The sequence below is a fragment of the Centropristis striata genome, chromosome 10, assembly GCF_030273125.1.
Source record: "Centropristis striata isolate RG_2023a ecotype Rhode Island chromosome 10, C.striata_1.0, whole genome shotgun sequence".
NCBI lineage: Eukaryota > Metazoa > Chordata > Actinopteri > Perciformes > Serranidae > Centropristis > Centropristis striata.
The window spans coordinates 1,379,185-1,439,125 of NC_081526.1; the positions used below are offsets into that span (position 1 = coordinate 1,379,185).

General features: G+C 37.2%; 3 protein-coding genes across 3 annotated transcripts; all 3 read left to right on the forward strand.

The window, feature by feature from the left end:
• Positions 1–16,742: 16,742 nt before the first annotated feature.
• LOC131978565 (CD209 antigen-like protein E) lies at positions 16,743–30,134 on the forward strand. The gene is made up of 6 exons (XM_059342252.1): positions 16,743–16,855; positions 16,946–17,047; positions 24,312–24,458; positions 27,335–27,477; positions 28,767–28,870; positions 29,523–30,134. The coding sequence occupies exons 1-6, from the start codon at positions 16,783–16,785 to the stop codon at positions 29,677–29,679; spliced, it is 726 nt and encodes a 241-aa protein (XP_059198235.1). The 5' UTR covers positions 16,743–16,782; the 3' UTR covers positions 29,680–30,134.
• A 2,327-nt stretch (positions 30,135–32,461) lies between these two features.
• On the forward strand, positions 32,462–41,343 carry LOC131979253 (CD209 antigen-like protein E). The gene is made up of 6 exons (XM_059343198.1): positions 32,462–32,534; positions 32,623–32,721; positions 33,830–34,009; positions 37,439–37,581; positions 38,951–39,054; positions 41,187–41,343. The coding sequence occupies exons 1-6, from the start codon at positions 32,462–32,464 to the stop codon at positions 41,341–41,343; spliced, it is 756 nt and encodes a 251-aa protein (XP_059199181.1).
• Positions 41,344–45,765: 4,422 nt separating this feature from the next.
• LOC131979254 (CD209 antigen-like) lies at positions 45,766–54,332 on the forward strand. Its single transcript, XM_059343199.1, has 7 exons — positions 45,766–45,859; positions 45,948–46,046; positions 47,187–47,366; positions 49,225–49,404; positions 50,456–50,598; positions 53,850–53,953; positions 54,176–54,332. The coding sequence occupies exons 1-7, from the start codon at positions 45,787–45,789 to the stop codon at positions 54,330–54,332; spliced, it is 936 nt and encodes a 311-aa protein (XP_059199182.1). The 5' UTR covers positions 45,766–45,786.
• The last annotated feature ends 5,609 nt before the right edge of the window (positions 54,333–59,941 follow it).

Here is a 59,941-nt window from a genome sequence, read left to right on the forward strand (position 1 = left end):
TGAACTCATTCTGAGCATCCGCCTCTTGTTTGTTTGTGTTGCTGTTTCCTTTTGTTTGTGAGGAGGAAATGATCCACGCTGCTGTCCAAACAGTGAGCTGATGCTGCTTGATGAGACACTTTGTGTCTCTGCCAACTTTTATTCAAAGAAAATTAATTCAATAAGAGGTAATTTGCGGTAGAACAAGCACCCAGATTCACCCTGCCAGCGAGGGGGACCCCCCCCCCCCCCCCCCGTTAGGAGGGAATCACATCCAATCAGAGGATGAGGATGATGAGGATGACGGGGTCTTCATCGTTTCACCGAGAGGAAGGGTCCTCTTACTGCTGCTGGATAGGAACAGCAGGTCAAAGCCTCCTTAAGTTTCAATTATGGAATCTATATATACAACATTTTTAGTAGTAGTTCTCACTACTGCAATAAATGGAGGCTTTATATCAGGGGTCTCAAACTCAAATGACCTGGGGGCCGCTGGAGGAAGTATCAAAATGATCAAAAAAAGACACAAAATCACTAAAAAAAACACGAAATGACAGAAAAAAACTAAATTACTTAAAAAAGACACAAAATTACCAAAAAAAGACACAAAATCACCACAAAAGACACAAAATCACCAATAAAGACACAAAATTATTTAAAAAAAATACACAAAATGACAGAAAAAACTAAAGTTCTTAAAAAAGACACAAAATTACTCAAAAAAAAAGACACAAAATGACGAAAAAAGACACAAAATCACCAAAAAAAGACACAAAATCATCAAAAAAAGACACAAAATTACTTTAAAAAAAAGACACAAAATCACCAAAAAAAAAGACACAAAATTACCAAAAAGACACAAAATTACCAAAAAAAGGCACAAAATGACCAAAAAGACACGAAATAACCCCAAAAAGACACAAAATGACCAAAAAAGACAAAAAATGACCCAAAAAGACATAAAATTATTTTTAAAAAATACACAAAATGACAAAAAAAGACACAAAATTACCAAAAAAGACACAAAATCACAAAAAAAAAAAGACACAAAATTACCAAAAAAAAAGGCACAAAATTACCAAAAAAAGGCACAAAATGACCAAAAAAAGACACAAAATTATTTTTAAAAAACACACAAAATGCCGGAAAAAAAAATTTCTTAAAAAGACAAAAAATTACAAAAAAAGACACAAAATTACCACAAAAAAGACAGAAAATGACAAAAAAAGACAAAATGACAAAAAAAGACAGAAAATGACAAAAAAGACAGAAAATGACAAAAAAGACAGAAAATGACAAAAAAAGACAGAAAATTACTAAAAAAAGGACACAAAATGACCCAAAAAAGACAGAAAATTACTAAAAAAAAGGACACAAAATGACCCAAAAAAGACAGAAAATTATTTTTAAAAAGACAGAAAATCACTAAAATGTTTTAAGTACTATCCCTCTGTTCCCCATCGGCCTGCTGGGGTTTTCTTTCTTCTCCCCCCTAAAAAAAAATCTACTTTCCAGTTTTCCACTGGCTGTCTGGCTAAACCATCAGAGAGGAAAAACTCCTCCGTACTGACGATCCTTCTGCTGTAGAGAGAGCTGATCCACAGCTGGGAGACTGGGAGTGGGACTGGGAGTGGGACTGGGAGTGGGACTGGGACTGGGAGTGGGACTGGGAGTGGGACTGGGACTGGGACTGGGAGTGGGAGTGGGACTGGGACTGGGAGTGGGAGTGGGACTGGGACTGGGACTGGGAGTGGGCACCAGCTCTATTTATATTAGAGGAGGGGCATTACTTTTAGTTTTGGGATTATAATGGGAAGGAATTTTCTGGGAAACCGTAAAAACATATTGCCATGTGAAGGAATCATTTGCCCTAAAGTCAGATGTTATTTTTGTCCTTTTTATACGTTTTAAAATACGTTTTTTTGTTTGTTTGAATGTTTTCACGGTCAATAAGAAGATGCAGCAACTTCCTCAGAGAAGTCTAAGAAATAGTTGGTAACACAATTACCAACTAAGTGAAGTTTATAGATGGTTTATAAACCAATTATTAACCATTTACAAAGTCCTATACATATTTAATCGTTGAATGTTTTCAATCAATTTCTTAAAGGTTTATGAATCATTTCAAAATCATTACACATAAACACATAAAGATTATATTAACACATATTACAGTGACCAACTAAGTAATGTTTATAGATGGTTTATAGACAATTATTAACCTTTTTTTCTATTTATTATTATTATTATTATTATTATTATTATTATTATTGGATTGTAATAATTGCAGATTCCTTTTTTTCTTCTTTTTTTCTATTTATTCATTATTATTATTATTATTATTATTATTGGATTGCAATAATTGCAGATTCCTTTTTTCTTCTTTTTCTATTTATCTATCATTATTATCATTATTATTATTATATTTTTTATTATTATTATTATTATTATTAGATTGCAATAATTGCAGATTCCTTTTTTTCTTCTTTTTTCTATTTATTTATTTATTTATTTATTATTATTATTATTATTATTATTGGATTGCTATAATTGCAGATTCCTTTTTTTCTTCTTTTTTTCTATTTATTTATTTATTATTATTATTATTATTGGATTGCAATAATTGCCGATTCCTTTTTTTCTTCTTTTTTTCTATTTATTTATTATTATTATTATTTTTATTATTTTGGATTGCAATGTAGCTTTTACTTTTATCGGACTGCTGTACTCGTTTTTCTTTTAAAGCAATAAAAAAGTTGACAAAAGTCTGAGAACTGATTGGTCCCAGCTTTGATGGTTTCCATGAAGGTCGGTCTGGTTTTCCCCTTTTACTCTTCAAGGTTTCACTACAACAAAGATCTTAAAGGGCGGAATAAAAGAGAAGAAAGCATGAACGAGAAGGCAACTTATGGAAATCAATCATAATGGTCAATCAACCTGGAGAACAATGGCCTCATTTGCATTGGAGCGCGTACGTATAATTTAAATAAAGAGAACGGAGATCTGGAGAGTTAAAGTGGATATTGACTTCAAAACCAGCAGTGGAGCGTTTGTGCAGCTTTGATGAGCACTTCACAAAAAGAGCCTTGAAAGCCTCAGATTCCTTTCAGACGGAGAACTGAGACGCAGCCAACACACACACACACACACACACACACACACACACGCACACACACACACAGAAAACACACACATGGTCGGGCAAGCACAACAAAACAGGAATGTGGATTATTCATGAGTCTACAATATTACAGAACAGCTGGATTGAAATATATGGAGCAGAACACACACACACACACACACTGCAAAAAACATGAAGCTTACCAAGTATTTTATTCTTATATCTATCAAAAGTATCTTAATTATCTTGTTCTGAGTATAATTTACCTACTGGCCATAGCTTTATGTGCTTATTTAATTATTAGGGCCTTGAGGCAATCGCACTGAGCACTGGTCCCTACAGCAATAGCTGTAGGGACCAGTGCTCCAAGAGTTGCAGGACAAATTATATATCAAAACGTGCGGTTTGATCGGGATCATTGTGCTATTACTTTTCTCTACAGAATACGAATTTTTCGCGACGCAAGTCGCAAAAAACTGCCCAAAATTTTGCATTGAAGTGAATGGGACGGCCGAAAGAAAATGAGCGAAAGAGAACAATAATTGGAGATTTTTAAACGTCTACTTCTCCGGCATAATTTCACCTAGAGACTCCATTTAAACTTTAAACAGTAGACACAAGTCTTGTGTATCGGTGTATTAATCCACGTTTCGATAGGTCATATAGTTTTTTATCAATCCCTGTTCAATGACCATGATCATTTTTGGAGAAATTCTGAGATTATAATGGGTGTGTATTGCACGGAATGTTCGTGTCACAGTGTGTGACATCATCACCAGAGTGTAGAGGGAGAGAAGAAACTGTCAAAAAATAAATTTGAAAACTGCGCTCCAGGCCGCAAATTCCACTCTACAGAAATAATTTATACATAGAAACGTAGGAAAATTAGTCTTCTCCCTCACAATCCTCTGGTAAAGCTGTCAGAGTTATAGTTTGGGCGTAGGACGCACAGATGATCCACCAACACCACCAACAGCCTCATTGGCTCCCATATTAAAAACGCAGGAAGATCTCGGAATAAGGGAAATCGAACAGTTTTTTTAGATCGCTCTAACAAAGCCACTTTTTCATTTTTTTCTTAAAAAAAATCATATGTAGACGTTCATGAAGAACTCAGGACGCTCAAAGTGAAGTCGGATCAATGATAGGTATTATGGTTTTGACAAAAATGCTTTCTGTTCGAGACCAGAAATTCCAGGCTGTCCACCTCTGGCTGCTGTCATTGGCAGGTGTCAGTTAATTCTGTTGATTGCCTTTGATCTTTGATGTGATTACAGTTACAGATACACACACACAAACACACACACACACACATAACTTTATGCGATTTTCGCCACACACACACACACACACATTTTGAGGTTAAAGGGCATAGTTTGAAATCTCTGAAGAATCTCATCATACTAGAAATTTTCTAGTTAGTATTATTATTATGTTCTTATTTAATTATCTTATTGTGTAAAGACTTGTTTTTAGGATTGACATTGTGAGCTTTTTCATGCTTTTCAATCTATTCAACTGTTGAATATGGTGAGTTTTTACCTAAAATATTGGCTCCAGTTGAGAGTTTTAGTTGCATGTAGAAAAATGTGAAAATGTAGAAAAAAAAACATGCTCGTTTTAAGTATTTCTGGCTTATTTTAATGTTACTACAGTCGGGCTTTTCAAGCAAAAATTGTTCAAAATAATTATATTTGGATTTATTAAAAAAATTAAATTAAATAAAAAACTTTAGATTTAGAAGTGTTAGATCATTTATCTTGTTTTAAGAGTTAATTTATTATTTTAAGTGTTCAACATGTTTATTTCTAGATTTAATAATCTTAATTTAATAAATATCTTGGTTCTATTCTGGTTTTAACTTTTTTTTGTTTCTGTGTTTATGTGTTTTTTTTCTGGTTTTAACTGTTTTTTTTTCTGTTTTTATGTGGTTTTATTATGGTTTTACTCTGGTTTTAAGAGTTAATTTCTTATTTTAAGTGTTCAACATGCTTATTTCTAGATTTAATAATCTTAATTTAATAAATCTTGTCAAGGTAAATTATCTGTCCATGCAGCAAGATCATTTCCCTCAGATTTACTGTTTGATCTGGTTTTTAGACTAAACACCTTTTTTACAGTGTAATCCTCCTCACACTGCAGCACACTGTAATAAATCATTCTGTAGTCATTTCATTTTACTTAATATATTTGATCAAATGTATTAAATATAAATGCGTCCTTGATTTTGAGGCAGTTGTTTAAGTAACTTTAATATAAAAATGTTTGAGATAGAATCTACTTATTCTGACCACATTAAATATAATCTTTATGTGTCTGTAATTCTAAATCAAGTTAATATTTGTTCCTATTGGTTTGTTCCAAGTCACGTGACTTTCAAGGTCCCGGTCAGAACAAAAAACATGGCGGACAGTTCTCTCATTTTTAGTGAAAAAATCAATATTTTGACTTAGTTTCTGCATAAAAATGGATTTTGATCACATTTCTAGCGAGAAATATATGTTTTATTTTCTAAATATTCACTCAGTGAATGTACATAATCACTTTGTATGTTGGAATAGCCACGGGATATGACTGGCATTAACTTGCATTGTAGCCAAATCCGTGTCAGTTTCACAGAAATTTGAGTGATTCCGTGGCTATTCCACGGATTTTGAGTTAAGCAAATCTGTGGCTATTTCACGGATTCCTGTGAGACCATGTTCTTACATTCATATACATGTGGAAAAATGTGTGTTTGAGTCAGTTTTTCCCTCAGTACTCTTACTTAACCCTTTATCGGGCGAAGAACTATATTTGGTAACTTCATTGGATAGATGGTAATATTTTCGATAGAAAAGTTGCAAATTTACTAGATTAAAGTGTCAAATGAGTCGCAGATTTAAGAGATTTAAAGCGGAATCATTTTAAATCTCTAAATCTCAATCGTTTACACCAATTGTTTACAATTGTGGCCCTCATGATGATATTTTGTGGCCCCCACCTTGATATGAAAGTTTAATGTGAGTTTTATATGAATGGCACTTTACCGTGTTGTGTGTGGAAGGTCCCTTTAATTACTTTTTTAAAATAATTTTGTGTTTTTTTTATAAAATTCTGCTTCCTTTTTATAATTCCGTGTCTTTCTTGGAAATTCTGTGTCTTTTTTTGGTAATTTTGTGTCTTTTTTTAGCAATATTGTGTCTTTTTTGGGTAATTCTGTGTCTTTTTTCAATCATTTTGTGTCTTTTTTAGTAATTTTGTGGGTTGTTTTGGTCATTTTGTTTCTTTTTTAAGTAATTTAGCTTTTTTGTCTTATTTTGTGTCTTTTTTTGGTCATTTTGTGTTTGTTTTTTTTGGTCATTTTGTGTCTTTTTTAAAGTAATTTAGGGTTTTTTTTGTGTCATTTTGTCTTTTTATGGTCATTTGTGTCTTTTTTTAAAGTAATTTAGTTTTTTTTTGCAATTTTGTGTCTTTTTTGGGTTATTTTGACACTGCCTCTAGCGGCCCCCAGGTAATTAGAGTTTTGCAATAATTTAATAATAATAATAATTTAATTTCATCATTCAGTATTCCAGATTTTCCTCAATTAACTTGTTTTTGATCATCATACATCCCAATTTACTTTTTGAAATAAAAACCCTTTTTTTTGTATCACTACGCTTCTAATGCACAAGGTCATTATTGACCCATGTGTGTTATGTAATAATACAAAAACTATTTTTCTTCATAAAATATGAAAGGAAAAATGGATATAATGATCTGTTATAAAAATATATATATATATATATCCAAACACACAGCAGCATGAAATAACATGGGAGATGAATAAGGATCATTTTTGACCCATGTTGTGTATTAGAAGGTGTTTATATGTTGAGCATCAAAGGGTTAAGTGTATATACTCTTATATATCTGTATATATGTGTGTATATAAGTGAGGGTGAGTGGTGTGGCTGTGCTCTTGGCTGCCACTGTGACTCTGCTGTGGATCAGGAAAGGTTGTCTGAAGGTAGCTGAAGGATTAGAGCACTTCAAAGCGATGCTCACTTCTAAGCTGGCTGATGCAAAATCCGCTTTGTGTAAATGGACAGCCGGCACTCCGAAAAAAAAAACCCGGAGCCCGGAGCCGAGGACGCCTCGACTGTACTCTCAATACGCTGATATTACTTGAAACAGACTCAAGTTAAACTCTCCTGGAGAGGACGAGGGCCGGCCCGACGCACACAGACTTCAGATGAAACGCACACATTCAAACTCAGAAAGAAATGATTGTTATCATGAGGACACACACACACACACACACACACACACAGAGTCTCAGAATCATCACACTACAGAGGATTATTGTATTACACAATTATTATTGTTATAATTATCTGTTACGATGAATCTAAAAATGAACAAAATCAGGTTTTTTTTTGGTTTGAACAGCCACTGCAAATCTAACAAAAAAAAGTAGCAGATTTACAAGATTCAAGTGGCAAATCTATGAGGAAAAAAGCTGCAGATTTACGAGATTAAAGTGGCAAATCTACGAGAAAAAAAGTCGCAAATTTACAAGAATAAAGTGGCAAATTTGCGAGAAAAAAGTCACAGATTCACAAAATTTAAAGTGGCAAATCTACGAGAAAAAAAGTTGAAAATTAAAGAGATTAAAGTGGCAAAGCTATGACCAAAAAGTTGCACATTTACAAGATTAAAAGTGGCAAATCTGCAAGAAAAAAGTTGCAGATTTACAAGATTTAAAGTGACAAATCTGCAAGAAAAAAGTTGCAAATTTAAGAGATTAAAAGTGGCAAATCTACCAAAAAGTAGAAGAGTTCCAAGATTTAAAGTGGCAAAACTATGAGAAAAAAAATCGCAAATTTAAGAGATTAAAAGTGGCAAATCTATGAGGAAAAAAGTCCAAAAATTACGAGATTAAAGTGGCAAATCTACGACAAAGAAAAGTCGCAGATTTACGAGATTTAAAGTGGCAAATCTGCAAGAATATACTCGCAGATTTACGAGATTTAAAGTGGCAAATCTGCAAGAATATACTCGCAGATTTACGAGATTAAAGTGGCAAATCTATGAGAGACAAAAAGTCGCAGATTTACGAGATTTAAAGTGGCAAAGCTACCAAAAAAAGTAGCAGATTTACAAGATTTAAAGTGACAAATCTGCAAGAAAAATTTTGCAAATTTAAGAGATTAAAAGTGGCAAATCTACCAAAAAAGTAGAAGATTTCCAAGATTTAAAGTGGCAAATCTACGAGAAAAAAAGTCGCAAATTTAAGAGATTAAAGTGGCAAATCTATGAGAAAAAAAGTCGCAGATTTACAAGATTAAAGTGGAAAATTAGCGAGAAAAAAGTCACAGATTCACAAAATTTAAAGTGGCAAATCTACGAGAAAAAAAGTTGCAAATTTAAGAGATTAAAGTGGCAAATCTATGAGAGAGAAAAAGTCGCAGATTTACGAGATTAAAAGTGGCAAATCTGCAAGAAAAAAGTTGCAGATTTAGGAGATTTAAAGTGGCAAATCTACCAAAAAAAAGTAGCAGATTTACAAGATTTAAAGTGACAAATCTGCAAGAAAAAAGTTGCAAATTTAAGAGATTAAAAGTGGCAAATCTACCAAAAAGTAGAAGAGTTCCAAGATTTAAAGTGGCAAAACTATGAGAAAAAAAATCGCAAATTTAAGAGATTAAAAGTGGCAAATCTATGAGGAAAAAAGTCCAAAAATTACGAGATTAAAGTGGCAAATCTACGACAAAGAAAAGTCGCAGATTTACGAGATTTAAAGTGGCAAATCTGCAAGAATATACTCGCAGATTTACGAGATTAAAGTGGCAAATCTGTGAGAGAGAAAAAGTCGCAGATTTACGAGATTTAAAGTGACAAATTTACCAAAAAAAGTAGCAGATTTACAAGATTTAAAGTGACAAATCTACAAGAAAAAAGTTGCAAATTTAAGAGATTAAAAGTGGCAAATCTACCAAAAAAGTAGAAGATTTCCAAGATTCAAAGTGGCAAATCTATGAGAAAAAAAGTCGCAGATTTACGAGATTAAAGTGGCAAATCTACGAGAAAAAAAGTCGCAAATTTACAAGAATAAAGTGGCAAATTTGCGAGAAAAAAGTCACAGATTCACGAAATTTAAAGTGGCAAATCTACGAGAAAAAAAGTTGCAAATTTAAGAGATTAAAGTGGCAAATCTATGACAAAAAAGTTGCAGATTTACAAGATTAAAAGAGGCAAATCTGCTAGAAAAAAGTTGCAGATTTAGGAGATTTAAAGTGGCAAATCTACCAAAAAAAAAATTGCAGATTTACAAGATTCAAACTGGCAAATCTGCAAGAAAAAAATCACAGATTTATGAGATTAAAGTGGCAAATCTGCAAGAAAAAAAAATCGCAAATTTAAAAGATAAAGTTGCAGATTTTCGAGATTCAAAGTGGCAAATCTACAAGAAAAAAGTCACAGATTTATGAGATTAAAGCGGCAAATCTACAAGAAAAAAAGTTGCAGATTTACGAGATTCAAAGTGGCAAATCTGCGAGAAAAAAATTGCACATTTACGAGATTCAAAGTGGCAAATCTACGAGAAAAAAAGTCGCAAATTTAAGAGATTAAAGTGACAAATCTATGAGAAAATAGTAACAGATTTACGAGATTCAAAGTGGCAAATCTACGAGAAAAAAAGTCGCAAATTTAAGAGATTAAAGTGGCAAATCTACCCCAAAAAAAGAGGATTGTGTCGGAAAAGACAAAATGATTCCAACTTTATGGGTGACCGTGTACGACTAAACTACTAACATCAGACTTATATGCAAACAACAGAATTATATGAATCAAATTGTAACAGATTTGTCTATTTCCTAGATTTAGATTTAATAGTATTGCTGATGAAAGGCACTCAGACAGAGGAGGTTTCAGAGGAGGATTCAGAGGAGTGGGCTCTGCTCCCGGCTGTCTGTGCTGATATGAGGAGCAGGAGGTGGGAGGTGATGGAGCGTCTGTGGTCGGAGCGCCGCGGCTAGCCGGGCCGCTCCGCTAACTCCTAAATCAGCAGGAAACCAGGCCGCCACTGTGATGGATGAGCGTGGCACGCCCCGGATCAGGAAACCTCCAATCCGTTTTCTTAAGAAGAAATGTTTCAATCTGGACACACTGGGCTGGGTCACACACACACACACACACACACACACACACACACACACACATGCAAATATACACAAACAGAAAACACACACAGAGTGACGCACACGTAGTAAAAAGGCAGTGGGCTGATTTATGTGAGCAGAGGTGCTGTGGTCAGGTGGATAGATTGGTTCTCTGGCATGGTGGGTGGGTTCACACAAACCTTCTAATCATTCCAATAGGCCCGCTGATTTATGCTGATAAATTATATCTGGAAAGAAAAATCCAGCCGCAATAACAGTTCAGCTCCAACCAGAAGGTTTCACAGCCTGGCAAAACACAGCCAGGCTTCAGAGTCCTACAGGAAAACAAGAAGAAGTCGACCGCAAGAAGTCGTTTTCACGTCTCAGTCAGTCTCAGATAACTTTACCTCACCCAGCTGTCACTTTAGAGCATCTGACTGGGAATAAAGATTGAATTAGAAGGGAAAAAACAATCAATTCAATGCAGAAAAAGTGCACTTTTTACTGTTTTTGGGTGGAGTTATTAAAAAAGTGCAGTGGTGGAAGGTAACTACTCAAGTACTGCACTTAAATACAAGTTTGAGGTACTTGCACTGTAAAAACCAACTGACTAAAAATGAGAAATGAATAACTAGAATTAAGCAAATACATGCTGGAAACAAGTCAAATGATCTCCCAGTGCAGGAAGTAAATGTTTCTTTGTAAGAATTCTTTAAATAAGTAAAAATATCTAGACACCGGAAAACCCAAAACCATCCAAAAATACTTATTTACTTGAAAAGCCCGACTATAACATTAAAATAAGCCAGAAATACTTGAAACTAGAACGTTTTTTCCTCATTCCAGTATCTGTGGGTAGATACTGGTGGTAGAAAATACTTTTGAAATATCATTTAAACTCCATGCAGCTAAAACTCTCAACTGGAGCCAATATTTGAGGTAAAAACTCACCATATTCAACAGTTGAATAGATTGAAAAGCATGAAAAAGCTCACAATGTCAATCCTAAAAACAAGTCTTTACACAAGACTGAAATCCCTGTGAAGACGTTATTCACTCATTTTAGTTACATAATAATAATATTTTGTTTTTGTTTGGTCATTTTGTGCCTTAGTCATTTTGTGTCTTTTTTTTCATTTTGTGTCTTTTTTGTTCATTTTTTGTCTGTTTTAGTTTTTTTTTTTCTTTTTTTGTTCATTTTGTGTCTTTTTTTGTCTTTTTTTAGTCATTTTGTGTCTTTTTTTGTCATTTTGTGTCTTTTTGTGTCGTTTTTGGTCATTTTGTCTCTTTTTTTGTCTTTTTTTAGTCATTTTGTTTCTTTTTTTGGTCATTTTGTGTCTTTTTAAGTACTTTAGTCAAGACTGAAATCCCTGTGAAGAGGTTATTCACTCATTTTAGTTACAAAATGATTTATTTTGGTTTTATTAACTATACGAGACAAAAGAAGATTCACATTCTTATAATAAGCACATAAAGCTGTGGTCAGTAGGTAAATTATCCATAAAACACAATAATTAACCCTCTGGAGTCCATCTATTTATTGAAAATACACGTTTTATTTACAGTAATAACTTTATTTATATATATCATATGTAGACAAGCTGAGGAAGCGAAAATGTGAATTTTCTTTCTACAATGAAAACTATTACTATTTTAAATGTACATGCAAATAGACTGTTTTGTAGTTTTATTATTTTGTTATTATTCTTTCTGCTGTTTTTGTGTGTATAAATGGTTTTAAAAAAATGGCACATTTCCATAGAAACCTGTGTCTTTTGTTTGTGTTTTAGGTTCCTGGCAGCTTTATACTTTGTTAATTAAAATAAAATGAAAAATCTGACTGATAGCCAAGTTTGTGTGGAGAAAAAGGAGCCATGCATGTGATGTAAGGACAGACTGGAAGATGCTAAACAGAGACAGACATTAATGCAGAGGAAGATGACAAATTTGAACCAAAACCTCCTGGACTTCAGAGGGTTAAGATACTATTGCTATAAGAAGAAAATACTTGGTAAGCTTCATGTTTTTTGCAGTGTAGTAAAACTGCAGTAAGTAATAAATTGCTTTAAAATGAAGAGCCATTTAAAAGATGATCATTAAAGTATAACAGTCTTCAGATGTTTTTGGAATATAATAAACCACAAAAACAACAAAAAGTAAAGTGCTCTGACTTAAAAAAAAAAACGGCCTCAGAACAGAAGTGTTTTCATGTATTCTTTGTGGCGACATTTCAGGCATTTCTGCCTAAATCCTCTGCTGCTCTTGATGTGGTGGAGAGGAATGTGGCTCCAACATGCAGTCAGCTGTTGCTGCATGTTAAAGATGAGGCTTGAACAAGCTGGATGGAGACCAGACCCTCCAACAACACAAAAATCTGTGTTTTTTATTTTGTATATGGAGTCAAAATGGAGGCGCGCCTGGCGTTGGCTGCATGTTGTGTTTATCCAAACAGATTAGATTTCTGCCAGCGGATCAGTGCCAGCTCCGCTCCTCTATTCCTCTCTGCTTGTTCAGCCACAATAACTGGAAACTTCTTTGTGCAGTAAACTTTCCCGTCCGGCTCAGGAAAGCTCCCATAATTAGTGTCGAGCCACAACAAAAAAAAACTTCTCCAGATTTCCAGAAAATGATCCTCCAGGTCTGTAAGTGAATCATCACTGTGAACACTTAAATGCTTCCAAATTGCGTCATTAGAAGTATTTTGGTGAGGAGTAAATACATTTAATTAAACATGTCGACGCTAATTAAAAGCACATTCATACGGGGATTCATTGAGGTTTTTTTTTTTGCTTAATTCTTTAATTTGCAACCAAGAAAAGTGGAATTTCCTCAAACTACTTTGAGGTGTATAAGGGTTCAGAACATTACTTTGTTTTGTTTTTTTAGTCCATTTCCATACTCCCATGAGTTGTTGTGCCAATTTTGCATGAATACCATTTGTTCAACACATTTGGAGCTGAATTAAACAACTTTTTTACATATTGAGACTGGATAGAAATGGTCACCTCTGTGATTTTTGCCCAAAAAAATGACAAAAAAGCTCCTCCAGCGCTGCAGAAAATGATCCTTTAGGTCTGTAAGTGAATCATCACTGTGAACACTTAAATGCTTCCAAATTGCGTCATTAGAAGTATTTTGGTGAGGAGTAAATACATTTAATTAAACATGTCGACGCTAATTAAAAGCACATTCATTCGGGGATTCATTGAGATTTTTTTTTTTGCTTAATTCTTTAATTTGCAACCAAGAAAAGTGGAATTTCCTCAAACTACTTTGAGGTGTATAAGGGTTCAGAACATTACTTTGTTTTGTTTTTTTAGTCCATTTCCATACTCCCATAAGTTGTTGTGGCAATTTTGCATGAATACCATTTGTTCAACACATTTGGTGCTGAACTAAACAACTTTTTTACATATTGAGACTGGATTGAAATGGTCACCTCTGTGATTTTTGTAAAAAAAAAATGACAAAAAAAGGTTCTGCAGCACTGCAGAAAATGATCCTCCAGGTCTGTAAGTGAATCATCACTGTGAACACTTAAATGCTTCCAAATTGCGTCATTAGAAGTATTTTGGCGAGGAGTAAATACATTTAATTAAACATGTCGACGCTAATTAAAAGCACATTCATACGGGGATTCATTGAGATTTTTTGCTTAATTCTTTAATATGCAACCAAGAAAAGAGGAAGTTCTTCAAACTTAGTTTACTTCTTTCAAAGAAACAGAACGTGTTGAGTTTAATGTGAAGCAGTGTGTGAACAGACGTGTTACTTCCTGATAAAGATAAACTGCAAAGAAAATATTTAAACCACCAGTGATATAACCATGATCAAACACAAATCTTTTTAAATATTCTCTTCAAAAATACTTTAAACCGTTTCTATTCAACTGCTTGTGAATGCAAAAGAAGAAGAAAAGAGCAACAAAGAATCAAAACGATGACTGAGTTATAAAACACATCACAGCTAATTATGTCGTGTTTTATTATTCATACTTTATTCTCTTGTCGTCTTTATTATTTGCTGATTACATTTGACAAAAGAAATCTTAATCCAATGTGCATATTAGATTCTTCTGGCTGCTGATATACTTTATTTAAAAAATAACTTTAATACAGAAGACAAAGGAACACTCCAAGCAACTCAGAGAAAAGATCATTGAACAGTAGAAGTCAGGAGATGGCTACAAAAACATTTAAACTCACTGGACATCACACAGAGTTCAGTTAAACCAGGGGTTCCCAAAGTGTGGTGCGTGGACCCCTGGGGGTGCATGAGCTGCCGCTAGGGGGTCTGCGAAAAAATGTAATGCCAGATAATTACACAATTATATTTTTTTCCCCCCAACACAATAAAGATGTGTAAATAAACATTTCCTTTTAATAATGTAAAATGAAATTATTCAAAATGCACTTCATCTTAAGCATAGAAGAAGTTATCTTCATATCTCCATTTTTCCAGCTTATGTTATGATGACGGGTTGTTTTAGCTCCACGCTCATTTAAACTTGCTGCAATTTTTGTTCAACGCGGCTCAAAATATTATAACATTTTCCCAACTTCTCTGCTTTATTACTTTTCTCTACGGAATATGAATTTTTTGCAAGATAAGTCGCGAAAAACTGCCCAAAATTTTGCATTGAAGTGAATGGGACGTCCGGAAAAAAATGAGCGAAAAAGAACAATAATTGTAGATTTTTAAACGTCTACTTCTCCGGCATAATTTCACCTAGAGACTCCATTTAAACTTTAAACAGTAGACACAAGTCTTGTGTATCGGTGTATTAATCCACGTTTCGATAGGTCATATAGTTTTTTATCAATCTCTGTTCAATGACCATGATCATTTTTGGAGAAATTCTGAGATTATAATGGGTGTGTATTGCACGGAATGTTCGTGTCACAGTCTGTGACATCATCGCCAGAGTGTAGAGGGAGAGAAGAAACTGTCAAAAAATAAATTTGAAAACTGCGCTCCAGGCCACAAATTCCACTCTACAGAAATAATTTATACATAGAAACGTAGGAAAATTAGTCTTCTCCCTCACAATCCTCTGGTAAAGCTGTCAGAGTTATAGTTTGGGCGTAGGACGCACAGATGATCCACCAACACCACCAACAGCCTCATTGGCTCCCATATTAAAAACGCAGGGAGATTTCTGAAAAAGGGAGATGTAACAGTTTTTTTAGATCGCTCTAACAAAGCTATTCTTTTCATTTTTCTTAAAAAAAACATATGTAGACGTTCAGGAAGAACTCAGGACGCTCAAAGTGAAGTCGGATCAATGATAGGTATTATGGTTTTGCCAAAAATGCTTTCTGTTCGAGGACAGAAATTCCAGTCTGTCCACCTCTGCTGTCACTGGTGAACAGGTGCCAGTTAATTCTGTTGATTGCCTTTGATCTTTGATGTGATTACAGTTACAGATACACACATACACACACACACACACACACACACCCCTCACACATGCTTACACATGCTTCTCTCTCACACACTCCTCACACACACACACACACACACACACACACACACACACACAGACACAGGTAACTTTATGTGATTTTAATTACACACACACACACACACACACACACACACAGGTAACTTTATGCGATTTTTGCTACACACACACAAATGCGCGCGTAATCGCGCACTCTCCTCCAGATACACGTTTCACACACACACACAAACACACAAACACACACACACACACACACATTTTGAGGTTAAAGGGCAAAGTTTGAAATATCTGAAGAATCTCATCATAGTGTACACACACCGGCAGTAGCCCCCATGGCCCATTCAGAATTTCCCCAGAGGAAATTTTCTATTCCTTTTTGATTGCTCTGCTCTGATTGGTCGACCACAAAGCCTTTGATGCTTTGATGTGATTACAGTTACAGATACATGCATTCACACATGCGCGTGTAACTGGCACACTCCTCCAGATACACGTTTCACACACACACACACACACACACACACACACACACACACACACACACACACACATTTTGAGGTTAAAGGTCATAGGTTGCTGTATAAATAAATACTTGAAGGATGCTTGAAATACTTGAAAGGAATGCTTGTTGTAGGTGTGCTCCTTGTATATTATATAGTATCATAACATTACTAGTATTAATTGTTTGAAATCTCTGAAGAATCTCTTCATAGTGTACACACACCGGCAGTAGCCCCCGTGGCCCTTTCACTATTTACCCAGAGGACATTTTCTAGTTAATTGATACTATTTTGTAAAAATCTGTTTTCACTTTGATATGAAAGAGGTTTTTTTTGCAAATTCTTTTAAAAAAGGCCAAATTATATAGGGGGAGGAATACTTTTGCAAGCTACTGTATGTATGTATAATAATGTGGCAGGGGGTTGCATGTGAAAAACTTTTCTCACCTCTGAAACTTGTGACTTCCTCCGAATGTGACATGTTGAGAAACGGGAACCAACAAGATGATAAAAATATATCTTTCAGCTGCGTGTAGTGCAGTCTGTGTTGCAGAGCTGAACCTTTAGGAAATAGTTAACAGCTTATGAGTGATGGAGGACGAAATCTATGCAAATGCGGATTATCTCAAGTCTGTTAATGCAGCACCTTTGAAAAATCAGACAGGTGAGAATGTTCATCTGTCAGTATATTATTATTGTTTTTATTATTATTGATTACTGTTGCATCACTAACTGTACTCACTGGTTTTCTCAGGTCCCAGGAGCTCTGAAAGCAGATTTCATGGAGCTGTAGTTTTCTGTCTGGGGCTGCTGAGTGTTTTCCTGCTGGCTGGACTCATCGGTGTCTCCGTCCACTGTGAGTCTAAATCACAAACACAAGTTAAAGTCAGACTCAAGTCATGCTTCTAGGGCAGGGTTGGGCAATTCATTTTTTCAAGGCCCACATGAGAAACTATGAAGGTTGCGGAGGGCCGCACCAAAACTCTTTTTCGTGGCTTTAGGAAATGCAGTAAATGATCTGGTTTTGAGCTGCTACTGGTAATAATACATGTTATGATAAGACTGTTAATGTGGAGTAACTCAAATATAGCAGTAAAAGATAGTAAAAACTCCAATTATTTAATTTTTCCATTCATTTTAAACACAAGTTACGTTCAAACAACAAAAACAATATAAAGCATGTCTGTGTAAAACAATTTATTGACTATATGCAAAAAGCAGTAAGTGTTTTTGATAAGGAAACAAGGTAACTCAATGTTAATGTGCAGGTGCACATGCATGCATGCACATACATACATCGCCTTCAAAATAAAAGCACCGTGGTTGTATTGAGTTCTAATTTTCTGGTAACCTTACGCGGGCCGGACAGGGACAGCCAAAGGGCCGGACGTGGCCCCTGGGCCCCCTAATGCCCAGGTCTGTTCTAGGGGCTTCCTTCTACTCTCAAACATGTACAACAAAATCTGTGTCCGCCCTTTCAGTTTTGTTGTTGTTGTTTTTTTTTTTGTTTTTGTTTTAACTTTTGTAGTGGAGCGGCTAAGTGCTCATTTTTGCCAGAATCTTTCAGTTTATGATACAAGCGTGAAAATTGGCATGAATACTCTCCATGGGTCACTTAACAAGAAAATTGTCCGAGACATTTGAAATTTTAAGATGGCGGCCATTTTTCAAGATGGCCGACACCTAAGTGGAGCAGTTAAGTGATATAATGGTTTATTTGGTGATACAAGCATAAAAATTGGCATGAGCAGTCTCTGCTGGTCACTTGACAATAACCCACCCACAGTTACTTGAAATTCCAAGATGGCGGCCATTTTTCAAGATGGCCGACACCTTAGTGGAGCAATTGAATGATATAATGGTTTATTTGGTGATACAATCATAAAAATTGGCCTGAGCAGTCTCCATGGGTCACTTAACAAGAAAATTGTCTGAGACATTTGAAAGTGTAAGATGGCGGCCATTTTTCAAGATGGCCGACACCTTAGTGGAGCAATTAAATTATATAATGGTTTATTTGGTGATACAAGCATAAAAATTGGCATGAGCAGTATCTGTGGGTCACTTCACAATAACCCACCCACAGTTACTTGAAATTCCAAGATGGCGGCCATTTTCAAGATGGCCGACACCTTAGTGGAGCAATTGAATGATATAATGGTTTATTTGGTGATACAAGCATAAAAATTGGCATGAGCAGTATCTGTAAGTCACTTGACAATAAGCAACGCACAGTTACTTGAAATTCCAAGATAGCGGCCATTTTTCAAGATGGCCGACACCTTAGTGGAGCAGTTAAGTGATACAATGGTTTATTGGGTCATATACGCATAAAAACTGGCATGAGCAGTATCTGTGGGTCACTTGACAATAAGCCAGCCACAGCTACTTGAAATTTCAAGGCGGCATTTTTTTTTTTCAGGATGACTGCCGCCTGCCATGTGGGCCTTTAAATTACAATAGGCCACCCACAGTTACTTGGGTTGACAAAAAAACACTCCCAGCCACTTGAAATTTCTATTTTCAAGATGGCTGCCCCCTGGATCCTCAAAAGATACATTTTCTCAGAGAAATGTATTGGGTTTTAGATTATTCTGGAAAACAAGTTTTAACACATCATAATACAGTTGTTTTGATTTGTTGATCATAGACAGATTAGACAAGGGTGAGTATCTGCACTACCAGGGCACACTGGTGATACATGACTGCTGTTAAACTCAGAGTGGGGTTCAGTGTCAGCCAATTGTAAAGTTAGTCAAAGAAGAGACGACAACTCTCTGAGTAGTTTTAGTTAACCGGGTGGTGTACAGATCGTACAAGGTAAAAATGGCATTGGATGAACAATTGGACTAAGTGTAGGGTTAAGGCATGAACTTAGTTGTATCCCATACATCAAAGTGCTTATTAAAAAGTGGTAAAAGGCTAAACCCTTGGCCTCTGCCTTTGAATTTGCTGCAGACATTGCAGAAGCAATCATAACAGTTGAGAAAACAAACAGCAGGACACCAAGATCATACTGGTTATCGTTACTCGTTATGATACCATTGCCACAAATGTTCCATAATTTCATAAAATAAATGCTCTGCCTATCTTACGTAGTCCAACCCGACTAGATGAAGGTGATGGCATAGAAAGCACATTGACAAGAAACAGAGCAAAATATCATTCAAGCTGTAAACTTATGTTCAACAACACACAGCTGGAAAGGGCACAAAAAAAGGCATCCACTGCTGCTAAAGACACTGAAGATACCAAAGATATCCATGTCAAGAGGTCAAGAAGATCCCAGACTTCTTATGAGGCTGGATATGTGTGGGGACAGGCATTGAACAGACACCCACAAATGCCGAGCCCGTCCGACTCGGGATGGGTTAAACAGGACAAGGAGTGGAAAGTCTTCTGGACTCCACTTCCACCTATTGCGGAGAGTTGTTGGGAGTTGACAAAATGTGGGTGCACCAAGGCTTGTACTGGAAAGTGTAAGTGCTACAGATATGGACTCAGTTGCCCCTGCTAGAACTTATTTGCTTGTTTGTTTTGCCAGTGTTATTCCTTGTTGTCCTTTGTGTTTTCAAGTGTAGGCCTATGGCTCGGCTTCCCCTCGCCACATCGGCGCATTATGTTCTATTTTGTCACCAGCCTATTACTGTGACATGTTCAGTTTTTACTTTGTAGCATTGCTTTCACATTTTCAGTTTAGTTCCCTAGTATAGTTTCAGATACTGTTTGTCATGGTTCCGTGTCAGCCAGAGCTGCTGTTGCCTCTGGATCTGTCATTATTGCCATTCAGTATTAACCATTGCTCAATTATTATTTTGGAGCACTGTCCGTTCAGCACCACAACTGTGTTTCCCCACCGCTTAGTATTTATTTGGCATGTTTAATGGCAGTAGTAATGGCAGTAGTAATGGTTAGTTATAAAAAAAGTAATTAAAAAAAGTATTTACAAAAGCCCTCATGGTAAGGGAGCATGTGTACCTCGGTGAACCCGAAGAGCTACGCCGGTGGGAGGGAACTCCTGTCAGGTTTTACCAAACTGGACAGGTCGTGGGCAAGGATTCAGACAAAGCACAGTCAAACAACCTCTCTTGAGGAACCCAATACATTTCTATGAGAAAATTCATAATTTAAAGGCCCACATGGCAGGCGGCAGTCATCCTGAAAAAAAAAAATGCCGCCTTGAAATTTCAAGTAGCTGTGGCTGGCTTATTGTCAAGTGACCCACAGATACTGCTCATGCCAGTTTTTATGCGTATATGACCCAATAAACCATTGTATCACTTAACTGCTCCACTAAGGTGTCGGCCATCTTGAAAAATGGCCGCTATCTTGGAATTTCAAGTAACTGTGCGTTGCTTATTGTCAAGTGACCTACAGATACTGCTCATGCCAATTTTTATGCTTGTATCACCAAATAAACCATTATATCATTCAATTGCTCCACTAAGGTGTCGGCCATCTTGAAAATGGCCGCCATCTTGGAATTTCAAGTAACTGTGGGTGGGTTATTGTGAAGTGACCCACAGATACTGCTCATGCCAATTTTTATGCTTGTATCACCAAATAAACCATTATATAATTTAATTGCTCCACTAAGGTGTCGGCCATCTTGAAAAATGGCCGCCATCTTACACTTTCAAATGTCTCTGACAATTTTCTTGATAAGTGACCCATGGAGACTGCTCAGGCCAATTTTTATGCTTGTATCACCAAATAAACCATTATATCATTCAATTGCTCCACTAAGGTGTCGGCCATCTTGAAAATGGCCGCCATCTTGGAATTTCAAGTAACTGTGGGTGGGTTATTGTGAAGTGACCCACAGATACTGCTCATGCCAATTTTTATGCTTGTATCACCAAATAAACCATTATATAATTTAATTGCTCCACTAAGGTGTCGGCCATCTTGAAAAATGGCCGCCATCTTACACTTTCAAATGTCTCTGACAATTTTCTTGATAAGTGACCCATGGAGACTGCTCAGGCCAATTTTTATGCTTGTATCACCAAATAAACCATTATATCATTCAATTGCTCCACTAAGGTGTCGGCCATCTTGAAAATGGCCGCCATCTTGGTATTTCAAGTAACTGTGGGTGGGTTATTGTGAAGTGACCCACAGATACTGCTCATGCCAATTTTTATGCTTGTATCACCAAATAAACCATTATATAATTTAATTGCTCCACTAAGGTGTCGGCCATCTTGAAAAATGGCCGCCATCTTACACTTTCAAATGTCTCGGACAATTTTCTTGATAAGTGACCCATGGAGACTGCTCAGGCCAATTTTTATGCTTGTATCACCAAATAAACCATTATGTCATTCAATTGCTCCACTAAGGTGTCGGCCATCTTGAAAAATGGCCGCCATCTTGGAATTTCAAGTAACTGTGGGTGGGTTATTGTCAAGTGACCAACAGAGACTGCTCATGCCAATTTTTATGCTTGTATCACCAAATAAACCATTATATCACTTAACTGCTCCACTTAGGTGTCGGCCATCTTGAAAAATGGCCGCCATCTTAAAATTTTAAATGTCTCGGACAATTTTCTTGTCAAGTGACCCATGGAGAGTGTTCATGCCAATTTTCACGCTTGTATCATAAACTGAAAGATTATATCACTTAGCCGCTCCACTATTGGGCCATTCTGTATAACAAGTACTTTTATATACATGTTAAAAAATGTCTGTAGATTTTATGGTGAAAAACTGCTAAACCATGACAGTAAAAGACGTAAAATGATAAATGAGTTAATTCGGTTTCAGTAACAATGAAACACTGTAAATGTATATATCAGCCAAAACAGGATTTTTTACAGTTTGTTTCGTTTGAAAAATACATTACTCCACTGTAAAATACATTTTAACATGTATTCAATGTAATATAAATGGGACCTGCTCCATCAAAATGAGTCACATTGACCCCGAAACACATTTTGAGATTTTGATATGTCTGTAAAGAGGAGACTCTTAGCTTCATGTCAATACCAACATTATGTTTCTACGCCAAATATTTCATGAGATATGCTCATCCAAAGTTCGACTGTTATAAAAAGTTAGTTTAGAGAAAAAGGGCTTTAAAGGAAATGATACAGAGTCATCATGTTTCACATTAAAACATATTTATTGAGACTAGACTCCAAATGAACACAATATTTTTGGGTCAAAGGTGATACCCCACATCTGTATGTGTAGTCTACTCATACTGTCACACATACACATGCACGTGACCACGTGCACGTGACCTCGTGCACGAGCACATACACAACACAGTACAGGCCTAGAAGCCCATGTAGACAAGTATCCAAAACATATGGAATACAATAATGATAAAATGTGAACAAATATACTGTACATATGATGTAATACAGAATATATGATGGGTATTTAAATATAATAATACTTTAAAAATATGAATATAAAGAATATTTATAAAATATTAAATAGTGAGCCACGTGCACACATGTACTTACACTTACTTACAAGTGCATATCCATACAATTAAAAATATATATACAGACAATGGCCCTTTTAATATAATAATACAGAATATATTTTATATTATTTCATATTTATTTATTATTATTTCATAATTAAACTGTCACATGCATCAAGGAAGCAGGCAGTCCTCTGGTGTTGCTGCTTCTCACACTGCATCCTCTCATAGAGTCGTATGGAGCTTCACAAGATGGACCAAATGTTTCATCTACAAAATAAAATGTAGTCATCATCACAAACCTTTTGGGCTGGCTAAATCATATTGAATCATTGTTGAATGAGGCCTGATCATTTCTGTATTATTGCTTCAATATGATCAGTGTATTCACTGATAGACAGACTGCAGCACAGGATTTAATACAGCCCCATATTCAGAAACATAACATATTCACCATACAGGTTATGATTCACCATATCAGATCTTTTAAACAATACTTTTACTATACATTAACCATACTTTAGGCTGTTTATTTTGTTATAGCCTAAAGATCTCCTCACCTTTGTGTCTCACAGCAAACCTGTCTCCTACAAATTATGTTTGTATATTACTGTTTAATAATTAGCCTCAGTTGTGTGGTGATAAGGTAATCACTGCCTGAATTATGTTCAGAAACAACAATTTTTTGAGTGAATGAAACATTGATTTTACTCATTATATTAATAAATGTAATTTATAGGAGACAGTAGACACCTGAGACACACACACACCTGGGCTAACGTTATATACAGTGTAGTGTAGTTATCAAGCAAGTCTTCTCACGTCTCCTCCGGTGAACAGCAGCTAGCAGGCGGCGCTGTTGTGAAGTTTGCGGCTCGACTTGTACTCCCGAGCTATCACAGTCTCTTTAACATTGTCCTTGTTTAGATAACTACAGTCAGAGACATTGTATGCTACCATCGGCTCATCCATCAGTGCAATATCTTCCTCCTCATCTTCCTCCAACTCACTCTCTCCGTCATTATCTTGGCTAACGTTAGCCGGACCGTTAGCATCCTAGCCAGAGGTCCGGCTGTCTCTCTCTCCTCTCGTCTCCTCACCTACCGGTGCGGAGAAATAGTCCATAATTAACTCTGTCCAGTAATCATCACATGTAGCACCTCTATCTCTCCTCTACTATCTAAATTGAAAAGTTTTGCAATGTTCTCCTCACATTAATCCATCTAGTTAAGCCAGCGATCTTCACCACTATCTGAACCACGTCATCCAGCCTGTCTGTGTGCTGCGAAAAACTTTCTGACAACGTTACGTTTAAGAGCTTAAAAACTATACTTATCATTTGAATTTCATATTAATGTTAACATTGTCTTAAAGGTGAGACTTTATTTATTCAGAAACGCATAAAACCCCAAAATCACTTTTTTCATGTTTAAACGTGTTTTTACAAGAACGGGCGGTTGCGACTTCCGACTCATTTCGATGGAGCGCGTCACAAATAATAGCCATCATTTTGATGCTGATACATTTCTTCTTTTACTTCATTAAGGTTTTGAATGCAGGACTTTCACTTGTAGTGGAGTAATTTAACAGTGTGGTGTTGGTAATTTTACTTTAATAAAGCATCTGAATACTTCTTCCACCACTGTAAATTTCTGAGGAATGTCTTTTGATTTTTTCAGACCACTTCTCTGCTGCAGATCTCTCCACTATCAACGCCAACCTGACTGAGCGTCTCCAGGCCGTGTCCTCAGAGAGAGACCGGCTGAATGCCACACTCACTGAAATGACTAAAGAGCTGGACAGGCTGCAGCTTTTGTCCAAACAGAGTGAGTATGTGTGTGTGTCTCATTGTCTCTCTCACGTTGACGCAACAAACAGGTTGAATAGTGGAAAGCTAAAACATTAAACATAAAATTTAAGTAAACATATGAAATAATACAGAAGTTAACACCATCAGAAAGGAGAAAAAAATCAAGATCAAAATAAGCAAAGATCAGAAAACAATAAAATACGTAAAAAATAAATGTGTGTACACTATGATGAGAGTCTTCAGAGATTTATAACAATTAATACTAGTAATGTTATGATGCTATATTATATAAAAGGAGCACACCTACAACAAGCATTCCTTTACAAGTATTTATCTATACAGCAACCTATGACCTTTAACCTCAAAATGTGTGTGTGTGTGTGTGTGTGTGTATGTGTGTGTGTGTGTGTGTGTGTGTGTGAAGCATATGTATCTGGAGGAGTGTGCTCGCTTACGCATCAAAGGCATTGGGGTCGACCAATCAGAGCAGAGCAATCAACAGAATTTACTGCAGCTGTAGAATGTTCCAGAACAGTGACAGCAGCCAGAGGTGGACAGACTGGAATTTCTGGCCTCTATTGTTATACTGTGGATTTTTTCGTCTTCCTCTTCCGGACACAATTTTGTCCTGCTACTAGTCCTGCAACTCGAAGCGTTGCGACGTGAGTCGTGAAAAACTGCGCAAAATTTTGCATTGAATTGAATGGGACAGCATGACAAAAAATAGAGAAAAAGAATAGTTGGAGATTTTCAAACGTCTACTTCTCCGGCATAATTTCACCTAGAGACTCCATTTAAACTTAAAACAGTAGACACAAGTCTTGTGTATCGGTGTATTAATCCACGTTTTGATAGGTCGTATAGTTTTTTTATTAATCCCTGTTTAATGACCATGATCACTTTTGGATATAATGAGTGTGCATTGCATGGAATGTCCGTGTCACAGTGTGTAATATCATCACTCAGAGTGTAAAGGGAGAGAAAAAACTGTCAAAAAATAAATTTGAAAACTGCGCTCCAGGCCGCAAATTCCACTCTACAGAAATAATTTATACATAGAAACGTAGGAAAATTAGTCTTCTCCCTCACAATCCTCTGGTAAAGCTGTCAGAGTTATAGTTTGGGCGTAGGACGCACAGATGCGCCACCAACACGCACCAAGGAAGATTTCTGTAGAAAAGCTTATTTAACAGTTTTTCAGATCGCTCTAACAAAGCTATTTCTTTATTTTTCTTCACAAAAAACATATGTAGCTATTCAGGAAGAACTCAGGACGCTCAAAGTGAAGTCGGATCAATGATAGGTATTATGGTTTTGCCAAAAATGCTTTCTGTTCGAGGCCAGAAATTCCAGTCTGTCCACCTCTGGCTGCTGTCACTGTTCCGGAACATTCGACAGCGAGTGGCAATTCATTCTGTTGCGCGCACACTCCTCTAGATACACGTTTCTCACACACACACATTTTGAGGTTAAAGGTCATAGGTTGCTGTATAAATAAATACTTGAAAAGGAATGCTTGTTGTAGGTGTGCTCCTTGTATATTATAAAGTATCATAACATTACTAGTATTAATTGTTTGAAATCTCTCAAGAATCTCATCATAGTGTACACACACCGACAGTAGACCCTGTGGGCCTTTCAGAATTTCCCCAGAGGAAATTTTCTAGTTATTTTAACTATTTTGTTATTGTACCAAAGCAACTGCTGTAAGTGTATCGGTGCTGGCAGATCGTGATAGCTTAAAATTAGCATAAAATATATGAACTAAGGGTGCTTTCACACCAACAGCAGTCGGTGCGCACTAAACATTCCATTCGAGCCAAAAGCTTTTTGTCGGTGTGAAAGCATCAATCGCACCCGGGTGCTAAACTAAATCAAGCGGACCGAGAACTCTAAAAAGAGGTGGTCTCGGTCCGGCTTGATTCCACACCAAATTCCAACCTCTGGTGCGGTCCCTCTGGTGAGAACGCAAACCTGGACCAACTCAGGTCTAAACGAACTATTCAAAAATGCATCAATGCTTAATTTGCGTGCTGTCTGTATATTCCCCTACATTCATTCAGCAGCAGCGCAAATCTTGTCTTGACCTACCAACACATGGCCAATTTGAATATTCAAATTAGCCATGTGTTGCACCGCTGCTGAAAGAATGTCGGGAAACACTGGTATGAAATTAATTTCATCTGTAATACACGTTTCGTTCGGTACAACCCCATACATTTCAAAATCCTTCTCAGAGTAGCATACTGATAACAATATCATCCACTGTGTTCAATAACTGTAGAATCTCACCATGTCTCAAACCAAGCTTAAAGTAGAATTTGATTAAATCTTCCAAACGAGCCATAGCCTATTCTTGCTTGTCTTTCATTTCGTTATTTGGGCTATAACGGAAAGGTGCTTGTCTCATCATCAGCAGGACAGCATTGGTTAAGATAGCGTGTCTCTTCTGCCTGAAATGACGCGCTATGCGCCTTCGGCGGATCCAGAACATCCAAAGATTGTTCTCCAGCTGCAGCCGCGACTCATTCCAGAACTGGATATTTTGCCAGAAATGGGTAATGTTGACGATATAAAAAGCAAGGACCAGCGCAAGAAACAGTGTGCGAATGTCTCGCTCCATTGTGAAAGTTGAATTTGGCGATTATTTCCACCAGAAGATGACGAAACGTCATCCAGACCAATGTGGTTAGTTTGCATGTGTGAACGCGGACCACACGCAGTCTGTATGCTGCAAGGTAACAATTTTACTGCCTGGTGTGGCAGGCGTCACATTGACTAAATGAAAAGTTCAGCAGTCTGAGCATAAAGTCCAACAACCCACAACTTCTCTAAAAGAAGGACACGTGTCTCGTCTGACCTTTAATGTCTCTTGTTTGGTGTATTTCTCAGAGAAAACGTGTCCTGCAGGATGGACAAACATCAGCTCCAGCTGTTATCTCTTCTCCTCTGCGACTGGTTCTTGGGAAGCAGGCAAACAAGACTGCAGAGACAGAGGAGCAGATCTGATGATCATAGACAGTTTTGAAGAACAGGTTCGATGCTCTATCTCTTCTTTTTCTGGAGGTTTTTTTTTCTGAATCAGGGTCTAAAAGTAGAGGATGCTGTATCCTGTGTAGATTGTAAAGCCCTCTGGTTTTATCCATCAAACACAACTTGTTGAAACGCAGGCCATCACAAAGGACCATTTACCCTCAAAGTATGTTTTCTTTAACCCATTTAGGCCAAAAACGCCTGGAAAAAATGCCTGTAAAATCTCTGGGTGATTTTAAAGTAACCCCCTAAAACCTGAAGTTTTTCTGTAAATTTAACAGAAGTGTCAACACTTCCTACTAAATAATATACTTTTCAGCCTCAGTAGCAGATAGAAATGAAATTCAAAAAGTATTTGAGAGCTTATAGCTGTTATATCTGAGCTCCCTCCGCTATAGTCGTCTTCCACCATGATTTCAGTTCTGAAAAAGTTCCATGATGCATTGCAACACTCCCACATGTATTCTGATGCATTTCATTGGCCAAGAGACCAAAAATAGGTCGAAAAAACTACAAATACTACAAAACGACGTATTCGATTTCCCGGCTTTAATGGTAGAATACCGCAACAGCGCCCCCGGTTTTAATGGTAGAAATGCAGTAATGCTTTTGCCGGCTTAAATGGGTTAATAACCTCTGTGATTGGTAAAAAATGTTTTGTAAAAAATGGCAAAATCTGACAACCTGCTAACTTTGGCCTATAATTTGGAATACACATGCTGTCCATTTAATGTTGTACAGGAATGAGTGATGCCAACCTATTATATGAAAATAACTCAAAATTCCTTCAACTTTTTCTACATAATTATACGACAATTAATTTAATTATTGATTATTTAGATAATTATTTCTGAAATGTATTAATAACTATGATAGTCATCTAAATCAGGGTCTAAAAGTAGAGGATGCTGTATCCTGTGTAGATTGTAAAGTATTCTGGTTTTATCCATTAAATTAGCAACTTGTTGAAACACAGGCCCATCACAAAGGACCATTTACCCTCAAAGTATGTTTTCTTTAATAAAAAACTGTAAAAACAAACAAAAAACATATCAAACAGGCATCATTGCAGTAATTTTATACTTTCGAAAAGTTCTTTAACAGCTCATCACTTTCATTATTTTTAAAGGAAATTTAATCACAGTTGAAGTGGTTTTTCTGAAAATGGCGAGGTGAATCAAAAAAATAAATAAAGCACACCATTTAGTAGCAATAGTGTACAGTAATACAGCAATTTTAGTACAGTAATAGTGTTTAAGCTATTGTGATTATTCTTCTTTTGATTGTTCAGGAATTCATCACTAAGTTCATCAAGGGATACACTTGGATTGGTTTGGATGACCGAGACAACGAAGGCGTCTGGAAATGGGTTGATGGATCTCCACTGACTGAAGCGTAAGGAAATACAGTAAATATTACTCCTCCTTATTTTAATATAGACACAGAATAAACTAACGCTGTATGTTAAGTTCATCATTTTTGCCTTTAAAGTTGTTTTGTTTTTTTACCGCTTGGTGAAAATGCTGTTAAAGTAACCCTTTCTAGAAGTGTTGGAATGTACATTTACTCAAGTACAATTTTGAGGTACTTTACTTGAGTATTTCCAGTTTATGCAACTTTCTACTTCTACTCCACTACATTTTAGATGTTAAATCTGTAGTTTTAACTCCTCTACATTTAACTGACAGCTATAATTACATTTCAGGTCAAAATTTAACATAAAAAAACACTCGATCAATATAAAACGTATTACAAATTCTTACACATTTAATCACATAACAGTATATTAAGTATTTAAAATTAGCTATATTCATGAAAATAATACAATGATATATTTGAAATGTATATATTAAAATCTGAGTTGGGCCATTCTGCATGAAAAGTACTTTTACTGTTGATACTTTAAGTAGATTTTGATGCTGATCATTTTTACTTAAGTAAGGTTTGAATGCAGGTGTTTTACTTGTATTGGAGTGATTTCACAGTGTGGCATCAGTACTTTTACTTCAGTAAGGATCTGAATACTTCTTCCTCCTCTGTCTCTTAGGTACTGGTACAGAGGAAAACCTGATAACGGTGGTGGAGATCCAAAGTGGGGTGAAGAAGACTGTGTAGAAGTCCTAACTGGCCATGAAGTGAGAGTTAACTGGAATGATGTGCGCTGCGACAGTAATAAGCAGTGGGTCTGTGAAAAAATGCCTTAACATTAAAAAATAATACATTTAAAAATACTTCTACAATATAAGTGATGTTAAAGCCTTTATACAGGAAATGGTAACAAAAGTGGACCAACATGTAATTTTGGATCAATATGGATATTCCCTTTGACTTCCTGTGGTGGGATTTTGTAATCCAGATAATATAATAGAGTTACAAAATGTCTGAAATTATAAATTTTATATTAAATTATAAAAAAAATATAAAGAATATGAAAAGTTATTCTTATCTATTCTTTCTTTTTTTCCCCTAACCTTATCATTATTTCCTCTCTTCTTTTATTTACCTTATTCTAATTGTAACTATTATTAGTAACTCACCATAAAATATTTAAACTTGCAGGAATGCTACAAGAACATGATATGTAAACCAACGTACATTGATAAAAACTCCTGTAAAAAACTTTATCTTCTGTATACATATAAAGATGTGATCAGTTATTTGTCAGATTAAAGTCTATGGAGAACTTTTCAAAACAGTGAAACATGTTTTTTTTCTAACTGTTTTTTATAAAGACACACTAAGGTGGGACAAGTGATTGTGGCAAAACAACGTTGAAAAAAAATAAAAAAAGAAGGCCGATCTAAACTAGCTGTGAGGAAAACAAACAAACAAAAGGCAGAACTAACTTCTCTACAAAAAGGCTTTTTAAAACAATACAAATACAAGGGTGGCACAACCAATAAGGAGGAACAGAAAGTAAACTATGCGAGTGCAAAATGTACAGGGAACCCCAACTTACCTAGTCCCAACCTCACCACCACAAAATAGCACTAACAAGTCAAATTTAAATTTCAAAACACACAAAACACCAGTCTCAAGACAGAGACACAACAAGAACAAGATGGCCGCCGTGATCCTCACAATGGTCCTATTTCAGCCTGAACACACCTCCTCTGATTGGCTCCACAGGTGGAAATCAGCTTTCCAAGTGGATCCCAATCAGCGTGTTAGCACCTGGAAAGGACACAGAAAGGAGGAGGGAGAGGGAGGAGAGACAGAAACACACACAAACAGTCCTCTGGCATGTAACAGTGAAAATTAATCACTTCCTTTTTTTTCTGCCACTGTCTTTTTCTGGTTACAGCCGAGGCCTTTTAGCTTCCTTGAATCATCTCTTGCTCAATCACACTTCTTTTTTATTCAGTCAAAAAAAATAGTTTTGCAGATGTGGTAGATAGAGAGATGGAGACTTTATTTATCTCGCAGGAACTTCTGGTAACCAGCAGCTCAAAAAACACACAATCACTCCTTCAAAGAGTGGCAGGGCAAACATGAGACATTTGGGGCAGATTTAATCGTGTGTTCTAAAGTTAAAACAGCTTCCTGTTCTTGGCAAGTACTCAATATTTTCACCGTGTACAGGACACAGGTATGCCACAAGAGTTCATTTGGATATATGAACTGAATTGAATGAACATGTGAGTAGTGGGGGCGAGTAGGAAGATTGTTTTAGTTTGTTTGTTTTATGAGTTCTCCTTTTGTTACTTTTTGTTAACTTTTGCTGTTAACCAATAAATACTGTACATCTGCACTGGGTTGTAACATCAAGACTTTCCAAAACAAGTAAAAAATATCTAATCTCAATGAACCCACAAATACCTTAGAATTAATGTATTCTAACTAATAACAAGTGACTTTTTCTTGATTCTAATGAAATACACGTGACCTATTTTCTCAATATGTTGAAAAATATTCTTGAATTAATAATCAGTAAATGCCATCATCTTGACATAATGATATGATAGGCATTATATTTATAGAAACCAGCAAAGTCACACTAAAAACTAGGCAACTTTTCTTGATACAGCTACAAAGACTTTCATCTGGATGTAGAAAATTTTTCTTCAAATTCTTGAAATAAGGCAAAAGCTGTGGAATCTTTGTATCAAACAAGTGAAAAAGTCTGCCGTAGAAAAAATTAGTCTTCTCCCTCACAATCCTCTGGTAAGGCAGAGTTATAGTTTGGGCGTGGGAAGATTTCTGAAAAAGGGAGATGTAACAGTTTTTTTAGATCACTCTAACAACGCTATTTTTTTCATTTTTCTTAAAAAAAATAATATGTAGACGTTCAGGAGGAACTCAGGACGCTCAAAGTGAAGTCGGATCAATGATAGGTATTATGGTTTTGCCAAAAATGCTTTCTGTTCGAGGCCAGAAATTCCAGTCTGTCTACCTCTGCTGTCACTGTGCCGGAACAGTTGTCAGTTAATTATGTTGATTGCTTTGATCTGATTGCCTTTGATCTTTGATGTGATTACAGTTACAGATACACACACACATGCACGCAAGCACACCGGCAGTAGCCCCCGTGGCCCTTTCAAAATTTCCCCAGAGGAAATTTTCTAGTTATTTTAACTATTTTGTTATTGTACCAAAGCAACTGCTGTAAGTGTATCAGTCTAGTTAATTGATACTATTTTGTAAAAATCTGTTTTCACTTTGATATGAAAGAGGTTTTTTTTGCAAATTCTTTTTGAAAAGCCCAAATTATATTGACCATGAGTTCATGTGTAAAAGCAAGAAAAGGGTGAAACATCCAAAGAGGGAGGAATACTTGTGCAAGCTACTGTATGTATGTATAATTATGTGGCAGGGGGTTGCCATGTCACAAACTTTTCTCACCTCTAAAACTTGTGACTTCCTCAGAATGTGACATTTTGAGAAATGGGAACCAACAAAATGATAAAAATACATCTTTCAGCTGCGTGTAGTGCAGTCTGTGCTGCAGAGCTGAACCTTTAGGAAATAGTTAACAGCTTATGAGTGATGGAGGACGAAATCCATGCAAATGCGGATTATCCCGATTCTGTTAATGCAGCACCTTTGAAAAATCTGACAGGTGAGAATGTTCAGTCTGTCAGTATATTATTGTTTCTATTATTATTGATTACTGTTGCATCACTAACTGTACTCACTGGTTTTCTCAGGTCCCAGGAGCTCTGAGAGCATATGTCGTGCTGTAGATTTCTGTCTGGGGCTGCTGAGTGTTTTCCTGCTGGCTGGACTCATCGGTGTCTCCGTCCACTGTGAGTCTAAATCACAAACACAAGTTAAAGTCAGACTGAAGTCATGCTTCTAGGGCAGGGTTGGGCAATTCATTTTTTCAAGGGGCCACATGAGAAACTATGAAGGTTGCGGAGGACCGCACCAAAACTCTTTTTCATGGCTTTAGGAAATGCAGTAAAGTATCTGGTTTTGAGCTGCTACTGGTAATAATACATGTTATGATAAGACTGTTAATGTGGAGTAACTCAAATATAGCAGTAAAAAATAGTAAAAACTCCAATCATTATTTAATTTTTCCATTTATTTTAAACACAAGTTACGTTCAAACCACAAAAACAATATAAAGCATGTCTGTGTAAAACAATTTATTGACTATATGCAAAAAGCAATAAGTGTTTTTGATAAGGAAACAAGGTAACTCAATGTTAATGTGCAGGTGCACATGCATGCATGCACATACGTACATCGCCTTCAAAATAAAAGCACCGTGGTTGTATTGATTTCTAATTTTCTGGTAACCTTACGCGGGCCGGACAGGGACAGCCAAAGGTCCGGACGAGGCCCCCGGGCCCCCTAATGCCCAGGTCTGTTCTAGGGGCTTCCTTCTACTCTCAAACATGTACATCAAAATCTGTGTCCACCCTTTCAGTTTTGTTGTTGTTGATGGTTTTTTTTTGTTTTTATTTACTTTTGGGCCATTCTGTATAACAAGTACTTTTATATACATGTCAAAAAAAGTCTGTCGATTTTACGGTGAAAAACTGCTAAACCATGACAGTAAAAGAAGTAAAATGATAAATGTGTTAATTCTGTTTCAGTAACAATGAAACACTGTAAATGTATATATCAGCCAAAACAGGATTTTTTACAGTTTGTTTCGTTTGAAAAATATATTACTCCACTGTAAAATACATTTTAACATGTATTCAATGTAATATAAATAATAGCCATCATTTTGATGCTGATACATTTGTTCTTTTACTTCATTAAGGTTTTGAATGCAGGACTTTCACTTGTAGTGGAGTAATTTAACAGTGTGGTGTTGGTAATTTCACTTGTAGTAATAAAGCATCTGAATACTTCTTCCACCACTGTAAGTTTCTGAGGAATGTCTCTTGATTATTTCAGGCCACGTCTCTTTAAGTGGACCAGCTGCTGATCTCTCTACTATCAATGCCAACCTGACTGAGCGTCTCCAGGCCAGAGAGGACGAGTTGTCCTCCGTGTCCTCAGAGAGAGACCGGCTGAATGCCACACTCACTGAAATGACTAAAGAGCTTGACAGGCTACAGCTTTTGTCCAAACAGAGTGAGTATGTGTGTGTGTGTGTGTGTGTGTGTGTGTGTCTCATTCTCTCTCTCGCGTTGACGCAACAAACAGGTTGAATAGTGGAAAGCTAAAACATTAAACATAACATTTAAATAAATACATGAAATATACAGAAGTTAACACCATCAGAAAGGAGAAAAAAATCAAGATCAAAATAAGCAAAGATCAGAAAACAATAAAATACGTAAAAAATAAATGTGTGTACACTATAATGAGATTCTTCAGAGATTTATAACAATTAATAAAGGGTAATGTTATGATGCTATATTATATAAAAGGAGCACACCTACAACAAGCATTCCTTTACAAGTATTTATGTATACAGCAACCTATGACCTTTAACCTCAAAATGTGTGTGTGTGTGTGTGTGTGTGTGTGTGTGAGTGTGTGTGTGTGTGTGTGTGTGTGTGTGAAGCATATGTATCTGGAGGAGTGTGCTCGCTTACGCGTCAAAGGCGTTGGGGTCGACCACTCAGAGCAGAGCAATCAACAGAATTTACTGCAGCTGTAGAATGTTCCAGAACAGTGACAGCAGCCTGAGGTGGACGGACTGGAATTTCTGGCCTCTATTGTTATACTGTGGATTTTTTCGTCTTCCTCTTCCGGACACAATTTCGTCCTGCTATTAGTCCTGCAACTCGAAGAGTTGCGACATGAGTCGTGAAAAACTTCGCAAAATTTTGCATTGAATTGAATGGGACAACATGACAAAAAATAGAGAAAAAGAACAATAATTGGAGATTTTCAAACGTCTACTTCTCCAGCATAATTTCACCTAGAGACTCCATTTGAACTTTAAACAGTAGACACAAGTCTTGTGTATCCGTGTATTAATCCACGTTTCGATAGGTCATATAGTTTTTTATCAATCCCTGTTCAATGACCATGATCATTTTTGGCGAAATTCTGAGATTATAATGGGTGTGTATTGCACGGGATGTTCGTGTCACAGTGTGTGACATCATCGCCAGAGTGTAGAGGGAGAGAAAAAACTGTCAAAAAATAAATTTGAAAACTGCGCTCCAGGCCGCATATTCCACTCTACAGAAATAATTTAGACATAGAAATGTAGGAAAATTAGTCTTCTCCCTCACAATCCTCTGGTAAAGCTGTCAGAGTTATAGTTTGGGCGTAGGATGCACAGATGCGCCACCAACACGCACCAAGGAAGATTTCTGTAGAAAAGCTTATTTAACAGTTTTTCAGATCGCTCTTACAAAGCTATTTCTTTATTTTTCTTCACAAAAAACATATGTAGCTGTTCAGGAAGAACTCAGGACGCTCAAAGTGAAGTCAGATCAATGATAGGTATTATGGTTTTGCCAAAAATGCTTTCTGTTCGAGGCCAGAAATTCCAGTCTGTCCACCTCTAGCTGCTGTCACTGTTCCGGAACATTCGACAGCAAGTGGCAATTCATTCTGTTGCGCGCACACTCCTCTAGATACACGTTTCACACACACACACACACACACACACATTTTGAGGTTAAAGGTCATAGGTTGCTGTATAAATAAATACTTGTAAAGGAATGCTTGTTGTAGGTGTGCTCCTTGTATATTATATAGCATCATAACATTACTAGTATTAATTGTTTGAAATCTCTGAAGAATCTCATCATAGTGTACACACACCGGCAGAAGACCCCGTGGCCCTTTCAGAATTTCCCCAGAGGAAATTTTCTAGTTATTTTAACTATTTTGTTGTTGTACCAAAGCAACTGCTGTAAGTGTATCAGTGCTGGCAGATCGTGATAATTTAAAATTAGCATAAAATATATGAACTAAGGGTGCTTTCACACCAACAGCAGTCGGTGCGCACTAAACAGTCCATTCGAGCCAAAAGCTTTTTGTCGGTGTGAAAGCATCAATCGCACCCGGGTGCTAAACTAAATCAAGCGGACCGAGAACTCTAAAAAGAGGTGGTCTCGGTCCGCTTGATTCCACACCAAATGCCAACCTCTGGTGCGGTCCCTCTGGTGAGAACGCAAACCTGGACCAACTCAGGTCTAAACGAACTATTCGAAAATGCATCAATGCTTAATTTGCGTGCTGTCTGTATATTCCCCTACATTCATTCAGCAGCAGCGCAAATCTTGTCTTGACCTACCAACACATGGCCAATTTGAATATTCAAATTAGCCATGTGTTGCGCCGCTGCTGAAAGAGTGTCAGGAAACACTGGTATGAAATTAATTTAATCTGTAATACACATGTTCCGTTCGGTACAACCCCATACATTTCAAAATCCTTCTCAGAGTAGCATACTGATAACAATATCATCCACTGTGTTCAATAACTGTAGAATTTCACCATGTCTCAAACCAAGCTTAAAGTAGAATTTGATTAAATCTTCCAAACGAGCCATAGCCTATTCTTGCTTGTCGCTTTGTTTCGTTATTTGGGCTATAACGGAAAGGTGCTTGTCTCATCATCAGCAGGACAGCATTGGTTAAGATAGCGTGTCTCTTCTGCCTGAAATGACGCGCTATGCGCCTTCAGCGGATCCAGAACATCCAAAGATTGTTCTCCAGCTGCAGCCGCGACTCATTCCAGAACTGGATATTTTGCCAGAAATGGGTAATGTTGACGATATAAAAAGCAAGGACCAGCGCAAGAAACAGTGTGCGAATGTGTCGCTCCATTGTGAAAGTTGAATTTGGCGTTTATTTCCACCAGAAGATGACGAAATGTCATCCAGACCAATGTGGTTAGTTTGCATGTGTGAACGCGGACACACATTTTACTGCCTGGTTTGGACCAAATAATAAAACTAGCGGTGTGAAAGGACCCTAAAACTTTCACAGTAATTTTAATTTAAACAGGTAGGGGAAACAGTGTCGTAGAAAATCTTTAAAGAAAAACACTTGACGGCCAGATGAATTCGAATGACAGCCTTGTGCGGGATTTAATTGGCAGATAGTAAAAACAGATGGTACAACACATCCAACGTTCAGAACAACTCTGAGAGACAACGCCTCTGACCAGCTAATTTCACTTCAGTTCGCGCGTCATTGTTTCTTTGTTACTAAGGTTTTAATGTCCTGTACTTTCCTGTTATGACAATCATTTGATATGCAAGTACACTTGGGAGATTATGTTCTTATTCTAATGTTATCGTATCAACCAGAGCATCCGCTCAGGATGCGCTATGCTGACTTTCGTCCAAGAAGTTTTCCTTTCCCATGATTTGATATTTCACCTGTGTACTTAGGCAACATTTCAATGTGGATTCATCTATGGATTTATCCTACAACAGTCAGTTACAGTGTATAAAGGTAAAGCATCACATTGACTTAGTTGAAAAGCTTCAGCTGTCTGAACTTAAAGTCCAACAACCCACAACTTCTCTAAAAGAAGGACACGTGTCTTGTCTGACCTTTAATGTCTCTTGTTTGGTGTATTTCTCAGAGAAAACGTGTCCTGCAGGATGGAAGATGTTCAGCTGCAGCTGTTATCTCTTCTCCTCTGCGACTGGTTCCTGGGAAGCAGGCAGACAAGACTGCAGAGACAGAGGAGCAGATCTGGTGATCATAGACAGTTTTGAAGAACAGGTTCGATGCTCTATCTCTTCTTTTTCTGGAGGTTTATTTTTCTTAATCAGGGTCTAAAAGTAGAGGATGCTGTATCCTGTGTAGATTGTAAAGCCCTCTGGTTTTATCCATCAAACACAACTTGTTGAAACGCAGGCCATCACAAAGGACCATTTACCCTCAAAGTATGTTTTCTTTAACCCATTTAAGCCAAAAACACCTTGAAAAAATACCTGGAAAATCTCTGGGTGATTTTAAAATAACCCCCTAAAACCTGATGTTTTTTCTGGAAATTCAACAGAAGTGTCAACTCTTCCTACTAAATAATAGATTTTTCAGCCTCTGTAGCAGATAGAAATGAAATTCAAAAAGTATTTGAGAGCTTATAGCTGTTATATCTGAGCTCCTCCACTATAGTCGTCTTCCACCATGATTTATAAGTTCTGGAAAAGTTCCATAATGCATTGCAACACTCCCACGTGTATTCTGATGCATTTCATTGGCCAAGAGACCAAAAATAGGTCGAAAAAACTACAAATACTACAAAACGACGTATCTGATTCCCGGCTTTAATGGTAGAATAACGCAACAGTGCCCCCGGTTTTAATGGTAGAAATGCCTTACTGCCTTAAATGGGTTAATAACCTCTTACAACCTGCTAACTTTGGCCTATAATTTGGAATAAACGTGCTGTCCATTTAATGTTGTACAGGAATGAGTGATGCCAACCTATTATATGAAAATAACTCAAGATTTCTTCAACTTTTTCTACGTAATTTTACGACAATTAATTTAATTATTGATTATTTAGATAATTATTTCTGAAAAATATTAATAACTTTGATAGTCATCTAAACAGTCTTTTGAACAGTTTTTTTTCTGAATCAGGGTCTAAAAGTAGAGGATGCTGTATCCAGTGTAGATTGTAAAGTATTCTGGTTTTATCCATTAAATTAACAACTTGTTGAAACACAGGCCCATCACAAAGGACCATTTACCCTCAAAGTATGTTTTCTTTAATAAAAAACTGTAAAAACAAACAAAAAACATATCAAACAGGCATCATCGCCGTAATTTTTACTTTCGAAAAGTTCTTTAACAGCTCATCAGGTCCATTGTTTTGAAAGGAAATTTAATCACAGTGGTTTTTATGAAAATGGCGAGGTGAAAATAAATAAATAAATAAAATAATAATAATAATAAATAAATACATAGCACACCATTTTTGTAGTAATAGTGTACAGTAATACAGCAACTTTAGTACAGTAATAGTGTTTAAGCTATTGTGATTACTCTTTTTTTGACTGTTCACATTCATCCCTGTAAACCTTTAATAACGTTTGCAACTAAAATTAAAAAAACATTCATGTCCTAATTTAACCCTGAACAGGAAATCATCAGTAAGTTTATCAAGAAAGACACTTGGATTGGTTTGAATGACCGAGACAACGAAGGCGTCTGGAAATGGGTTGATGGATCTCCACTGACTGTAGCGTAAGGAAATACAGTTAATATTACTACTCCTTATCTTAATGTAGACACAGAATAAAACTAACGGTGTATGTTAAGTTGATCATTTTTGCCTTTAAAGCTGTTTTGTTTTTTTACTGCTTGGTGAAAAGTACAATTTTGAGGTACTTTAGTTGAGTATTTCCAGTTCATGTAACTTTCTACTTCCACTCCACCACATTGTTAAATCTGTAGTTAGGGCCTCGGGGCAATCGCACCGAGCACTGGTCCCATACAGCAACAGCTGTATGGGACCAGTGCTGCACTACTGTTATACTGTGGATTTCTTCTTATTCCTCTTCCGGACTCAATTTCGTCCCGCTACTAGTCCTACAACTTAAAGAGTTGCAGGACAAATTATATATCAAAACGTGCGGTTTGTTCGGGATCGGTGTGCTATTACTTTTCTCTACAGAATCTGAAAAAATTTCAAAAACTGCTCAAAATTTTGCATTGAAATGAATGGGACGGCCGACAAAAAATGAGCGAAAGAGAACAATCATTGGAGATTTTTAAACGTCTATTTCTCCGGCATAATTTCACCTAGAGACTCCATTTAAACTTTAAACAGTAGACACAAGTCTTGTGTATCCGTGTATTAATCCACGTTTCGATAGGTCATATAGTTTTTTATCAATCCCTGTTCAATGACCATGATCATTTTTGGAGAAATTCTGTGATTATAATGGGTGTGTATTGCACGGAATGTTCGTGTCACAGTGTGTGACATCATCGCCAGAGTGTAGCGGGAGAGAAGAAACTGTCAAAAAATAAATTTGAAAACTGCGCTCCAGGCCGCAAATTCCACTCTTCAGAAATAATTTATACATAGAAACGTAGAAACATTTGTCTTCTCACTCACTATCCTCTGGTAAAGCTGTCAGAGTTATAGTTTGGGCGTAGGATGCACAGATGATCCACCAACACCACCAACAGCCTCATTGGGTCCCATATTAAAAACGCAGGGAGATTTCGGAAAAAGGAAAAAAAAACAGTTTTTTTAGATCGCTCTAACAAAGCTATTTTTTGATTTTTCTTTTAAAAAAAACATATGTAGACGTTCAGGAAGAACTCAGGACGCTCAAAGTGAAGTCGGATCAATGATAGGTATTATGGTTTTGCCAAAAATGCTTTCTGTTAGAAACCAGAAATTTCAGTCTGTCCACCTCTGCTGTCACTCTTTCGGAACATTAACAGCTGCAGTTATTTCTGTTGATTGCTTTGATCTGATTGCCTTTGATCTTTGATGTGATTACAGTTACAGATACACACACACATATGCGCGTAAGCGCTCACACTCCTCACACATGCATACACATGCTTCAAACACACACACGCACACGCACACACAAACACACACACACACACACGTAACTTTATGCGATTTTCGCTACACACACACATTTTGAGGTTAAAGGGCATAGTTTGAAATCTCTGAAGAGTCTCATCATAGTGTACACACACCGGCAGTAGCCCGCGTGGCCCTTTCAAAATTTCCCCAGAGGAACTTTTCTAGTTTTAACTCCTCTACATTTAACTGACAGCTATAATTACATTTCAGGCCAAAATTTAACGTAACATTTTTGTTCTCGGATGTGAGATAACGCTGGCGAAGTTTGTTCGCCGCTTCGCCATCTGAAGTCTGTTGCATGTATGTTTATGTATATGTTATTTCCTGTTAAGTGTCTTTGGGTGTCTTGAAAAGCGGCATACAAATTAATTGTATTATTATTCTTATTATTATTATTAAAAAAAAACATTTGATCAATAAAAAAACATATTACAAGTGCTTGTACATTTAATCATATAACAGTATAATAAGTATTTAAAATTAGCCATACCTTGACAACAGTAAAATGCTGCTTACATGAATACATTAATGAAAATGATATATATACAATGACATATTTGCAATATATATTAAAATCTGAGTGGGGCCATTCTGCATGAAGAGTACTTTTACTGTTGATACTTTAAGTAGATTTTGATGCTTATAATTTTTACTTAAGTAAGTTTGAATGCAGGTCTTTTACTTGTATTGGAGTGATTTCACTGTGTGGCATCAGTACTTTTACTTCAGTAAGGATCTGAATACTTCTTCCACCTCTGTCTCTTAGGTACTGGGTGATTGGACAACCTGATAACGGTGGTGGAGATCCAAAGTACGGTGAAGAAGACTGTGTAGAACTCCTAACTGGCCGTGAAGTGAGAGTTAACTGGAATGATGTGCGCTGCGATAGTAATAAGCAGTGGGTCTGTGAAAAAATGCCTTAACATAAAATATAATACATTTGTAAATACTTCTCCAATGTGATAATGTTAAAGCCTTTAAAAAAATAGTCATTAATGCACAGAACCCTTCCTCAAATGTCACTATAAATGCTACGACTCCACAAAACTTATGAAGACAGGAAATGGTAACAAAAGTGGACCAACATGTAATTTTGGATCAATATGGACATTCCCTTTGACTTCCTGTGGTGGCATTTTATAATCCAGATAATACAATGGAGTTACAAAATGTTCGTTTTACAAAAAATCCCCACAATGTAACCCTATGGAGCGTCTAGAGTGATGAGGTCATCACGCAGAGTGTAGAGGGAGAGAAAGAAATGTCAAATAATAAATTTGAAAACTGCGCTCCAGGCCGCAAATTGCACTCTACAGAAATAATTTATACATAGAAACGTAGGAAAATTAGTCTTCTCCCTCACAATCCTCTGGTAAAGCTGTCAGAGTTATAGTTTGGGCGTAGGACGCACAGATGATCCACCAACACGCACCCATAGCCTCATTGGCTCCCATATTAAAAACGCAGGAAGATTTCGGAAAAAGTTTTTTTAGATCGCTCTAACAAAGCCATTTTTTCTTTTTTCTTAAAAAAAAACCATATGTATACGTTCAGGAAGAACTCAGGACGCTCAAAGTGAAGTCGGTTCAATGATCGCTGTTATGGTTTTGCCAAAAATGCTTTCTGTTCGAGGCCAGAAATTCCAGTCTGTCCACCTCTGGCTGCTCACTGTCGCAGAACTGTCTCCACTGTCAGTTCATTTCACTTGATTGCTCTGCTCTGATTGGTCGACTCCACCTGACCACCTGGTTGCTTAGCTACCAAAGCCCCCCCTCCCATCCTCCAACACAGACATTTTAACTGAAAACAGTTAACTCTAACTCAACAGACATGGCGTTTTTTCATGAAACATCAGACCTTATAACTTGACCATACATTGTCCAATCTGCCTCAAACTTGTCATGCATGATGATGGTTCATCACTGACCAGTTCTACATAACAATATTTTCTAAATTCCCGCCTTTTTTGATTAGCCACGCCCCCTTTTACTAACTAGTAAACCGTTTGTCCTAGAGACTTGTATGAGGTGTCAGTGTATTCAGCAGAAACTCCCTGTTTAATCCCCGCACCTTTTGATAAGCAGCGAGAATGACGGTCCAGAGGCAAGCACATAATCAAAATTTCTTTAGAAATTTTCTACTTTTAACTATTATTAGTAACTGTTGAGAAATGCATTGAGGAAACCTTTAAAATTAAATTATCTGACTCCAATACAAAATCCTTACCTGTATTTCTCTGCGCCGATCGTTTGATGAGGAATGATGAGCAGGACACGTCCCAGTTCTCAGTTTAACTTTATTTTATCACAATACGTCAAGAAATGTGCAGTTACAGAGTCTCTGGGTTCAACCTGGAATTATCTGCCTCAGTATCTCTGCTGTATCTACAGTAAATCAGTTTTTAAAAGGAAACTTAAAGTCTATCTAAGACAGTAATTCCTCTGTTGGGTGTGTTGTGGGAATGATCTGTTTTCAATAACTCAGCTTAGTTTTTGCGTAGGTTTAGTAATTTTATTATATTGTCAACTATTGTGTGGGTTTGTCTATTTTATATTGTATGTACTTGTTTTGTTTTTATTTGATATTTTAGTTTTTGTATAGTTCTTAATTGTGATTGTATTGTATGTTGTATGTGTTGCGGACCCCAGGAAGACTAGCTGATTGCTATGGCATCAGCTAATGGGGATCCTTAATAAAATTAAATGATATCCAAACGTCCCTGACAACACATTAGGCTGGTCAGTTCATGGAGGTTGGAATTAATCGCTTACTTTTTTTTAGCCACCTGAAGAATTTAGTTCCTTCTGCCACTGTCTTTCTCTAATTACAGCCGAGGCTTTTAGCTTCCTTAAATCATCTATTGCTCGATCACACTTCCTTTTTATTCAGTCGAAAAAAATAGTTTTGCAGATGTGGTAAATAGAGAGATAGAGACTTTATTTATCTCACAGGAACTTCTGGTAACCAGCAGCTCAAAAAACACACAATCACTCCTTCAAAGAGTGGCAGGGCAAACATGAGAAATTTAGGGCAGATTTAATCGTGTGTTCTGAAGTTAAAACAGCTTCCTGTTCTTGGCGAGTACTCAATATTTTCACCATGTACAGGACACAGGTATGCCACAAGTGTTCATTTGGATATATGAACTGAATTGAACGAAAATGTGCCAGCATTTTATGTCAGCCCCCTCAAAATGGAGGTTCCTTTCCGTTACCCCAAACAAAGAAACCCCCATCCCCAGCACCACCGTGGCTCCAGGTGGATTTACATATACATAAGGTGTGAACACCTCATTGGCTATGGAGGTGCAAAAACCTGTTCTCCCAGCAAGCACAACACCCAGCTTCACATAAGTTGTTTCAACTAGGGGGGAAAGTGTCCACCGGGAAAGTCTCAGGCCACGCCCTCTCTAAAGTCTCAGGCCACGCCCTCTCAAAAGTTCGCTCATTTTTCGTGTCCCAATTACAAGTTAGCCCCCAGAGGGATTTAGAGACACTGGAGGTGACGTATGGTTTTCACCGTTTGTGCACAACATCAACAGCTGATCATAAACAAAGCAGCATGGCTAATTATGCACAGAGTCTCCGCTGATCATAAACATAGTGATGGTGAATAAACGGCATCAAACCTTGGACATCTGTCCTAACAGACTAAGATTTGAGTGCGAGATGTGAAAAAATAAAACTTTGTCATAGAGCTAAACCAAATACATCACCAGAAAAGTCTCCACCTGGAGAGTAACATAGCATAACATATCAATTTCAAGGTTCTATAATATTCTTGCTTTGAGATATTGACCTTTGAACCTTAACCCTGGGGCATATTTAAATGATTATAACTAAGAGACAAAAAGGGTTACAGACATGAGACCTACTGTTATAGAAAGGTGTTGACATGGACTATAATGTGAGCATAGTCACTAACGGGTGGGGGTGGGGGGGCTTTAGGAAATGCTGGGAAAAAAATCCCCCATTGAACAAGACAATATTTAAAGTTTGATGCCAAAAATGTGATTGACATCCCCTCAAAACCCTGGAAAGCCACTAATTAAGTATTTCCAACTTCCAATTTTAGGGGAAACCCTGTTTTATTAAAAAAAACTACAACTCCCTAGACCTCTCTTCAGTACTTATGTCGACATCAGCACACTTGTTGTAGTTCTTCCGTATTAGGGTTGTGAAAACCTATTTCTATCCAATATATCGAATATCACACACTGTCTAATACATCATTATACTGCATGTATTTTATCTATGCTAAAAAAAGACAACAATGTTTCTTTAATGAAGATATTTTAACTAAAACAAGAGAGCAGAGTCCGGAGCATTTACAGTGAAGCGCGATTCAATGAGATCGCACCACATCCGGTAGGATTTATGAGTTGGCGCCACCCACCGCCCTTTGTTCATTGCCTCACTTTTGTATCACTTTATTAGCCTGAAGAAGGTTCTCCTTTTGTTACTTTTTGTTAACTTTTGCTGTTAACCAATAAATACACCTGCGTCGTGTTACATTCCCTTTCCCCTAGACTCAAACTGGGTTGTAACATCAAGACTTTCCAAAACAAGTAAAAATATCTAATCTCAATGAACCCACAAATATCTTAGAATTACTGTATTCTAACTAATAACTAGTGACTTTTTCTTGATTCTAATGAAATACACATGACCTATTTTCTCAATATGTTGAAAAATATTCTTGAATCAGTAAATGCTGGAGCCATCATCTTGACATAATGATATGATAGGCATTATATTTCTAGAAACCAGCAAAGTCACACTAAAAAATAGTGAACTTTTCTTCATACAGCTACAAAAACTTTCATCTGGATGTAGACAATGTTTCTTCAAATTCTTGAAATAAGGCAAAAGCTGTGGAATCTTTATATCAAACAAGTGAAAAAGTCTGCCATGTCAACAACTTTTCTCACCTCAGAAACATGTGACTTCCTCACAATGTGAAATGTTGCGAAATGGTAACCAACAAGATGATAAAAAAAACATCTTTCACCTGCATGTAGTGCAGTCTATGCTGTTTTCACTTTGATATGAAAGAGGTTTTTTTTGCAAATTCTTTTTGAAAAGCCCAAATTATATTGAACATGAGTTCATGTGTAAAAGCAAGAAAAGGGTGAAAAATTGAAGATTGAGGAATACTTTTGCAAGCTACTGTATGTATGTATAATAATGTGGCAGTGGGTTGATGTCACAAACTTTTCTCACCTCTGAAACATGTGACTTCCTCCGAATGTGACATTTTGAGAAATGGTAACCAACAAGATTATAAAAAAACATCTTTCAGCTGCGTGTAGTGCAGTCTGTGTTGCAGAGCTGAACCTTTAGGAAATAGTTAACAGCTTATGAGTGATGGAGGACGAAATCTATGAAAATGCGGATTATCCCGATTCTGTTAATGCAGCACCTTTGAAAAATCAGACAGGTGAGAATGTTCAGTCTGTCAGTATATTAATATTTTTATTATTATTGATTAGTGTTGCATCACTGACTGTACTCACTGGTTTTCTCAGGTCCCAGGATCTCTGAGAGCATATGTCGTGCTGTAGTTTTCTGTCTGGGGCTGCTGAGTGTTTTCCTGCTGGCTGGACTCATCGGTGTCTCCGTCCACTGTGAGTCTAAATCACAAACACAAGTTAACCCTCTGAAGTCAGGAGATTTTGGTTCAAATTTGTCAACTTCCTCTGCATTAATGTCTGTCTGTGTTCAGCATCTTTCAGTCTGTCCTTACATCACATGCATGGCTCCTTTTTCTCCACACAAACTTGGCTATCAGTCAGATTTTTCATTTAATTTTAATGAACAAAGTATAAAGCTGCCAGGAACCCAAAATACAAACAAAAGACACAGGTTTCTATGGAAATGGAAATGGACCTTTTTTTTAAACCATTTATAGACACAAAACCAGCAGAAAAAAATTATAAATAATAACACTACAAAACAGTCTATTTGCACATAACTTAAAAATAGTAATAGTTTTCATTGTAGAAAGGAAATTCACATTTTAAAAATGGTCTAGAAACATAAATGTGACTGTGAAAGCTCCTATGATTGAACTTTAACTGGCTTTCTCAGCTTGTCTACATATCAGATATAAATAAAGTTATTACTGTAAATAAAACGTGTATTTTCAATAAATAAATAGATTCCAGAGACTGAAGTCATACTTTTACTTCTACTCTCAAACATGTACATCAAAATCTGTGTGTCCGCCCTTTCGTTTTTTTTCTCGTTTTTTTTTTTTACTTTTGGGGGTATAACAAGTACTTTTATATTTACACTGTAAAAAATGTCTGTAGATTTTTTACGGTGAAAAACTGCTAAACCATGACAGTAAAAGACGTAAAATGATAAATGAGTTAATTCAGTTTCAGTAACAATGAAACACTAAATGTTTATATCAGACAAAACAGGATTTTTTACAGTTTTGTTTTTTGAAAAATACATTACTACACTGTAAAATACACTGTAATATGTATTTAATGTAATATATATACAAATCATCACTTTAATTTTTACATTTATCTTTTGTAAAAATACTTTTTGTCACTGTTAAATGTACTAAACACCATATCTCTAACAGAAATATACTGTAATATTTTTTGCAGTGTACTATTAATATTGATGCTGATACATTTGTTCTTTTACTTCATTAAGGGCTTGAATGCAGGACTTTCACTTGTAGTAATAAAGCATCTGAATACTTCTTCCACCACTGTAAGTTTCTGAGGAATGTCTTTTGATTATTTCAGGCCACGTCTCTTTAAGTGGACCAGCTGCTGATCTCTCTACGATCAACGCCAACCTGACTGAGCGTCTCCAGGCCAGAGAGGACGAGTTGTCCTCCGTGTCCTCAGAGAGAGACCGGCTGAATGCCACACTCACTGAAAAGACTAAAGAGCTGGACAGGCTGCAACTTTTGTCCAAACAGAGTGAGTATGTGTGTGTCTCATTCTCTCTCTCAGGTTACACAACAAACACTGTGAATAGTGAAAAGATAAAACATTACACACACACAGGTAACATTATGTGATTTTAGTTACACACACACACATGCGCGCATAAGCGAGCACACTCCTCCAGATACACATGTTTCTCACACACTCACTTTTACTATTTTTAACATAGTGATGGTGAATTAACGGCATCAAACCTTGGACATCTGTCCTAACAGACTAAGATTCCCACAGCACTTTGAGTGCTCTGAGTGCGAGATGTGAAAAAATAAAACTTTGTCATAGAGCTAAACCTAAATACATCACCGGAAAGGTCTTGGCCTGGAGAGTAACATACATCAATTTAAAGGTTCTATAATATTCTTGCTTTGAGATATTGACCTTTGAACCATAACCCTGGGGCATATTTAAATGATTATAACTAAGAGACAAAAAGGGTTACAGACATGAGACCTACTGTTATAGAAAGGTGTTGGCATGGACTATAATGTGAGCATAGTCACTAAGGGGTGGGAGTGGGGGGGCTTTAGGATATGCTGAAAAAAAAATCCCCCATTGAACAAGACAATAGTTAAAGTCTGATGCCAAAAATGTGATTGACATTCCCTCAAACCCCTGGAAAGCCACTAATTAAGTATTTCCAACTTCCATTCTTAGGGGAAACCCTGTTTTATTAAAAAAACTACAACTCCCTAGACCTCTCTTCAGTACTTTTGTCGACATCAGCACACTTGTTGTAGTTCTTCCGTATTAGGGTTGTGAAAACCTATTTCTACCCAATATAGCGAATATCACACACTGTCTAACAAATCATTATACTGCATGTATTTTATCTATGCTAAAAAAAGACAACAATGTTTGTTTAATGAAGATATTTTAACTAAAACAGGAGAGCAGAGTCCGGAGCATTTACAGTGATGTTGAAAAATATTATTGAATTAATAATCAGTAAATGTTCGAGCCATCATCTTGACATAATGATATGATAGGCATTATATTTCTAGAAACCAGCAAAGTCACACTAAAAAATAGTGAACTTTTCTTCATACAGCTACAAAAACTTTCATCTGGATGTAGAAAATTTTTCTTAAAATTCTTGAAATAAGGCAAAAGCTGTGGAATCTTTATATCAAACAAGTGAAAAAGTCTGCCATGTCAACCACTTTTCTCACCTCAGAAAGATGTGACTTCCTCACAATGTGAAATGTTGCGAAATGGTAACCAACAAGATTATAAAACAACATCTTTCTCTGTTGCAGCCCCCAAACTATGGAATGAGCTGCCTTTGCACATCAGACAAGCCTCCTCACTGTCCATTTTTAAAACTCATCTTAAAACCTATTTTTATTCTTTGCCTTTTAACCACGCATGAGACTCTGCTCTTGTTTTAGTGTTTTTATGGTCTGCTTTTATTTATTGTTTTGTTTTTTTTAAATTGTCTTTTAAAAAGCAATGAATCTATTTATTTTAGTGTTTATTTCCTGTTTTATTTATTTTATTGTCTCTTGTTCTGTTTGTTTATGTAGAGCACTTTGTTGCGGCTGTGGTTGTTTTAAAGTTCTTTACAAATAAAGTTGAGTTGAGAGAGTTGAGTTGAGTTGAGTTGAGTTGAGTTGAGTTATTACGGTAAAGTTCTGGCAACCACAGCTGCCGTTTTGTTTCCATAAAAACAACAGGGTTTTTTTTGCAGTGTACTATTAATATTGATGCTAATACATTTGTTCTTTTACTTCATTAAGGGCTTGAATGCAGGACTTTCACTTGTAGTAATAAAGCATCTGAATACTTCTTCCACCACTGTAAGTTTCTGAGGAATGTTTCTTGATTATTTCAGGCCACGTCTCTTTAAGTGGACCAGCTGCTGATCTCTCTACTATCAACGCCAACCTGACTGAGCGTCTCCAGGCCAGAGAGGAGGAGTTGTCCTCCGTGTCCTCAGAGAGAGACCGGCTGAATGCCACACTCACTGAAAAGACTAAAGAGCTGGACAGGCTGCAACTTTTGTCCAAACAGAGTGAGTATGTGTGTGTGTGTGTGTGTGTCTCATTCTCTCTCTCAGGTTACACAACAAACAGGTTGAATAGTGAAAAGATATAACACAGAAGTTAACATCATCAGAAAGGAGAAAAAAATCAAGATCAAAATGAGCAAAGATCAGAAAACAATAAAATATGTATAATATAAATGTGTGTAGACTATGATGAGATTCTTCAAATATTTATAACAATTAATACTAGTAATGTTATGATACTATATAATATACAAGGAGCACACCTACAACAAGCATTCCTTTACAAGTATTTATTTATACAGCAACCTATGAGCTGTGTCTGTGTGCGTGTGTGTGTGTGTGTAACTAAAATCACATAAAGTTACCTGTGTGTGTGTGTGTGTGTGTGTGTGTGTGTGTGTGTGTGTGTGTGTGTGTGTGTGTAGCATGTGTATCTGGAGGAGTGTGCTCGCTTACGCGCCCATGTGTGTGTGCATGCATGCGTCAAAGGCTTTGGGGTCGACCAATCAGAGCAGAGCAATCAACAGAATTTACTGCAGATACACATGCTTCACACACACACACACACACACACAAACAGGTAATTTTATGCAATTACAGTTACAGATAAGCACACGAATGCACACATGCATGCACGCGTAAGCATGCGCACACACACACACACACACACAGGTAACATTATGTGATTTTAGTTACACACACACACATGCGCGCATAAGCGAGCACACTCCTCCAGATACACACGTTTCTCACACACTCACTTTTACTATTTTATTATTGTACCAAAGCAATTGCTGTAAGTGTATCAGTGCTGGCAGATCGTGATAATTTAAAATTAGCATAAAATATATGAAGTAAAACTTTCCCCAACCTGTTTACATTCAAATTACTGTGAAACAGTCAGTTACAATGTATAAATAATGTAAAGCGTCACAGTGGTTAGTTATAAAAGTTCAGCTGTCTGAGCTTAAAGTCCAACAACCGACAACTTCTCTAACAGAAGGACACGTGTCTTGTCTGACCTTTAATGTCTCTTGTTTGGTGTATTTCTCAGAGAAAACGTGTCCTGCAGGATGGAAGATGTTCAGCTGCAGCTGTTATCTCCTCTCCTCTGCTAATGGTTCTTGGGAAGCAGGCAGACAAGACTGCAGAGACAGAGGAGCAGATCTGATGATCATAGACAGTTATGAAGAACAGGTTCGATGCTCTATCTCTTCTTTTTCTGGTGGGTTTTTTTCTGAATCAGGGTCTAAAAGTAGAGGATGCTGTATCCTGTGTAGATTGTAAAGCCCTCTGGTTTTATCCATCGAACACAACTTGTTGAAACGCAGGCCATCACAAAGGACCATTTACCCTCAAAGTATGTTTTCTTTAATAAAAAACTGTAAAAACAAACAAAAAACGAATCAAACAGGCATCATTTTCGTAATTTTTTACTTTCGAACAGTTCTTTAACAGCTCATCAGGTCCATTATTTTTAATGGGAAATTGAATCACAGTTCAAATGGTTTTTATGAAAATGGTGAGGTGAATCAAAAATAAAACTAGGACTGCAAGCAGTACTGAACGGGCCCTCGCAGAGTGGAGCCATCGGGGGAGGGCGCGTCAGGGGAGGGCACGTCGGACTTGGCGCTGTGGGCTCAGTCCCTATGCATACCAAATTGCGTGTCTCCTACCACTGTGCTTGTGGTAGGTGTAAAACATGTTACTTTCTGTTGCCAGCAGGGGGCGCTATGACTGTGTGTCAATATTGACACGTGGGTGTGTCCTGGGCTGGACCCTAATCACGCGTGTGCAATTTGGGACAGATTGGACAATGTATGGTCAAGTTATCCAGTCTCGTGTTTCATGGCGAGACGCCATATTTTGCCGCCATGCCACGCCCACATAGTGTGACCGTCAGTAAAGATTTATACAACTTTTGATCCCAAAGGCCTTGTGATGCTACTGACCAAGTTTGAAGTCAATTGGATAAAATCTGTAGGAGGAGTTTGTTAAAGTATGCAAGGTGGAAATGGGTAAAAATGATGAATTGTGTGATTTTCAAACCAAGATGGCGGTCTTCCTGTTGGGTTTGAGGTATGGGTCCAAGAGGCTTTTTGGTGCGTCTCCATATGAAGCACGTGTGTACCAAATTTCGTATCTCTACATCAAACCTACTGCTGGGGCTAGGCGTTAAAGTTGTTACTTCCTGTTGCCATCGGGGGGCGCTATGACTGTGTGTCAATATTGACATGTGGGTGTGTTCAGAGGTGGACCCTCAGCACGTGTAAGAATTTTGGGCCAGATGAGACAATGTATGGTGAAGTTATACAGTCCCGTGTTTCATGGCGAGACGCCATATTTTGCGGCCATGCCACGCCCACATAGTGTGACAGGCGGTGAAGATTTATATAACTTTTGATCCCAAAGCCCTTGTGATGGTACTGACCAAGTTTGAAGTCCATGGGGTGAAATCTGTTGGAGGAGTTATGTAAAGTATGCAACGTGGTCATATAATAAAAGGGGGCGTGGATAAAGCATAAGGGGCGGGACTTTATGAAATATTGTTATTTAGAAGTGTTAAGGGCTGGACTCTGATGAAGCATGAGAAGTTTGGACCAGATCGGACAAAGAATGGGAAAGTTATAACGATCTCGTGTTTTATGGCGAGACCCCATATTTTGGCGCCATGCCACGCCCACATAGTGTGACCGTCGGTAAAGATTGATACAACTTTTGATCCCAACGGCCTTGTGATGCTACTGACCAAGTTTGAAGTAAATCGGGTGAAATCTGTAGGAGGAGTTCGTAAAAGTATGCGACCTGGAAATGGCCAAAAACGATGACAAGTGCAATATTCAATCCAAGATGGCCGACTTCCTGTATGTTTTCGGGTATGGGTTCTTGAGGCTTTTTGGTGCGTCTTCCTATGATACACATATGTACCAACTTTCGTGTGTCTAGGTGAAAAAAACCTATATTGTGAGGATGTTTTGAAAATTTCAAGGGGGCACTAGTGAGTCATTTTGCAAGGTCCATTCCCGCGAATACGTAAATTTCAAATCTGATTTATGTATATTCCAAATATGGGGAGTTTTTGAATATGATAAAGGCCTCAAATAAGCGTCGTCAAATAAGCGATGTTAATCCGACCAACCACTGTGCTCGGGGTAGGTGTAAAACATAATACTTCCTGTAGCCAGCAGGGGGCGCTATGACTGTGTGTAAGTATTGACATGTGGGTGTGTCCCGGGCTGGACCCTAATCACGTGTGTGAAATTTGGGACAGATTGGACAATGTATGGGGAAGTTATACAGTCTCGTGTGTTATGGCGAGACGCCATATGTTGCCGCCATGCCACGCCCACATAGTGTGACATGCATTAAAGATTTATATAACTTTTGTTCCCAAAGGCCTTGTGATGGTACTGACCAAGTTTGAAGTCAATTAGATAAAATCTGTAGGAGGAGTTCGTTAAATTATGCGAGCTGGAAATTGGCAAAAACGATGACAAGTGCGATATTCAAACCAAGATGGCGGACTTCCGGTTGGGTTTGAGGTATGGGTCCAAGAGGCTTTCTGGTACGTCTCCACATGAAACACGTGTGTACCAAATTTCGTGTCTCTACGTGAAACCTACTGCTGGGGCTAGGCGTAAAAGATGTTACTTGCTGCTGCCAGCAGGGGGCGCTATGACTGTGTGTCAATATTGACACATGGGTGTGTCCCGGGCTGGACCCTTATCACATGTGTGAAATTTGGGACAGATTGGACAATGAATGGTCAAGTTATACAGTCTGCTGTTAGTTGGCGAGACGCCATATTTTGCCGCCATGCCACGCCCACATAGTGTGACCGTCGGTAAAGATTTATACAACTTTTGACCCCAAAGGCCTTGTGATGGTACTGACTAAGTTTGAAGTTGATCGGGTAAAATCTGTAGGAGGAGTTCGTTAAAGTATGCGACGTGGAAATGGGCCAAAACAGCAGGAAACGCCATTTTCGATCCAAGATGGCCGACTTCCTGTACGTTTTAGGGTATGGGTCCTTGAGACTTTTTGGTGCGTCTTCCCATAATACACGTGTGTGCCAAATTTTGTGTCTCTACGACATTCGTGTGCGAGGGGCTTAATTTTCTTGACTTTCAAGGGGGCGCTAGTGAGTCATTTTGCCACGCCCATTCCTGCAAATACTAGAATACGTAAATTTACTAGGAGATTGACGTATATTCCAAAAATGGTGAGGTTTTGAATATGATGAAGCCCCCAAAAAGGCGATTTACTTTTGGTATGAATAATAATAAACGGACCAATTTCAATAGGGTCCTCGCACCGTTAGTGCTCGGTCCCTAATAAAATAAATACATAGCACACCATTTAGTAGTAATACTGTACAGTAACACAGCAACTTTAGTACAGTAATAGTCTTTAAGCTATTGCAATAATCCTTTTTTTTTATTGTTCAGGAATTCATCACTAGGTTCATCAAGAGACGCACTTGGATTGGTTTGAATGACCGAGACAACGAAGGCGTCTGGAAATGGGTTGATGGATCTCCACTGACTGAAGCGTAAGGCATACAGTAAATATTACTACTCCTTATTTTAATATAGACACAGAGTAAAACTTTCTTTTACTGTTGATACTTTAAGTAGATTTTGATGCTGATCATTTTTACTTAAGTAAGGTTTGAATTCAGGTCTTTTACTTGTATTGGAGTGATTTCACAGTGTGGCATCAGTACTTTTACTTCAGTAAGGATCTGAATACTTCTTCCACCTCTGTCTCTTAGGTACTGGTACAGAGGAAATCCTGATAACGGTGGTGGAGATCCAGAGTGGGGTGAAGAAGACTGTGGAGAAATCCTAACTGACCAGTATGTGAGAGTTAACTGGAATGATGTGAGCTGCGACAGTGATCTGCAGTGGGTCTGTGAAAAAATGCGTTGACATAAAATATAATAGATTTTTAAATACTTCTCCAATGTGTATATGTTAAAGCCTTTCAAAAAAAAATAGTCATTAATGCACAGAACCCCTACTCAAATGTCACTATAAATGCTACGACATTATTCCACAAAACTTCACAAAAATCAATATTAATTCAGCATTTGTATGTCTTTTATGAAGACAGGAAATGGTAATAAAAGTGGACCAATATGTAATTTTGGATCAATATGGTTACTACCGTTGACTTCCTGTGGTGGGATTTTGTAATCCAGATAATACAATAGAGTTACAAAATGCCTGAAATTATAAAAAAAAATATAAAGAATAATATGAAAAGTTACTTTCTCTGGCTCCCCTACCAGTCAGTTAATTTACATATCTGCACCCAGCTGCCGTATGACAACAGATTAATTTGACCATTTTACAAAAAATCCCCCCAATGTAACCCTATGGAGAGTCTAGAGTGATGATGTCATCGCTCAGAGTGTAGAGGGAGAGAGAAAATTGTCAAAAAATAAATTTGAAAACTGCGCTCCAGGCCGCAAATTCCACTCTACAGAAATAATTTACACATAGAAACGTAGGCAAATTTGTTTCCTCCCTCACAATCCTCTGGTAAAGCTGTCAGAGTTATAGTTTGGGCGTAGGACGCACAGATGAGCATATATATGGGTTCATTAGTACTCTAAAATCTATTTGCATATCATTTAACCGAAGTAGCAACTAAATATATGTATATTACACACAAATTAAGGCTTATAATATTGCTTTTACAATGATCAATGTTGTTAGCAAGGTTAACAATGCTTAATCGCCGGTAACCCCTACACACACATAGAATCCATATTTTTGAACTAAATTGGCATAAGTTAGGATTTCAGTTTTATGGGAAAAGACAAACTCATTAGATAAATCAGCCTAGCATTTCTGAAGGGGATGCTCTGGTTGATACATCAGAATAGGAATTTGATCTCTCAAGTGTTTTTTTTCCCCGCATCTTACAAACAGAACATATAGAAGTGTTTATCAATGTTTATGATCAACCTGTGTATCTCATGATAATTAATCCAGGTATTTGATGAAGGTTTGCTCATAACATTAGAAAGTGTATTAGAAGATGTTTCCTGTTTGATGCTCTGAATTTTTAAATATCCCTAGAGTTCCCATGTTCATATAGAAACACACATCTTCCAAATTACCTTCTGTAGATGTTGCTAATGGATATCTCCATTAGAGGGGGGATTATGTTGTGGAATTAGTTTGAAGATGTATTAAAATATCTGACATATAGCAGTTTAAATATGCATCAAACATGTTTTGACAAACACACAGAAATCTGACCAACAGTCTCTGTCTCTTTACAGGAAACTTCTGCTTGATTAAGATCAGAGCAGCTGTGTTCTGATATCAAAATTAGAACATAACAGGAAACAACAGGACATTAATACCTTAGTTACACAGAAACATTGATGCACGAACCTGCAAGATAAAAGAGACACCAAGTGTCGTCTCAATCTGTGTTGTTCTGACTTTTGGATTTGTCTATCATCTGTTTTTGATACTTGCTAAATAAATCCTGCACAAGGCTGCTATTCGAATCCACCTGGTTGTCAGTTGTTTTTCTTTAAAGATTTTCTACAACACGTGTAGTGCAGTCTGTGTTGCAGAGCTGAACCTTTAGGAAATAGTTAACAGCTTATGAGTGATGGAGGACGAACTCGATGCAAATGCGGATTATCTCAAGTCTGTTAATGCAGCACCTTTGAAAAATCAGACAGGTGAGAATTTTCAGGCTGTCAGTATGTTATTATTTTTATTATCAGGGCCTCGGGGTGAAGCCCCGAGAACTACTGTTATACTGTGGATTTCTTCTTATTCCTCTTGCAGACGCAATTTCGTTCCGCTACTAATTATATATCAAAACCTGCCGTTTGATCGGGATCGGTGTGCTATTACTTTTCTCTACGGAATACGAATTTTTCGCGAAAAATTGCCCAAAACTTTGCATTGAAGTGAATGGGACGGCCGAAAGAAAATGAGCGAAAAAGAACATTAATTGAAGATTTTCAGACGTCGTGCAAAACTGCAAAATTTTACATTGAAGTGAATGGGACGGCATGAAAAAAAAATAGCAAAAAAGATCAATAATTGGCGATTTTCAAACGTTTACTTCTCCGGCATAATTTCACCTAGAGACTCCATTTAAACTTTAAACAGTAGACACAAGTCTTGAGTATCGGTGTATTAATCCACGTTTCGATACGTCATATAGTTTTTTATCAATCCCTGTTCAATGACCATGATCATTTTTGGAGAAATTCTGAGATTATAATGGGTGTGTATTGCACGGAATGTTCGTGTAGAGGGAGAGAAAAAACTGTCAAAAAATAAGTTTGAAAACTGCGCTCCAGGCCGCAAATTCCCCTCTACAGAAATAATTTATACATAGAAACGTAGGAAAATTAGTCTTCTCCCTCACAATCCTCTGGTAAAGCTGTCAGAGTTATAGTTTGGGCGTAGGACGCACAGATGATCCACCAACACGCACCAACAGCCTCATTGGCTCCCATATTAAAAACGCAGGAAGATTTCAGAAAAAGTTTTTTTAGATCACTCTAACAAAGCCATTTTGTCTTTTTTCTTAAAAAAAACAAAATATGTATACGTTCAGGAAGAACTCAGGACGCTCAAAGTGAAGTCGGATCAATGATAGGTATTATGATTTTGCCAAAAATGCTTTCTGTTCGAGGCCAGAAATTCAAGTCTGTCCACCTCTGGCTGCTCACTGTCGCGGAACTGTCTCCACTGTCAGTTAATTTCAGTTGATTGCTCTGCTCTGATTGGTCGACTCCACCTGGCCACCTGGTTGCTTAGCTCCCAAAGCCCCCCCCCCCCCCCCCTACAACACAGACATTTTAACTGAAAACAGTTAACATTTCTTCAGAAAACATGAGACCTTTTAACTTGACCATACATTGTCCAATCTGCCTCAAACTTGTCATGCATGATGATGGTTCATCACTGACCAGTTCTACATAACAATATTTAATAAATTCCCGCCCTTGTTGATTAGCCACGCCCCCTTTTGCTAAAAAATGAACCGTTTGTCGTAGAAACTTGTATAAGGTGTCAGATTACTCGGCATAGAGTCCCTGTTTAACTGGTGATTGATTACCCCGCCCCTTTTGATTAGCCACGCCCCTTTTTACTAACTAGTGAACCGTTTGTCCTAGAGACTTGTATGAGGTGTCAGTGTATTCAGCAGAAACTCCCTGTTTAATCCCTGCCCCTTTTGATAAGCAACGAAAATGACGGTCCAGAGGCAAGCACACAATCAAAATTGCTTTAGAAATTTTATAGTTTTAACTATTATTAGTAACTGTTGAGAAATGCATTGAGGAAACCTTTAAAATTAAATTATCTGACTCCAACACAAAATCCTTACCTGTTTTTCTCTGCGCCGATCGTTTGATGACGAATGATGAGCAGGACACGTCCCAGTTCTCAGTTTAACTTTATTTTATTACAATACATCAAGAAATTTGCAGTTACAGAGTCTCTGGGTTCAACCTGGAATTATCTACCTCAGTATCTCTGCTGTATCTACAGTAAATAAGTTTCCTTTTAAAAGTTGAAAGTCTATCTAAGACAGTAATTCATCTGTTGGGTGTGTTGTGGGAATGATCTGTTTTCAATAACTCAGCTTTATTTAGTTTTTGGGTAGGTTTAGTAATTTTATTATATTGTCAACTATTGTGTGGGTTTGTCTATTTTATATTGTATGTACTTGTTTTGTTTTTATTTGATATTTTAGTTTTTGTATAGTTCTTAATTGTGATTGTATTGTATGTTGTATGTGTTACGGACCCCAGGAAGACTAGCTGATTGCTATGGCATCAGCTAATGGGGATCCTTAATAAAATGAAATGATATCCAAAGGAAGGATTAGGCTGGTCAGTTCATGGAGGTTGGGATTAATCGCTTACTTTTTTTTAGCCACCTGAAGAGTTTAGTTCCTTCTGCCACTGTCTTTCTCTAATTACAGCCGAGGCTTTTAGCTTCCTTAAATCATCTATTGCTCGATCACACTTCCTTTTTATTCAGTCGAAAAAAATAGTTTTGCAGATGTGGTAAATAGAGAGATAGAGACTTTATTTATCTCGCAGGAACTTCTGGTAACCAGCAGCTCAAAAAACACACAATCACTCCTTCAAAGAGTGGCAGGGCAAACATGAGACATTTAGGGCAGATTTACTCTTGTGTTCTGAAGTTAAAACAGCTTCCTGTTCTTGGTGAGTACTCTATTAATGTTTTCACTGTGTACAGGACACAGATATGCCACAAGTGTTCATTTGGATATGTGAACTGAATTGAACGAAAATGTGCCATCATTCTATGTCAGCCCCCTCAAAATGGAGGTTCCTTTTCGTTTAAAAAAAAGAAACCCCCATCCCCAGCACCACCGCGGCTCCAGGTGGATTTACATATACATAAGGTGTGAACACCTCATTGGCTATGGAGGTGCAAAAACCTGTTCTCCCAGCAAGCACAACCCCCAGATTCACATAAGTTGTTTCAACTAGGGGGGAAAGTGTCCACCGGGAAAGTCTCAGGCCACGCCCTCTCTAAAGTCTCAGGCCACGCCCTCTCAAAAGTTCGCTCATTTTTCGTGTCCCGATTACAAGTTAGCCCCCAGAGGGATTTAGAGACACTGGAGGTGACGTATGGTTTTCACCGTTTGTGCACAACATCAGCAGCTGATCATAAACAAAGCAGCATGGCTAATTATGCACAGAGTCTCCGCTGATCATAAACATAGTGATGGTGAATAAACGGCATCAAACCTTGGACATCTGTCCTAACAGACTAAGATTTGAGTGCGAGATGTGAAAAAATAAAACATTGTCATAGAGCTAAACCAAATACATCACCAGAAAAGTCTCCACCTGGAGAGTAACATAGCATAACATATCAATTTCAAGGTTCTATAATATTCTTGCTTTGAGATATTGACCTTTGAACCTTACCCCTGGGGCATATTTAAATGATTATAACTAAGAGACAAAAAGGGTTACAGACATGAGACCTACTGTTATAGAAAGGTGTTGACATGGACTATAATGTGAGCATAGTCATTAAGTGGTGGGAGTGGGGTGGCTTTAGGATATGCTGAAAAAATAAAAAATCCCCCATTGAACAAGACAATAGTTAAAGTCTGATGCCAAAAATGTGATTGACATCCCCTCAAACCCCTGGAAAGCCACTAATTAAGTATTTCCAACTTCCAATTTAAAAAAACTACAACTCCCTAGACCTCTCTTCAGTACTTATGTCGACATCAGCACACTTGTTGTAGTTCTTCCGTATTAGGGTTGTGAAAACCTATTTCTACCCAATATATCGAATATCACACACTGTCTAATACATCTTTATACTCCATGTATTTTATCTATGCTAAAAAAAGACAACAATGTTTGTTTAATGAAGATATTTTAACTAAAACAAGAGAGCAGAGTCCGGAGCATTTACAGTGAAGCGCGATTCAATGAGACCGCACCACATCCGGTAGGATTTATGAGTTGGCGCCACCCACCGCCCTTTGTTCATTG

Bases quoted from the DNA above. Each gene is read 5' to 3' on its own strand.
- LOC131978565 (XM_059342252.1), top strand. From the start codon at position 16,783: ATGGAGGACGAAATCTATGCAAATGCGGATTATCTCAAGTCTGTTAAT. The intron at 17,048-24,311 runs GTGAGTCTAAAT...TGATTTTTTCAG, and splicing joins CATCGGTGTCTCCGTCCACT to ACCACTTCTCTGCTGCAGAT. The intron at 24,459-27,334 runs GTGAGTATGTGT...TGTATTTCTCAG, and splicing joins GCAGCTTTTGTCCAAACAGA to AGAAAACGTGTCCTGCAGGA.
- LOC131979254 (XM_059343199.1), top strand. From the start codon at position 45,787: ATGGAGGACGAAATCTATGAAAATGCGGATTATCCCGATTCTGTTAAT. The intron at 46,047-47,186 runs GTGAGTCTAAAT...TGATTATTTCAG, and splicing joins CATCGGTGTCTCCGTCCACT to GCCACGTCTCTTTAAGTGGA. The intron at 47,367-49,224 runs GTGAGTATGTGT...TGATTATTTCAG, and splicing joins GCAACTTTTGTCCAAACAGA to GCCACGTCTCTTTAAGTGGA.
- LOC131979253 (XM_059343198.1), top strand. From the start codon at position 32,462: ATGGAGGACGAAATCCATGCAAATGCGGATTATCCCGATTCTGTTAAT. The intron at 37,582-38,950 runs GTTCGATGCTCT...AACCCTGAACAG, and splicing joins TAGACAGTTTTGAAGAACAG to GAAATCATCAGTAAGTTTAT. The intron at 39,055-41,186 runs GTAAGGAAATAC...TCTGTCTCTTAG, and splicing joins GGATCTCCACTGACTGTAGC to GTACTGGGTGATTGGACAAC.